Raw genomic sequence first — 71708 nt, 5'->3', positions numbered from 1 at the left:
CATGTGAAACTTTATCAATTCATTATGGTGATCAACATCCAGCTGTAGTGGATGCTCAAATTCTTTATGGTAAAGCTTTAGTTAAACATGCTATTAAACTCAATGCTTGTTTAGGCGGTGGTGGTGGTGAACCTAATAAAGATGAACCGGAACCTGAATCAAATCAAAAAGTTCAAGATTCGAATCGATCTGGTAAGCTTCATATTCAAAGACAATCTTTTAGAGAACGTGTTTAATTGTTTGTTTCTGACAAATTTATGATCTTCTCATTCAGGTCCTTCTGGGTCTTCTGACCTCAAATCAAAAAAAGCTTCAGGATCAAAACCAACCAATACCAATCCTCATATCCATTTCTCAGGTGATTCTTCAGATGAAGATGAAGATCAAGATCAAGAAGAAAAGGCAGGATCAGATGAAGATGATTTAGAACAATGTACGGTTGAAGAAGAACTTGAAGCTGCTTTTTATGTACTTGAATTGGCTAGAAGTTCGATTGAGATTCAATTATCAGATGAAAGTTTGAAAGCATCAAATCATGACGAATTTATTAAGTTGAAGAAGAAATTGATTCAAGTCTTTGAACTTTTAGCTGAAGTTCATCAAGAAGGAGGTCAGCTGTTTTTTCTTGACTCTTTCAAAATTTCCTATACAATTCACAGAGCAACTCATTATAATTTTTGACTTTTCTCAAAATAACGTGTTCCTTTTTGATCTAGACAAGTTCGATGAAGCACTCAATTCGTATTTAAGCTCACTAAAGGTTAAAGAATCTTTACCAACCGAAGTTTGTTCACGTAGATCAATGGCAGAAACTCATCTTTGGACAGCATTAGCATATGAACTTTTACCCGAAAGATCAGATTCGATTTCAAAATCAGTAGAACATGTTGAAAATGCGATTGAGTTAATGAAAACTTATATCGAAAGTTTGAAATCGAATCTTAATCTTACATCAACTGATTCTAAAGTCGATTCTTCAAAGAGTTCAAATCGACCTGTAGATGATTCAAATGAAATTCAAGAATGTCAATCGATTCTAGAAGATTTAGAAGCTAAACTTGAAGAATTAAAAACCGTACCACAAGCAGCACCATTAGATGCCAAAGAGATTGCTCTGCAAGCGTATTTGAAAGATGTAGTTTTACCACATAAGAATGAGAATGGAACATCGGTAGTGAACGATTTAAGTATGTTAGTTAAAAGGAAAAAGAATCCCGTGCAAGAAACTGAAGTGAAGAAAGATGAAACAGATGGTTTGGTTGGAAAAGAGATGGGGAAAAGGTCTTTAGAGGAAGATGTGGAAACTGGAATGAATAAAAAGTCGAAAGTTGATGAATCTTGAAAACCAAATTTGTGATCAGGGCGTGATACATCATCAAATTTATCTTGTGTTGAATTTCTTTCAAAACGGGGCGGAAAAACTTTTTAGGATCGTTAAAGTGGTTATTTTGGTCTGGTTTAGGGTTTTGAAAGATTTTTTTATGATTTGATTTGATTGTGTGTGTGTGTTTCCATTGTCTTTGTTTTTGTTTATCTTATGGTGGAAGGGAATTGTGGTTTTTCTTTTTGAAATTTGTAATGATGGAAAGTTTTCTCGTATGAAGGAAAAAATGAGATTTTCAACTTAAAGCTTTCAAGCAAGGGGTGTTCAAAGAGACCTTTCAAAAAGATAAGAATTTGATGTTCGATTTTTTCTCGAGTGTTTTCTAAAAAAACAAGTTGTACCATGTTGGGCTATATAGCTAGAAGTACTGGAATGATCAAAGTAGAAAAAAGCGATCATTTCATCTTTACACAAGGCCAAAGTCTACATAGAAAGATTTATCTGCTCAGCTTGCTGACAATATTGATTTAAAGAGGAAACATCAAGTTTGTATCATATCACCTATTTCTACATTTTGGTCTGGAGCCCAATTGAAGGATCCCTCAAAAGAAAATCAAGTAAAGTAACGAGGTGTTCAACTTCAGACCTTACATTAATGGTTACCGTTATGTATTGCATCTACTGATCAGAGCGTTATTAAGATCCAGTTGTTTCATATATTCAAAAGGAGACCAGCATGAAGTCTATTCAACATGATGGTTGGTCAAGAACGTAACTTTGGATTAAACATTTCCATTGATCCCTCAAGAGTTGGATTTAAAATCTCATCTTCAATGCTCTTTGAATTTTGTTTCATTGGTAGTCTGGGGTGCACATCTTTCATTTTGAAAAGCTCAAACTCTTGATAAATAATCAATTTCATCAAAGATTGCCCTTCAATATTATCAAGTCATAGTAGAAGGGGCAGCTCATCTACTATCATCTGAATTACTCACTGTAGCACATTGATGCTCCTGAGGCTGATCAATATTCGATCAAGTGCGGCTGATAATTGACCAGCTGGATAGTCTTATCTGAAGTGTTGAAGGCTGACAAGTCATTGACTTGCATTGAGCTAAACTGTTACTGACATGCATGGAAATATTCTATTTGAAAAAATGACCAAGCCCTGAGTGGAACCCATTTGCTAGCCTGACTTTGATCAACGCTCCAATTCACACTGAAGGTACCCCTAGTACAGACCTACATAGTTATCGAAAGTCACCATATACTTAGTATTGAAAAAACAAAGTCGTTGTGCTACGTAATCACTCCTATACCCATGGTAGAATGTAGTAATAGACTTTAATCTGATCCAATAAAAGTTGCGACAAAAGAAAATGTCTATTACTCGAAACCACCGACCAAATTTTTCTGAAAGGCACTAGCAATGATAAGAAAACTTGATTGGATATGAATATAACTTGTAAAACAATGGCAAAGACAAAGTGACTTTCGATAGAAACAGCCATTGAAGAAATCAAAATGACGAACTCAAAGAGACTTTTTCCCAAAGTGAAGGAATAGTCAGTTAGTTTGATGAAAGAAAACATAAGTTAAGTTATAAAGCCACTAACCTCCATCTGTTGTACAACCTCGTCGAGTTCCTTCTTCGAGGCAAGGTACTTCTCATGCGTCTGTTCCCACCTAATAAACAAGAATTAAATTAGATCTGGACAAAGGTCTCCGGAAGACAGTGTCAACGAACTTTGTCTCCCATGAATCTCTCTCCGCCTCGATACGCTGCACTTGACGTTCGAAGTGTTCGGCTTTAACATCGACCTGTCGAAGTCTACGGGAACAAAAGATATCAGTCCAAGAGCCTGGGAATGACAACAGTCGGATAGCTACAGTGAAGACAAGAGTAAGACGTTTTTGGTCAACCAGAAAGTTAGCTCACTTATCTGTCGTTTCTCTCAAGTTCTTCTCAGCGTTATCTAATTCACTTTCGAGAAGAGCAATCTTTCGGTTCAGATTCTCGTTAGTCGACCTATTTGTTTCTTCCTCCTCTCTTGCCGTCTTGGCATCTGTAATCTTTTGTTCCGCTGCTTCAAGGTCAGCTTCAAGGTTGCTGACCTTATGCTGTAAAGAAATCAATTCTTGATCTTTATTCATCGTTTCCAATTCCAGCTTTTTATTCTTGGCCTCGGCGGCCTCAGCTCGTTCGATAGCTATATAAAACGAGATGATCGGAATGCATAGAACATGAACACGATGAGTAAACAGAAAGATAGAGAACAGTAGTCAACGAAGAGAAAAGGTATGAGATGGGGTGGCTTACCTGCATCCGCTTCGGCACGGAGAGTGGCAAGTTTCTAATGAGGCGTTTAGTTGAGATACGGAGTTGGATCAGTTGATCATCTAGCCTTGATATCTTCCCAGAGCATGTCATACCTCTTTGATTTTGTCCTGTTGAATCAAAATCAATCAGTATTAAAGGATGAATTCCAGTGAATTTTCTTGAGAAAACTAGTTTGCCATGCGGATGAAAATGAATCAAAGGCCTGAAAGTCAACTGACCATGATAGTGTTTGATTTTATGAGTTACTTAGCTATAGTAAAGATGAAGGTTTGATGATGTTTTGAAAGTAAATTAGTATGAATCACTCTCAAGGGGAGATAAGAAGTAGAATGAGAAATATACCTGAACTGTTAAATGGATGATGATATGAATGTTCCGAAGTAACAATCTTTGAATTGTTAATCTGAGATGACCCGATCAAGGGCACGGTCATGTCATCATCATTCATCTCACTATAAGACTACAGACTTGAATGTCATGGAAATATACAGGCATGTCGCACACTACACACTTACTTTAAGCATATTGTCTCTTCCTCAACACTGCAAAGATTGGGATCCACTCCAATTTGTTTCACCAATGAGAAAAAGTGATACATATGATTTCAGAGGTTCTTCAAGGGTATGCTTGGCTCTGAGGATGGTCAATGGTCAAATTTTGAAATAAAGTTCAAAACCACAGACCTCCTCACCACATCTCAGGTCACGGTGCGTTAAAAGTTGTTTGTTTGTTTAGAGCTTTGTAACCTAAGGTGTTTCAGAACCTGGCAATGCCACCAGTGTACAAAAATTACTTGAGTGATACTGTGTTTTTCTGTTTCAAGTGTTTGTATGAGTTTCCAGGATATTGGGAAACCTCAAATGGTGAAGCTTTTTGCTAACTTTCTATGCAAATAACCACAGCAATGTTCAGGAGAACAGGCCAATCCAAAGGTCAGGCATTAAAGCAAGTTCTCATGTTTCATACAAGCTTTGTAAACTTGCTTTTCTTGAGCTAAGTATTGGGTTCAAATTTCAATCTGAAGGTTCTTTCAAGGGCAAACACTGCTTCTCTCCACATAATTTTACGTCCAGAAATAGCCTTAACCATTGTTGGTTCTTCAAGCACTTGAAATGCTTCATCTGTAACCAACAGTTTCTCATCATAAATTGATATCATATCTCTTTGGAGCTGGTATGCAGAGTTTATACAGGGAAAAAGTATCAGAGCAGTCTTACAGCACTGGAAGAGGTGTAAGTAACCTTTCAAAAAGATAAACCCATAAATGGTGTTTAAGTGGTCAGGATGAAAAATTTCAGGTAACCTCACACTTTTTGTAATCACTGTTTACTTTGATTTTTTCTTTTCTCCTCTTACCAAAATACCAATGTCTAGATTTGTTTTAACAAAGGATCACTTACTCCAATTGTTTCCTCGTCAAGTTACACATGATAGTTTGGTCAATTTGCATATGATCTTTTCCACTCCCAGTTCACTTGTTATTTTATGTCCCACCCAACACCCTTCAATGTGAGAAAAGACCAATAAGGCAGAGTTTTCCCTTTATCAGATGGTACATATGGGTTCACAGTCTTGTCAGTGAATAACTCATTGCCACCCACATTGTACTTTTCCATTCTTTGTTCTTGCAGCTTCTGTCCTCTGTTTTTGTCTTGCTACCATGGGAAAGACATCCAGGCCCCTGCCACATCACATAGCCAAATCCATGCTCTGTGTCAGTTTTAAGACAAAGCCTATGCCTATTGGTGGGACATGTTCCTTGAAACAAATAAACTTGTAATCCACACCAAGATCAGAGCAGCATGGTACCCTGATTGTTGGAGAAATGGTTTTGAAATAAATTCAATATCATGGCCTTTTATTATTAGACTGTTGCAATAAGTCACGAAGAACAAGCAAGCAGGATGTAAAACAAAACCATTACTCAATATGCAATGCATCTTATCAGAGATATTTGAAAAGTCTGGAAAGTGAGAGGATCTTCTTTTGGACAAAATCCATTGTTTGCATGGAATCAAAGGATTCAGGATAGCAGAAATGTTGAGGTGATTGAGTGTGATGGAGCAATTAGAAGGCAGAGGAGCAAGAACAAAGGTGTTTTGGTTATCTTGTGGCGGTCACACTGACAAGGTAAGGTGGGATTCTCATAACATAAAACCTGCTTGCCAGTTTGCTGCTATATTATGTCTCGCATGGCATTGTGTGAAGGACTATTGTGAAAAACAACTTTCTGACATCCAAGAATTTTATCTGTCAAGAGACTTCCTGTCATAGCCAGTTTGATGTATCACTGAACAAAAACCTTTGGACATCAACGCATAAAATTGCGCTGTTCTTTTGTTAAATATATAGAAGTTTGTATGGTTCTTGGAGCTTGATAGACCTTGTAAACCTACATGACACTCCGCAGATTTTGACAACAACAAAAAGTTGTTGCCATTGAGGCATGTGCCACGCAATTCAGAAGAGATTCTGAATCAAATGTGATATATTTGACTTGCTGAAAGGATGCTTGTTGGACGATGGCCGATGGTGCACATTCTTTCAGCTCGAGGAGAGGTGTTGAGAGTTGCTATGAATAGAAAGATATTTGAGAGTTGACGAGATGACGAGATGACCTGGCGACCAAAACTACCGTTTTCACTTTGATTTTTTGTTTCCTGGTCGCCTGTATGCCATTTGACACGCTAGTTTACCGTCACACCATCACTTTTGCTATATCAAACACCGTTCTTTGATGCCCAAGCTCGGCCTTTCTCAGCTTGGGACGTATGCAGGGGTCATCTGCTGGACGATTTTTCACGTCTCGACTCTCTCACCTCCCATTTCTGTCTCGATTCAAGCCACATGGCCCGAACCTCCCTTGCTGATCCAAATTATGTGAGTCGCCTACTTTTCACCTCATCGTTCTTAGTATCGTTGTTGGCCAAGTATGCTGATACGCTTCGCCATGTTCGACCTTGATCCACAGCGAATCAGCAGCGATCGAGCGATCGGACTCATTTTTCCCAATCCTCACCGCGGTTTCCAAGCATTGGAGGACGATAGATTCACTGTCACTGACACCTCAGCAAATATATAACCAAACTCTGAATCAAATTACACTCAATGGATTACTCAACGACCAGGGTGAAATCGAATCTCTAGAGACGAGCATTGCCTTGAAAGAGGCCTCTCCCAAAATCGAAGCTTTCCGCGCATGGTATCGGTCTCTCGATTTGAAACAGACGCATGCAGATCGAGTATCCAATGTTACACCTACAACTTCAGAGTGCACAAGCTGGGCAGACGTCCACGGTATCCGATTTTGCGATGCCTCTCTACTGGATCGATATTTGAACTCCGAAGAAGACGCAGAAACGGCACCGAAGGACCTCAGGTACGGGAACCAGCCTTTGAAATCCAATGTCGCTTCTCACATTGATCCTTACTTTTTCTTGCTCAATTTGAGGTAGAGATCGCCCTGCTCCACGTATCTTGTCATTTGATCATATCTGCCCACCTGGAAGCCACATCCCGCCACCATCTGTCCCAGTTGTCATTTTGTACGCTTCTAACGACCCGCGCTCTTTTGGCCCATTCCACGACGTATTACACCAAGCCTCGAGTAGTTCTCCAATCAGAGCCACCTATATTTTTCGATGGCAAGTTTCTTCAGACGACTCACAGAGTTCTTCGATCGGTCCTAGCCATCTCAGTGGTTGGGCTACCAGATTGGACATCAAGAAATCAGACTATCTTACAGTTGATGATCGACCTGTCGAGACCAACTCTCGTGAATCGCGCGATTCTGAGTCTGAATCAACAAAGGAGAACACCAAGGAAGATGCTCCTGAGACCTCAACTGTCATTATCCCCCTCCAGGCCGACGAATTCTCGACTATCGGGTTAAAAGCAACTCAACATATACTGACCTCGCCTAATCCGCTAAGTGCTCTGCGAGTTCTTTCTGAAGATTTTCCCAGGCATGCATATAATTTGGTGAAGAATTGGGTTCCGGGAGAAATAAATGCAGACTTGGACAGAGAACTCAAGGAGAATGCTGCTGAAGGGGTCGTTAAACCCGGACAATCAGCAATCTGGATCAACGGTTTGGATATATCATCAGTATTACCAGTGGCCAACATCAACTTCTTCAAGCTGATACAATTAATGCGCGATGAGCGCCGATGGATTAAATCTTTGACCAGTCTCGGGTTATCTGTATCTGAGATCCGAAAGCTGGTCACTGACGAGCAATTGAACTCAGCCTTGTCTGGTGAGGGCGGGGCGCGGTCAGATGACTTGGAGATTGATCCCAGTATTCTTGGCGAACGGTTCGATGCGAGTGATAGGTTGGAGCACGGAGAAATGATCCTTTGGTTGAACGATTTAGAGAAGGACACAAGATATGCTGCTTGGCCAAAGAGTCTACGCGATGTATACATCTTTAACTGCTTTTCTCCCTCTGGTTCATGCTGACACCCACTACGATTTCAGTTTCTTCGACCCACATATCCTGGTCAATTGCACGCGGTCGCTCGCAACACGATCACTGTGGTATTGGCCCTCAATGTGACGCATACGGCCAACCTTCGCATATTGACGGAATCAGTCGAGACATTTATCACACGAAGTGTACCAATCCGGTGGGGTTTAGTACCTCTCGACGATCCAAATGCCTCGGGATCTTCTGAAGCACTCAAAGGTATCTTTCCCATCTACTCGTCAGGAACGAGTACGGGGTTTGATCCACTCTGACTTCTGTCCTACGATATCAACAGATACCGTGATATACAATATATGGAATCTTTTCCATTCACGTGGCCCCATCGCGATGTTGCAATTTCTGAAACAGGTTCGCAAAAAAGAAGACAAGGGAGTCAACCTCATACTGATCAACAACCCATTCATCTTTCGGTTGATCACCTCAGTTCATTAGCTCTACATCATCCGATATGGTTGACGCGTTGGACTTCAAGCAACGCGCTGATGCTTATCGCGCAGCTCATCCTGAAAGCGACTCAGATGATCAAAAAGATACAGCTAGCTTTGGAGAAGGGGACTTCAATTCCTGGTCAGAAAAAACACAATCCTACATCCGACGGCTCGCGCTGTGCTCAGGATCTGGCGAAGTGCCTGGCTGTATGTTCGTCAATGGGAAATTCTTCGTACTCGATGATGTCAGTCATAGTTGCAGTCATACTCCGAGCCAGAATGCCCCGTGTTGATATCTCGTCATCAATCATGTCAGGACTTTCGCATGAACTTGCAACAAACAGCTATGCTTCATATCCAATTTCTACAACATCAAATCTATTACGGATTAATCCAAGGCAGTGTAGATGTCTCGCATTATCTGTATGATTTACCAGGCGTCTACCCTGCACGGAATGAATTTGTATTTCCATCGCCGGGTCGTCCCGTGCGGGTCGTCAACCTTGTTCAAGCTTTCGTGGCTGCCAAGCTTGGGAGCTGCGGTACTCTCTTCGCATCTGAAGGTGTGTTTTCAATCCAGAAACTAGTTGGATATAGTGCTGATTTAATTTACATACTCCCAATTCCTGTCTGCAACTCTTAGCAGTTGAGGCTGATCACGAAACCAACGAGCCCCCAATATCTGCGATCTGGGTTATTGGCAATTTGGACTCGAAGAGTGGTGCTGCCTCTGTGTTGGCGTTGTTAGAGCTGATGGTAAATACCGATATGTGTTTCCCATTATTGGAGCAGTGTGGGGATATGTTGCACCTGACGTTCACTTTGCAGGCATTTCCATCAGATCAAACCCGTGGTTCCGTATTTGTCGGTTTTGTGCATGCTTCTAGCCAGCAAACCGACGCGCATATAGATCCTCGCCTATCCGATTCTCTGGGACAACTCATCCATTCACCTGAGCATCCTGGAATCTTGATCAAGAATGTGACAGATCAGTTTGCCCACTTTGGCTTGCAACCGTCGAAACCATTTCCAGAATCCTTCTCATTAAGCAAGATGCCTTCGGAATGGAGACGGTCTACTGAAGATGGTGAGGATGTTTGGGCAGGCGCGCAGTCTTTGATCACTGAGCTTGATATCACTGAGGGACACGTTGCCGTGGTGATCAATGGTCGCGTGGGTAGTTCTCCTTGACTCATGTTAACGCTGCCTTACTGAGTAGTGTGATCACCTTCAGGTCCTTGATGTCCCTCATAGCCAAGTACTCCAAGCTAGTGATCTTCGCATGCTGATCGACTACGAAATCCAAAAACGTACAAATCCACTACAAGTCGCTTTGCGCTCAGTCTTGGGGTAGAGCACCTTTCTCTGCCCAAATAATACTTCCTTGCACGTCAATAACTTACTTTTTTCGACAAAGCGCAGACCCGAACGCTTCACAACCATCAAGTCCATGGTACCCTACATTGCCTCCGTGATAAGTTCTGTGTTGGTATCATCTGATGACGAGGCTGGTAGCAAGACACGCGGGCGAGCTGTTTCTAACGCCTTAACTGAACGTAAACACTCGTACGTATATTGTTGTTTAGATCACTATGAGTTCAAAAACCTCAAAGCTTTTTGTCACCTGTCATGTCAATAGATCAATATCGTACGGCGATCACGACGCTGCCGTTATTCAATTTCGAGTCATTTTGAACCCCGCGAGTGAGCTTGCACAGTCATGGTCGGCTTTATTAGAGGTATGCGTCCAATCCACACCACTCGTCCTGCCTTGTCTCTCATAGCTCCAATTTTTGCAGACCCTCTCCGGTCGCAAGGATGTCGCCATAAAAGTCTGGTTTAACCCTATGCAACACGTCGAGGAACTCCCGATTAAGCGCTTCCTTCGCACCTCATTTCACAGTCGGATACAATTTGATCAGGATGGGTAAGTCGAGTGCACTCGATCTGCCGATGTCTTCAGTCATACACAGGCTGACATCTCGCTTCCAAAGCTCTTCTGTCTCCCCGTCGGTGGTCTTTAAACACATGCCGACAGACGTGCTACTGACTTTATCGATAGAAGCGCCTCCTGCTTGGTTAGCACTTCCTTTAGAATCTGTTCATGATCTTGATAACATCATGTTATCCAAAATTGGCTCGACGGAGCGCGAACGAGGGGTCGAAGGCGTCTTTCAACTAGAACACATTATCATAGCAGGTCACGCCTCAGAGCTGCCAAGCGAAGTACCACCCAGAGGGCTCCAGGTAGTCCTGACGAACTTGCTGACCTCTGCAAGTGTGGATACGATTATCATGGCAAATGTTTGTTACGTCGCGTAGCTAAATACATGTTGACGCACGTATAATCTCTCGCAAGGCTAATTTTGATGTATCCTCTGAACAGCTCGGTTACTTTCAGTTCAAGGCTGAACCTGGCATGTTTGTCATGAAGATCCGACCTGGTCGAAGTTCTGAACTGTATACGCTCGAACGCGTGGACCTCAAAACAGGAAAAGATCGCTTATCTACTGATAAAAACAAGACAGATGAGGATCATCAGTTCTCCTTGACCACATTCGACGGATTACTTCTTTTCCCTCGCTTTCGCAAACGCCCTGGCAAGGAAAAAGAAAAATTGATTCAGCCTGTCGCTGCCATGTCAGAATCAGAAGACGCCCATACTAGTACGACCCAGAAACTCATTGGCCAGTTCAAGAACTTGTACGTTTCAAAGTATTTCAATGCGATATTTGGCTTGCGTTTAGTGGACTTGACGCTCCTATTTCGTTTTACAACAAACAGAGCCGCAGGAGTTCTCAAGAGCAAGCCGTCTGACGTGATCCCAGGGAAGAAACGAAATGTAATAAATGTCTTTACAGTCGCATCGGGACTACTTTATGAGGTAAAACCTGCTGGTACACGAGTTTCTACTTCATCAAACTGAAATTTGCTTTGATTCGATACGTAATTCAGAGAATGGCTTATCTGATGTGTGTCAGCGTGATGCGACACACAAAGAGTGATGTGAAATGTAAGTCTGATTACACAATCCTTCGAGATCTGTTTGTTGATTCCAACATGATTGCGCGGATCAGTTTGGTTTATCTCGAATTTCCTATCACCATCCTTCAAGAGATTCATTCCGCACCTGGCTCGAAAGTATGAATTCGAGTACGAATTGGTAACATACCGCTGGCCACCATGGTTGCGAGCTCAAAAAGAGAAACAGAGAGTCATCTGGGGGTAAGCTAATCGTGATCATCAGCAGGGGCGATCGTGGAAGTCTCACTTTTGCTTGTAGATATAAGATCCTTTTTCTAGATGTTTTATTTCCATTGGAATTGGACCGGGTAATATTCGTGGATTCGGATCAGGTTTGTCGGATGCCATGTAGTATTAAGTTATTACGTTATATTGATTGACCCCCTACAGATTGTTCGGACCGATCTACAAGAATTGGTTGATCTCGATCTTCGTGGTGCACCTTATGCATATACTCCTATGTGTAATGATCGAGAAGAAACAAAGGTAAATCTCCGGTCAATATATCAGTCAGTATTTTCTGACATATGTTGTGGGTGTAGGGATTTCGTTTTTGGGATACGGGATACTGGAAAGATAGCCTACGAGGGAGACCATACCACATTAGGTAAGTATAATATTCGGGAGCAATAAGGACTCTACTAATCATGAGTCTCTCAGTGCACTCTATGTTGTGGATTTGAGGGTTTTCAGGGCCGTTGCCGCTGGAGACCAACTCCGTCAACATTACCAAGCTCTTTCTGCCGATCCAAACAGTCTGGCTAACCTGGACCAAGATCTACCCAACAATATGCAAGAAGTCTTGCCAATTGTGAGTGAAGATACACGCTGGCTGGTTCATTGTTTTATACTGATCATCACGATCTCTCTCTCTCTCCCTTCAGTACTCCCTTGATCAAAAATGGCTTTGGTGTGAGACCTGGTGCTCAGACGATGGTTTGAAAACAGCCAAGACTATTGGTATGTTTATTTCGTGACATGAAGATATAAGTGCAATATTGATCACACCTAGATGCTGTTACAGATTTGTGCAACAATCCATTGACGCACGAGCCAAAGCTTACACGAGCTCGACGCCTAATACCCGAATGGGATGTCTACGATAAAGAAGTGGCTGAATTGGCGCGCCAAAAGAATCGACAAGATGACGTACTGGACGATGATTCTCTAGATCAAATTACCGCCAAGCCAACTGATTCACACATACATTCAAAAGACGAGTTGTAGATAACTTGAGCTTGAGAGTAATGCCAAATCAATGCATCACTTGATATGAAGTTCACTGATGCCCCCCATGAGATCCCTCCGTACCACATTTAAATTGTGGCTGTGCGCTATCCTACAATGCAGACCAACATAACTTCAGAAACTGAGGGGTGAGCTCTTTACTCAAAAGAGAAGCTGATGGCATTTCAAGCGGAGGTACTCAAGAAACCTGTTGGAAGGTATCAAGAGCTGAAATGCACATTGTCCTTGTCAGCGTAAACAAATTTATCGCAGTATGAGGGATCGGCGATCAAGGGTTTCTTAATGAAGAAAGGTAGATCTAGTGATAGTTTGTCTGGTATCTCCCAACATAGAATGCACACAGTTAGGTGACCTCTATGGGTGAGGATTTGAGAGTATACATATACCACTGGGGATCATTTGGTCTACTAGAATTCACATTTGAAATAATCAACAAATGGTGGTCATCTTGACCCAACACAGATATTCGATGGAGCACAATTAATTTCATATTCTGAAGCACTCTCTTCCATAAATCTACTTCACCTCATCTTTTGTAGAGCAAGAAGCCCATATACAAGACGAGTTTGGTATTTCCATTACTTGCAATTCACCAACCAGTTTTACTTTGATGATATACATACTGAGAGCATAATATTGATGAGTGGAGTGGATTGTTCATAATGACTTGTACAAAGATCCCAAAAGTGTGAATTATGGTCAAGGGAGTCTGTTTCCCTCTGGACATTCTGAGCTCAGGAAGGGAAGTGATTGACTTGGATTTTTGGTTTATCTGCAAACTCGATCAAAAGCATCAATCAATTCTTCCAGTAAACAGGAGTGGGCACGACTTTTGAGACTAAAAATAATTATTGGTTGCAAACGCCAGTGACATTCCCAAGTTTAATGTCAAGTTGGTCGGATTACTCATTCTAACGCCTAGGCCATGCTGGGCTCTTCCAGCTCTGCACTGGCCCTAGGCAATGTCCATACTAGAGCCAGGCTTGATATGACTGATGGGGCATCTGGTAGATTGCTAACTTAACTAAGTCCCTCCTCAAAGCGCGCGCGTCCTTCGGAGCTTGCGGAGGAGGGACTTAGAGCATCCACAACGGTCCACCTACTTTGCGGGCCCCCAGCGATGTAGGGGGTCAAAACGCAAAAAAACGCTCCAACGGAGCTCGCACAATCGGGGGTGAGACGTCGGGGGCCTCCAGATTTCCATCCGGACCCCCCACATCTGCGAGGTCTATAGGAGCTCCCAATATCACGTGCCACTGCTTCCACGTGACCGATATAGTCACGTCTCAAACCGCACTCGAAACAAGATGATATGGTACAAGCATACCATATCACTCAATCGAGTTCTGGCCCCTGACTTCAAGTGCACCGCTGTGGACACCTGTTTTTTTGACCCCCTACATCCACAAAATCAGGATCGGGGGTCTGTTCCAGGGCTCGCAAAGTAGGTGGACCGTTGTGGATGCTCTTACGACTTATCGGCAAATTTGGCCTGATACCAAATCCAAATTTGGGATTTTCAGCGATTTTTGGTCAAAATCAACACTATCCTTGCCGCGATTGTCGATATCAAAAGTTGGAACAGGGCAAGTTTTTCCTCTGCATCTTGTACACATACTCCCTCAAACTTGAAAGGACTTCAAAATGATGCCTTGTCTTCAAGTTTCTTTGAAAAAGTGTAATTTTGACGAGATCAATCATACCACTGCGGATGGTTTATCAAAGAGGTACACCACGGAGTGGTTTCTGAGCAGAAAAAGCGTCGGTGAGGTCTGCGGATCGTCGGGGTCGTGAAATGGCCGGAGAATCGCCTGAAAGTGGCCTGTAAAAGGCCTGAAACTGGCCTGCAAGAACCGGCTACATACTGGCTGCAGTCCGATTGAGTACCGCCAGGAGTCGGACTGCAGCTGGTGTGCGTTGTAGTTGAGTCGGCCGCATGTCACATGGCTGCCGCTCGACTTGATACCGCCGGCAGGCAAGCATCAGTCAAGCTAAGCTTGACTTGATCCCTGATCCGGAATTTCCCTAACATGGCTTTTAAGGGAACTCGGGACAGCTCGGAGCATTTGTACTTCGGGTCCATTCAAATTGTTTCAAGTCCACTTGTCATCCGGTCATCCTAAATAGTGGATTCATCAATCCCATCACCATCAACCACCATTTCATCATCGATCAACAGCAGGTTCATTTATATCAGAAACAGAACCAAATTCAATCAAATAAATTGATTAACTTCATTCAATTGCTAATCTGCATCAAGATATATTATCATTGCTTTCATTTAATCTAATCATCAAATCAACTTATCAAACTCTTCAGCTTTAGCATCACTCCCGTCGGCTCCCAGTTTTAAACTCATTCAGGATCAATCACTCTTGACAGAATTAGAAACCAGATTGTTATCTCATCATGATTAAGACTCACTACCTTCTTTACCTCCATCAGTCATCTTAGCCAAACTCGATTACTGGTATTTAATCTCTGTGCTCTCAATAAACTTCTCAAAAAACTGACATTGCACCAATCGGTCAGCTCCTGCACTCATCAAACTAAATTACTTTGTTTTTTTCATCAACGACACCGTCCATTCAACCTAAGCCCGATCGAATTAGACTACAGGTGATAAAGCTGATCGAGTAGTACTCTTTGAGAGTAATGAGGTAAGTGTGCTGATTAAATCAAAATTGTATCTGTCTCATTGACCTTCATGGGTAATAATAACCTCAAATTCAATCTTTTCAATCTGAAAATCATAACACTCTTGTTGAAATCTCATTCAATCGACGATAACAATGATGATACATCATAAATTAGTAATCGGCTCTTGGGTGCTTTTAAAAGGGATCGATTGATTCTCATTACATCTAGGAAGACTGGTTCCAATCACTGACTTTGTTCTTTCTTTGAATGATTATAACAAGAACTGGTGGAATTTGATCAGTAGCAGAAATTGATACCATTTCTATGATGTTAGATTCTTTTCTCCAATCTGTTGATATGAAATTGACTACAAATCAAACCCACGAAGAATCAATTGGAAAATTATATCTTAATTAAAAAATACGAAGAATCGATTAGAAAATTATATTTTAAAAACAACTTGTATCTTCTTATTATATACTCATTATTATCACATTTGTATATTCCTGAACAATCCTTTAAGCCATTGATGAATCAATTTTATTTTCATTCTTTGAATTAACTGTTGGCTAGCCGAATATTGAGGCTTGCAGCCGTCTCACTGGACTTTGTTGAGGACTGGTCTTTAATAGGTCCCAGACCGGTGCAGACCGGTGATCAATCCTCTGCATACCATCTTCAGTCGGCCTGCAGGCTGGCTACAGGCGATATTTGAAAGGCCGTCTGCATACGGTGGGACCAGCGCCTACCTGCAGACGGTCCGTGACTATATAAAAAAAGGCCCGTCTGCAGACGGCCTTCGTCCCAGTCTGCAGATGGGCCGGACCACTCCGTGGTGTATGTAAAGTACAGTCAAATGTGGGAATACACTTGAATACACCCGTGATCGCAGCAGAATCACATGTAAAATTTTAATAAAAAATAAATCTAGACATCAAATTTCCTAGGCAGTCATGAGGCTCAGAAAAGTAATTGTTTAATAAGATAGTTTCAGACGTACGAGTGCCATGAAAAATCTGAAGAGAGCAAAAGATGCAGAAAAATAAGGGCTACATCCTGCAATGAGCAAGCTTCTATGATTTGTTTGATGCAACATGGGCAAAATGCGAGCTGGAGATAGTCCCAGCCAAATCGAAATTGGTATCAGGCCAAATTTGCCGATAAGTCGCAAGCCCCCCCTCCGCAGGCTCCGGGGGACGTCTCTGCGGGGGTTAGGGGCTTGTGTTAAGCTAGGGTAGATTGTAGGTTGCTTCAGGGCAAAGGCCACGAACATGAGGATTTCTGGTGTGAAACTAGCTAAATAAATTGATATCGCCAAGATTGGGAGACGTACATCCATTGTTCTGCGGCAACAATTTTTTTGATTGCGACTGAAGAGATTGAACGAGTACTCTCAAGCTGAAAGGGAATGAGGTCTTCCACATGAATGCCGGGTGATATATGTTTTGGAGGCCTCGAGTCCTCAGACACAGTAGTATCGTACGCATTCAGGCTTTTCATTATAAGAAGGTTATACATCAGAGTTAAACAATGAAACTAATTAACAACATGAGTAGGGTCATGAAAAGAATTGTCCAGGCTGCCGGAGATATGATGTTTTTTTGTTAAGTTAATAGAGCCGATACCAAACAGATTGAGAAGCATTTGATTTATTTTTTCGTGAGCTTGGAGTGATGAGTGAAAATGAAGTATAAGGCGTTCAGAAGAGCTTTTTTTTGCTTGCGGGGTGCGTTTCTCATAGCTCAAAGTTGATATCGGCACCAGCGCAGAATAAGCTTGGTCCCTCGAAATCATCCGTGACATTGAATGTAAGATGGTCGAAGGGCTGTGGTTTCAGAAATTGTGGAGGGGTTGCTCTCACGTCAGTAATAGGAATCACAGGGGATCAGCGGAAAGGACGCACAGAAGCAAGCGTGTGGAACTGGTAGGTGTAAGTTGATGGCTCCTCCTCAATGATAGGACAGGGAGTGTACTGTGGCAGTGGCGGACAAGGGAAGAATTGATTAGTAGTCATGCACTAAGCCAAAGTGACGGAGCTTAGAACAAAGGAGCGTACGCGACATGCTGTGAAACTCTGGCCTGAATAGGCGTAGGAGTCGTTTCCGTCGCGCGCGACAACACTGCTGCGGGGATTTGACGAGTTGCGCTCCGACACAAAACCAAGCGACACCGTGTAGTTCCTAAATTCGCACAAAGAAAGTCAGACGCCAATGTGAGGGGCTTATGGAATGAAGGCAATCGGAAAGACGAACATGCCGTGGCGGAAAGTGCAAGGATCAGAAGGCGAGCTGCGTTCACACGGACTGATCTCCATGTAATTGACTTGCCCAAGCGTCTTCTCAGGGCAAGAGGTGAATGTGACGTTGGCAGCGGTTGATGAAGAGTTGTGCACGTATTCGGATTCATGACGAAGTCGAAGAGTAGTTGGAACTGGAACCGCGTGACGTAAACCAACGAGCAGGACGAGAGGACGCAGGCATCGTGAGGTGAGCTGTTGACCGAATCTGAGAGACATTGAATTGGATTGGTAGTTGATAGAGTACGAGACGAGTCGCAAAAAATGAAATCGACGATGGAAGCCCAAAAAGAAAAACTTCGAGATAAAGGTTATTAGAAAGGACTTCGAATTGACCACTGACTCCCACCTTCAAACCAACAGACACAGAAATAAAAATATTATTAGAGACTGAAAGATTAGAAGAACAAAACCAAAGGTAAAAAGAAATGAAGAAAGAGATCGATGAGATTCGTTGGGCTCGACCAAGGAGTAGGGTGTTTATATATGAGAATTAGTTTGAGATGAGCAATGTTTTGGGGGGAATTACGATGTGAGCTTGATGCACAAGGTGACCAGTGGGGGAACAGGTGAGGAGGTGAAACACAAGAGTTTAACAAGGCGATGGGGATTGACGGATTATTCGGTTAGATTTTAGCGGAACCACAAAGTATTAGTGTGTATGCTTGTAGATTGACGATAGGCTGATGGGCTAGTGAAGATATCTGATTAGGGTGTGAAAATGGACCTGAGAGTCGAATTCAAATGGTTTTTGGCAGTTTTTAGCGGTCAATGTACGAGTAGGCAGATTATCTAAATCTGACAGGTAGAGGTTATGTAGATAGCTTAAGACCCAAAAGTAAAAGGTTGAAGTAGATTTAAGGTGGTGGTGTATTGAGTCACGAGTGTAGTCAAGAGGGGCAGGGGAAGGTAAGGGAAGGGTGAGCAAAAAAAAAGACGAAATCTGGTGGCAAGCTGATGATTTAAATACATGGCCAAGCGCAACATACAACATCGATTGATCTTTTTTTCAAATCTCAAGGTTGGGATGGATGGAGAAAGATGGAGAGCTCGTGAGTCAGACCAAAGATAAACCACAGCCAAACCAGTGAGGAGAACGTTAGACTACATATCGATCCAGTTTAAATTAAAATCACTTATTGTTCGTGATTCGGGTGACTAGATCTCAAATATTGCTGTGAGTCCACCATCTGATCATCATCATCAGATTGCAAGTAAACTGAAGTCAAGTCTTTTGCACATCAATTGGATTTATGTAGTTGAGAGCTTGAGTGACTCGAGCTACGTGAAACAAACAACATCGTAGATCGTCAATCAAAAAGATGAAAAAGCGTTTTAGACTTTAGCCATCGATCGATCGAATTCATCAAACTTGGCGAGCACAACTTTCATTCAGAACAAGCAAGCAGTCAACAGCAGTCAGCTGATCATCATGAAGATCTTATGACCCACTTCTCATGTACCTCTCTCTGGCTAACTGATCTTGCACTCAGACCCTCATGATCTATTTGGTACACTGATCAATCAATCTAACCGAGTTAAGGCTTTCATCTATCTTCTTTCGAGCTTGCTCAGCATTTTGGCTTTCATACTCAGATGATACCTTTCCACTATTTTGCATTGCACAACCACATCCAACTTCAACCATACAGATTCTTAGCAAGCCAAACACGACTTTCGACCACGCCCACTCGGGATCCATAAGCAGAAGGCTGTCAACGCCAATCACATATGGACCCAACCAATCAAATTCAACAACCGCAATGCTACTGCTCAACTTAACCATGCCGATTCGTGCCTCCTGCTGGATCAGCTGGATCAGCTGGATCATAGCAAAGCCTGTCTTGCCTCCCCTCTTCCCTTTGGTTCACATTAGCAAGACGGTACATAGTAACCATGGTCTAGCTGACTATTCTTCATGTCTAAGCGGCACTTTGTTTGACCTCCGGGTCCCTGTGCTCCATGATTGGTGAAGATTTTTGTAGGCTGTGTTTTTCTTGGCGTTTTTTCTTATCACGGACGGCGCGGAGTAATTTATGAAGTTTGAAAATTGGTAAGTGAATATACTCACCGTATCCTCATCTTACGCTCGCTTTGTGGAAGTTTCTTTCAGGATCAATTTACCTCATTATAGCGAGAGTCGGTGCCCCTCCGCTGATTGGTGCAGCCTGTTGCAGCGCCCGATCAAGGGACGAGAATCTGGCTCCAGGATTCGTCTCTGTACATACTCGAACTTCAATCAGTCCAGCTCACTTTGATCCACATCAAAAGCTCAAGCAAAACGCTTTCCCAGCAACTATGCGTACTACATTCCATATTTTATCACTCTGCTTGACCTAAAAAATCTACGGGGCATGTGACGGCATCTCCTGTCCATTACGACTTGTATGCCTTGGTCAGTGAGACGCGCGGGTTCGTACAACTTCCAGAGGCGGCTGCGTCGCTTTGATTCCTCGCTTGGACTCGTGACTGAAACAACTTGAGATCCAACTTCACTTGCTCGCTGGGACCCTTCGTTCAAAAGCCAATAGGCTCAGGATATTACAGAACATGAATTATGATCTGCAACGATATAGGCAAGATCAATGACCCCATATCCGTCGCAGACGCTCGGATACAAAGCGTTTTAACGATTTCTTTTGTCGTCCATCTTTCAAGGTTTAGTAAGCGTGGAAGATTATCCGTGAGCCCGAGGCAGCTTCCTTTATGCTTTATGCCACTGCCGATCCAGTTATGAACGCCGATCAGAAATTGAACCGCCCAGCATCTCTTTATATATTTACGGAGCTATTGAGCATTACATTTTCTATCCCATCATCTCGTTTCCATATTCTGCGTTTACAATCCTTCTTCTCACGCGTACCCACAGCATGCCACACGCACAAGTCTCACCTGGAACGACTCTGTACTACGAAATTAAGCCTTGTACCCAAAACCCCACTTTACCTGAGACACCTTGGCTACTGATTGTTCATCCGTTATATCAGGATATCTCCTGCATCACTCATTTGTCTGAAGACCCGGTCTTGCGGGCAAACTTCAATGTGATTCTTTTTGATGATCGATATCATGGTCGATCTGAATCATCCCCTTCGGCTTGTTTCGATTGTTATACGCAAGCAGCAGACTTAGCTATGGGTATGGAGCTCCTGAAAATTCCAAATGCTCATTGCATGAGTACTCACCCATGGGCAACAGAAGTATTACTAAGAATGGGATTCGTATTCAAGGAGAAAGTTACTAGTTTATGTCTTTGTAGTTTACCATCAGACCAAGAGTAAGTCATCTGTCTATTCTATTCTTCAAGTTGAACTTTGCACTTTGTTCCAAGAAGAGGCTGCGAGGCTGATGACTAATGATTCTCATGCATCTCGTTTGGTTAGGGACGACTTTAACAAAAAAGCGTTCGCTGAATGCTTTAACCATTGGACTGATCCCGAAACTCCAGATGACTGGCACGAAGGTGAGAAACATTAGCTGTACTCAGCCTTTAACGGGGTTGATTAACTCGTGCTACTGTCTACATTTCTTCTCCTGATTTTGTCAGCCGTAGCATCGACAGTATGGTACCACTTTGGATCTGAGTTGGAATACGACGTTGATATACTTGACGAATATGCTGGCATCTTTTTGCGAAGATATCCACCTTCCAATTCCGTGGGTCAATTGATGGGAACAATGCCATACAGCATGGTACGTGGTGATCTTTTGCCTCCATTTGGGAGCCTCATATCTTCATCATTTTTTGAATGCTAACTTTGTTTATATAGCGTGATGTGATTCCTGCCAAAGCCCAAACTTCAGTCACGCAGCCTATCCTGATACTACAAGTTCGTAATTCCTTGCATCATGATCCTCACTTGGGCTTTGACTAACGTGGTTGAACTTGAAGGGAGGTGCTGATAAGGTTTATACAAGAAGCACACTTGGAGTCTCGTCTCGTCTCGACGGAATTCTACAAGTTTCTTCCAAAAATGAGCTGAGAACCATCCCTAGTTAGTATTAAACTCCCAAATGTCATCGGACTTTGATATAATTCTAACAAAGCTTGTTTTGAACTGATGATTTGCTATACCATTTCATCTTTTAGATGCGCCATTAATGCTATGCCGCACCCATAGCGTCGAAGTACGAAACCAGTTTATGCAATGGATTCAGCCGATCTTGTCAGAACAAGGTCGACATTCATCTACACGGCTTGACTTGGAGGTTTGTCTACAGAGATTAGCCAGCTTATCCGATGATATTTCTATCACAAAACGCGATCCACATGTCAGTGATAGTTATCATCTCGCTGGTTCCGAAAAAATCAAGGATGTCTCTGCTTTACTTCAAAAGTTTGAACACCTTCAAAAAACGAAATTTTCTTTCATAGGAGGAGGTGAGCGATCAATTCCTGTGACAAGCAAAAACATTGCTTCTATTGTTTGCAAATTTCAATCTAATAGGTCATTTTCACTGGATGCAGGTGCTCCTGAGACTTGGTCAGACGCAAGTTTCGAAGATATACACCCTTGGAGGTATGTCTAACAATCCATGCCATTCACAGTCTTAATCTCAGGAGGTGAGTGTAGATGTCTTCAATCAAAGTTGACTTGACATGTTCTCTTTGAACTCTGCATAACATAGGTTTTCATCAAGATATGATTATGCTAGGATGTTCGGGTCATCTGAGGGTGTGAGATCAAGAACTAACTCAGCTGTGACACTTGAGGAGAGTATAGAGGTCGTGGTCATGGACTCCGCAAGCGAAGAAAACTTTACTGAATCACTCAAAACTTGAAGGTTATGTGGAAATGGTTTGATCTCATCCAAGTTTGTAACCATATGTATTGTATTATTTTGTGTTGTATGTGTGGTTGGAATACATGATTCTCAGATTTGTTTAGTTGTACTACTTGACCTTATAGACACAAATAAATGAGAATCAGATAAATATTGGTTAGCTGTTTGCAGAATGATCTCGGGACTGACAGAAGTTCAGCATACTTATGGAAGGGAAGATGTCCAAGGTGAGAATCAAGCCAAATTCACTTTTATTTATCTATCATGCTCATTCAAATATTCATCACTTTCCTTTCCTTTTGATTGAATTCGATTCAATTTTATTTTCTCTTCTTTCATTCTTTCATTCTTTTCCTTATTTGTTATTAAGGATTTTTAAAATGTATTCCCTTGTGTCAAAATTCACATATCTTTATTTATCTTGCACACTCATTCATTTGTGACTTTACTTTCATTTCATTTCATTTCTCTCTTCTTTTATCTTTCCATCCTTTTTTATTCATAACTTATGACTTTTGAACTGTTTTTTGTTGTGTCGAAGGCTCACACACTTACCAGAGCAAACCTCATGGATGCATTATTTGCTTTGTGGTTGGCCAAGAACTCTCCATGTTGAGCATCAATGCAAATGAACTTTGAGAACTTATCACAATGGTGAACCCAAACACTCTGTCCCTCCCTCCTAAGCAAACTTGCATGTCCAACGGTGTCTTGGCCAAATTTCATGCGGCTCAAGATTCTATCACCCAGTGCATCACTGAGGTAAGTCACATCAGTATCAATGGGGATAGATGGACATCACCCAGCAACATAGCCATGTTGGGTGTTACTGCACATTGGATCTTGACCAATTTCAAGATGCACGGCGTCACCCTGGCTTTGAAGACCATTGACGGCCCTCACCCTGGTGCAAACCTGACTATCATCCTCAAAAAAGTTCTTGAAACCTTTCACATTTCCAACCACCTCTACTGCATCACTGCCAATAAAACATAACAACACAACTGTGGGACATGCCCTTCAGACAATGCTTCCTCACGTCAACACATCCAAGAATCTTCATAGATGTGTTGCAAATGTTATCAACCTGGCCACTAAGAATGGGATGGCAGTCTTTGATCAGAAGACCACTCCTGCCCCTGTCAATGCACTGGTCCCTCAACACTCTGTTCCCTTGTTCATTAAACCAACTCCCCATTCCAAATTATCCAGCATACTCACTCAAATCGGTGCCTTCCATAAAAGAGTGAAGCACAGCAGCCAGCTTGATTATGCCCTCAACAACAACATTGACAGCTGCAACACTCTAACTCAAAAGGTTAGTTTGGACCATGAAGTAGCAATTTACTGATATTTGACACACACCTGTCTCAACTGTTTGTAGCCTTCAAAAGCTCATATGCTATAGTGGGTTGTGCCTAAACGTGTGAAATCAGGTATTTTGAGAAAAAGCTTATAAAACCCACAAAGTTGATCCAATTTTGATGCCAAGGGCAGACTTGAAATCCTCACATCAATAGCAATCCAAAGTTGTATTAAACATATCGTTTTAAAAAAATCTACAGCAGAGAAAGTTCTTTTCATACAATGGAGTTTTTGACAAATTAGCTTTTTGGCCGGCCCAACATTGCATGCTTTTAGATACTACCCTGAAGGTCATCCAGCACTCAAAGCTTATCTCCTTACCAATGAAGAATGGGAGCTAGTTGGAACAATTGTCACACTTTTAGCCCCACTTTCCACAGTCAACAAATCAATTCATGGTCACAAGTACCCCACTTTCCGATTTTCTTTTTCAAAGGCTTCTCTGATACAATATTCAATGTAGGATTGGCAGGACTCTCAATGCACAAAGTTGAAAGTGGCCATCATGTCTGTGGTGGATAAGATTGTCCATTATCAAGAGTTGTCCCAGAAGATGGCTGTTTATGTCTGTTCAGCAATCCTCAATCCTGGACCCAGACTCAATGCAATCAAAGGCTTGGATTCATAATCCCTGGGTTGGGGACCTGAGGATTTGACCAACACTGAGACAGCAGCGCAACCCGTAGCGTCAGCGTAGAGATAACGTAACTATAAGCGTTACTCTATCTGATAGCTTAGCGGGCCTCCAATGAGTTACGCTCTCGGGTTGCCGTAACGAATATTTTTGAAACCAGTTACGTTAGCATCCTGGGATAACGGGTATATTGTTTTACAGTTACGCATCAGGCACGCAGCCCGTTACGGTAGCTATGTTGCGCACAAACAAACAAAGGGGCTCAACTTCAATTTCAATCAGCCAGGCGATAGGGAGAATTTTGAATTTCAGAACTTGATTTACAATCATCCGAACGACTCAACAAGACTCAACGAGTCGTACAATACTACTGATCATCAATCAACAGCACCTTCATTATTATGATCAACTCCTGAAAATCAAAATCGAAAATCACCATATCTCATCAAATCAAATTGTTGTCATCAATAACAATCTTCACTTTCACTTAGACCGATTCAACACTAGCTTGACAAAATAACTCATCATGTTGTCAAGTCAAAACCGAAGACGAAAACGTTTATGGTCCTTCTTCTCCTCAGTTAGTATTTTCAAATCTCAAAACTCTTTCAAATGAACAATTATAATCACAAACTTTTCTTTACTTAGTCAACATTTCCATGTGACCCAAGGATAGATTTCCATCGAACATTCAAACCCGCATCAACTTCAATCAATTCATCAAGATGACCATCTGTATCTCCATCGATTCCTCACCACCAAATTTAAACCAAGCGAGCTCAAGTTCAACCCCCAATGAACTTTTTCTTTCAAAAAAATCATCCACTGATTCACTCTAAGCTTTATACACTTTTAACAAAAGATTACCATCACCAATAGGTATGGGTAAAGGTCAATTGATGATTAATTAAAATTCAATCACAATCTATGTTTTATTTGAAATCGAGTTTTGGAATTCTTAAGTAAAGCATATCCAGATTTAATTGAAACATTGTTCCATCTAGTAGATTCATCATCTTTATTAAATTTAGACCAGTTTTACACACTTCTACTTTATCTCTACCTGATTCAATGGAAGAATCTTTACAAACTCATGATGGTCAAAATGCGATTTTTAATTCTTCTTGTTCAAATGATGGTGTAGTTCATGGATCATGCTTGATTTTAGGTTGATGAGTTCAGAAAAAATAAAGAAATAGTCTGGTTTTTGGAGATGGTTATAAGGTAATGGTCAATTACAACAAGATGCATTTGATGCTACCAAGTGTTTGAGATCTTTGGATCATTTTCTTCTTTTCTTTCCGACCTTTTTCCAAATTGACAGTTATGTTTCCTTTTTAATCTTTCCCAATGATCATTCTTCATTTTATACCTTGGGTAAATAGCTTTCTTGCAGTAATGACCTTTGTTTGGTGTGAGGCGATTTTTTTAGCCCGTAGTGAGCTACAGTAACGATAACGTAACTGTTTCAGTCACGCTATCGGGTTCAGATAACGGGGAGAGTCTATATGAGTTACGCTATCCGCGATAACGTAGCTCTTCCAGGTACGTTACTTCCTGGTAAAATTTTGCGTTAGCGCATAAAGTTACTCTACGCGTAACATGTCATTTAGCGTAGAGTTGCGCTGCTGTCTCAGCGTTGCTTTTACCTTGACTTTATAATTAGGATGTGTAGGTCCTTTGATATTCTATGTAGGCTCTTAAAGATATATTCACTTATGATTGAACTTGTATAGCTCCCTTATAGCCCCTTTTTGGTGTTCTAAGTTGGCTCTGATTTCTTTCTTTATGAAATGCAATTCCCAAACCTACAATGACCAGTATACGAGAGCATCCACTATTGTCTCTGTAAACAGCTTTGGTACGGTAAATTTTACTGAAATTTACAGTACCAAGCCTCAAAATCCCCAATTGTGTACAAAGTACACATTGGTACCGACAGAATTGGTCAAAAATCTGTAGAGCTCCCGTAAATCTACTGGACCTCTGCAGAATCTCTACCGAATTGGTATCCACCAAATCTACAGAATCTACTGGGCAAATCCATCACCACCTTGCTCAAAACCACCATCTCTGTCACATACTTGTCAACTTTGAGCACCCTCTTGACAATCAACTTTTCTGTGCAAGGGTAAAACATCTGTTTTACCCTCTCATTGATCAAGCAAATCCATCAAGATCCATCACTACCTTAAATCACCCTCTGCTATCACATGTTCTTTGATTTCAATCACCAATCAACTTTTTCAAGCTCTCATCAAACAACTTTTTTATCCTCTCATTGATCAACATGTTTATTTTCTTATCAATCAACTCTTTCACCTGCTCATCAATCAAATTTCATAAATCGGAATGAAAACATCAAATGAAAACATTGTGTGATTTTGCAATGTCATCATACAATGTTTTTGCAAATCAATCACTCAAGATATATTTCTCTTATCAGATACATTTGTTATCATTTCATTGCTTGTTATTTATTTTTTCTTCCTAGTAGTTTGTAAAGAAAAGTGGAATTGAAAGCATCAAGTCAATGAAATGGAGTAAACAGTGTCCAAATATTGTCCCCTTGTGCCACCCAGTTGTGAATCTTGAGATCATTCATCAGATAACAATGGAACTCATCATCTTGTAAATCTAGATAATTGGACAATGCTTTGGGTGTTTGAGCCAAGGTCTGAACAGACTTGCAGATTTTTACTGGAGGCACAATTGTGGGATAAAGCCTTTTCTGTACAGTATCTACTGTACAGAATGGTGCAGAATGATGTTTACAGAAACAATAGTGGAATCATGTGTTTCTGTATGTACGGATGCTGTACTTTACAGACACAACCAGTAAATTTACTGAAAATTTACTGTAACAATAGTGGATGCTCTGAAAATACTCAAAGCACAAAGTTATGAGGAAGTCCGTAGGTTAGAACAGCCCAGGGTTATATAATTGCTTTGAAAGACAAAACACCCTACTGAGTGGCTAGAAGACATAACAAATATATACCCCGAGAGAAGCCACTAATTTTAATAATGTAAAAAATGAAACCCTACAGTGAAGACCAGATAAAAACAAGAAATTTGAACAACTTGAACAATAAAAAAGTAAAAAAAATATTAATGGGCCAAAAAAACAAAAGTTGAACAATAAAATATAAGGTAAAAAAAGGAAACCTTAACAACAAAGAAGTATAAAAACAAACAATAGTGAAAAGCTTGTCACAAAACTACCATAAAAGGTAACCAGACATGAAGCAAAATAAAATAATATTTTATAAACCGGGAATAAGGGTGGGAGGGTGCAACAAAAATAAACTGATAAGAGTCAATCAAAAGAAGATAATAATGAAAATGGAAAATTGTAGATACAATGGGAAGACAATTTGAAAATGCGGTAAACATCCTATGAAATCATAGCGGTGAATGAAAGAAGTACAAAGAAATGGCCAATGATTCACATTCCCATTGATTAATAAGAAGGTAACAACTCCTGAAAATGTAATTATCAAACTTACAATAACTAGTATATAAAAATGCTCAAAGCACAAATTTATGGGTGAATCCCTAGGCCAGAACAGCCCAGGGTTATACAATTGCTTTGAAAGGCAGAACACTCTCTGCGACCCGCCTACAGACATATCTATAGAGTCGTTAAGTAGGAGAAGGGAGTCATTTTGTCAGTTTCTGAATTAGATAACTCACAACCACAAAAAATAGGCATAAAGAAGCCAACAAAATCATCATAAAGGTGTGAAAGCCATAGAACAATGATAAGAGAGAGAGGCATGAAAGGCAATGATCAATGTTAAACAAATCAAACCCAAAGACTCACTTTCTAAGAAAAATAAACCTTGGATCCAATGTGAGACACATCACCAATTGTGTGATTTTGATTCTCTGGAAATCCTAAAACAATGGGACCTTGAATGTAAATCAAAAAAGCATTGGAAGACCAGCTCCCAGCACCCTTGATGTAATCCATGGTGTGCCCCAACTGAGCTAAGCCTGTAGCACCACCAGACCATAGAGAGTCTCCAGAAAAGTATCTAAAGTATAAAAATGTACAAGCCACCCGCATGAAGGACCACTCAGTACCATTTGATCCTCTTGGCTCCGGCTGCTTTTTCTTGCCATTTTGCTGCTTTTCTAATGTCAATTGTATTTCTTTTGCTCTAGCAACCTGCAATCCCTTTTTTCTTGCAACCTGCAATCCCTTTGTTTGCGTCAAACTGCAATTGTGAAATTAACACCTTTTCAAATCCTGAGCTTTTCCATTGCTTACTCCCAATCTTGTGTTTCCTGTTTTCAACCTATGTTCATTTCAACCATATAAATAGACCTGTTGTATCTGATTTTTGAACCATCCAAACCAATCTACCCCTTCCAAACTGAGTTTCTCTTAACTAATCAACTCATTATAAAACTACCTTTGTTATCATCTATCATCTTTTACTATTCCAATTGCTTGAAGTCCTTGTTTTGCCTTTAACTCAGATTGCTTTGTTCATACCAACATCTTTCCTTTGAGACCTCAACATTTCTCCATCTCCCTCTTGTATAACCAAATTTATAGAAAGTTAGTATATATATATTTGTCATTGTACATAGTTACCATAAGGGCGCGTTCACTTAAGGAAATTCTGACCAGAAATCACATTCTATAAATTTTTTAATGCAAAAATGAAACATACACCACCAAATAGACACTTTAAATTTTGCAAAATGTGATTTCTCCCCAGAAATTGCTTAAGTGAACGCGCCCTAAGACTAACTAATCTGTTTCAGAACCCCATGGCAATGTTCAATCAAGATATCAAAATTGTACTGTTGCACTCCAGAAAATTGAAGCAAACTGCAGGTTTTACAGTAAAATCACATCCTTTCAAGGTATCAAACTCATAACTGCGCTCACCTAACTCAATTTTGAACTTTTTTACTTATGGAAAAGTTGGATTTGAGGTCTACAGACACCTCACTTATCCATGAGCTAGGAGGTGAACTATAAGTATCTTGTGATAATCATATTGGTTAAAAATATTTTATAAGTTCATTGATACCATATACAAATTGTGTGCATCAACATGACTTGTTGATCTGCTTGTGAGAATGGTGAGATATTTACCTTTTACATTCAAGTTACAACATCGGAACAAATTTCTATTTGGGTATGTAAATTCCTGAAATGCCACAGCTGAACAAATAAGGTCCTTTTAATCAACCAATTGACTCCATGTTGTATGTTATTTAGAATATAGGTCACTTTGTGAAAGATGTGGTGGAGGTTTTAAGTAACATCACAATTGAACTGGTGTGGGCATGCCCACATAGTCTCTAGTTTCTCAAATGAGCAAAAGATTGTGTCATAAACCAGGATCAAGACAGAAAAGAGCTGTTTGATGTGAGGAAAAGCTCAGGAGAAGAAATAAAACTGTTGGCCCAGACTCTTAGGGTGCATTCAATTGTGCAACTTCTGGTGAGAAATCAAATTCTGCAAAATTCAAAGTGTCTATTTGGTGATGCATGTTTCATTTTTGCATTAAAAAAATTACCAAATGTGATTTTTGATCAGAAATTCCTGTGAACACATCCTTAGGTAAAATTTGATAAGACAAATTGGGCATATGGAGGTATTAGCAAAAGGTTGAATGATAACTGGAGCAGTAATGTGATTGATATTGCCTTTTGAATAGGGTAAATTGTATTGAATATTTTTTTTGCAGGTGGAGAAACAAAGAGTTGAACATAGGATTATAAGGGCCCGTTCGGCTGGAAACCAAATATGGTTTTTGGCCAAATACTCCACCAAAGCCAAAAACCGTATTTGGCCAAATACGGTTTTTGGTTTTTGATAAAAAGACCATCGTTCGGCAACGGTCTTTGATCAAAACCAAAAACGGTTTTTGGTCAAAAAATCTTCAATTTTGAAAAACAGCCCTGAGGCTGTTTTTCAGACCAAAAAGAGTTTTTGGGCTCATTTGCCCCTCCATTTCGATTTTTCGTTGACCGATTTGGTCGACTGTTTGGTAAACGAAAAAGCCGAATTTTGAGTTTTTCAATCTGCCCCTTGAAAAAGGGGCAGATCGAAAAATTGTTTTTGTGTAACGATTTTTTCAAAATCCAGCCGAACGGGCCCTAATCTTTCTTGATTCAAAAAAGTTAGTCAAATCAGGAACTGTTAATTCACCCAAACAATGCAAGCCTCCAAACCCTATTCCTAACATAGCCTAAAATACATTATCATTGTAAGAAGAAGAAGCAACAACTGATTCAATTTGCTCTACTGTAAAAGCCATCTTCCTGACAACCGGTTTTGATAGACTTTTGATACAGGATTCCATGGTATCTTTGATGTCTTGATGATTTGTTTCACAGATTACAGACAGAAACTCCAACTTAAAAATATACCAAATGTTGACCAAATGAGCACAAACTGATCTTGGCAAACTGACCTGGCACATGTAAGATACATAATCACATGAGTTGTGCTTATCTCAGAATGAAAAGTTGTTTGAAGAGAACACAAAATTTGACAAAACCTTGAAAAGCAATTTATATTTCTGTAAAGAAATAGGACAAATAGTAGAGCATTGATCCGGATTCCATAACTTTTAAATCAAATAACAAGATGTAGAACACAGGATTCTTTACAACTGAGTTTCACAATAAACTGGATTAAGGCATTTTGTTATTCAGAATCAGAAGAAACTAAATTTGCTACTTGGCCACCAGAAGAAAGGGAGGGATTAATGTTTTAATAAGAGATCTGAGCAGCGTCAATAGCATGACTCATGAAGTTTTTTCAGGAGTCAACATTATTCTTTGCATTGACAAGATGTCATCAACCAAATTAAATTCAGTTGAAACACGTAAAGCCTTTACAACAGCCTTTACTTCCACTCTATACATGACACAATGTCTAAACAATGGGCTTACAATTGTATTCAGTGCATGAGAGCTGAAAAGGCTGACCAAATTCTGATTATTGGAATGAACAGATAATCTTTTTGACCCATTCTGAATTCCTGTCAATTGCTAATATCCCCCCTAGTAGCTTCGTCCCAAAAATCTGTTGCCACACATGCAAGTTCCTGTAAAAAATTCACCACCCACTACTTCTCAACCCCAGCTTGAAGATTTCAAAACCATAATACCATCACTTTCTTTCAAAAAATTTATCAACCAACATAAGTCATTTTGGTTTTCTTTGTTTAAGAGAATCTGAGGAAAGCAATGTGACTTATTTCCAGACGGTTCATACAAACTTTGTAGAGAAAATCTTCCCCAGGGCATAGAAGTACAATCCCACAAAGCACAACCTAAAACCTTTTGCAAGTCATTCAAAGAGTGCCAAGGGCTTGAAACAAATTTTTGAAGTTTCAATAATATGGAACTTCTTGTCAGGATGTAACTGAATAATAATACTCTTTTCTGAGTCAAATATATGGCTAATGATTTCCGAAACTGGCCTGTGAAGTTTCTTTTTCCATACCCATGAAAACCTGATAATTTCAAAGAGATTTAGAAGTTTGGCTTCAGGAAGAGGAATAAAGTGATCTTTAAACTTGAACAAATGTTTTCCATCATGTTGTTCATGAACTTGATGTTTAAAACAACCTCTGCAATGCAGAGAAATAAGGAAAACACACCACACCAGATATAGGGACAGGAAGAAGAACCAAAATTTAGATTATGATCAAATCTTTTCTTGTTATTTCAGATTTGAGAGACTTGTCTCATTTGATACTGAAGATGTGAAGGAACTTTCCTGAATGCTCCTTCAATGTTGGATTTGAATAGCACTACATCACCTTCTTCTTTCTTCATCTCTATTAAATAAGGGATGAATGTCTTGTGTGGATTGTAAGACACCTGAATACTCTTCTTATTGCTGAGATTGTTAGGCGAAGGATGCCCAGCGCTCATGTTTGAGCATACTCTCATCTTGGCGGAATACTTCTTTGTTACCCTAAACAGCGGGATAACTTTCACTCCTAAGGGAAGAGTAGTGAATTCCTCCAAATATCTTCCTTTATCAATTTCCTCTTGGCCTTGTTCTTCCAAAAGAATTTGATTTGAAGAACACAACACATGATTAGGCCAAGCAATAATGTCAGAAGATGGAAGGGAATAATTTGGCCAAAATCCTTCCGGTAACCCTTTCAACACTGAAATGACAAAGAGGCAATTAGGATGATCTACTAGCAAAGACTCCATTTTGTCAGAATTAATTGGTGTAATAATTTTGAACATACATGGGTATTGTCAAGGCTGTTGCTATACTATACTATACTTCACTATACTTGGTATAGTATAGAGTCCAACTATACTGACTTGAACTATACTTAGTATAGTATAGATGAACTATATACTCAGATATACTATACTATACTGTGCAGTATAATTGGACAAGTTGCTTAAAAAATGTATAATCCTTCTTCAGGTATAGTAGATAAAATTATACTATACTGAGTATAGTTGGGTACAGTATAGTTGCAACTATACTATCCAAAGCTCAGTATAGTTCAGCTTAAACTATACTTTACCCAACTATACCTAAACCATTATAAGTGGCACCCTTAGTATTGTTCCAAAGCAAAAGCTGTGTTGACGTCCTCTGAAAAAGGCGGCACTTCCTTGATCAATGGCTCTGCGTAAAGACTTGAATCAATAGCATGAGACCACCCAGGAGCGCTTTACCCAATCCCAAACATATCCTCGAAGGAATTTTTGCATGGGGACCCCAACAGAACTTTTTGTATTAGCTGAAGCAAGAGTAAAATTCATGTGTAACATCTTCATTGAAACTGGCTGTATCCTCTGATTCCTTTCCTGTAATTTCTGACATTCCATACATAGTCCCAATACAACAAAATTCTTGAAGACTGTCTCCATCAGACATGGTCACATCCCTTATGGTATCTCTTGCAACCTTTGACGTTACAGTGGTGAATGCCAAGACAAGCTGGCTTCCCAATATTGTGGTGCCCCAAGGTGTGTGCAAAACAGAACTGTTGGTGTTCTGGAGTAAGCTCCACATCCTCAACTTCATAAAGACATCTGTGTTTATAATTTGATTGGTAATAATTTGGAGAATGCTGATTTTTTGATGTGGAAGGCCAAGGTAGAGAATTGTGTTTAGGATGATGGAACAGAGGAGGATTTCAATGGCCTCTTTAGAAGGACGGACACTGGAGACCTGTATTCAAAAGCTTTCTGCATATCTCTTGTCTTCATCATGCCAAGACTTTGATGGACCCAATAAGCAAACAAAATATCCCTTTGAATTGCAAATTGGCCTTGGAGAGCCGTGTCAAAGTTTGCAACACAAGTCCATTCAGCTTTTTGACTATTCAACATAAGTTCTTGTTTGATCCAATTTGAATACTGAAGAAAATATTCAAATCCTTTTGGAAAAGCCTCTTGATAAGATTGTTGGAGGATATCAAAATTGTAGTACCAGTCTTGGATAATGTCAAGTTTTTCAGAAATTTTCTTATTTTGCAGCTCAATCTCTGTATCCTCACTGGCCACCCACCACAAGACTAGTGGCCATACCTCTTTTCTCACCCATCTATTCACCTTTAATACTTTGGAGATCAATATAACTGCCTTGAAGTAATTCTTTGGAAAGGTTTGAAGGAAAACCTTCTTCTTTGACTCTGTCATTCAAACCTTTGACCGCCTTTGTGAGATTAGGCACATATCCTCTGACAGCCTTAGCAAACACAATCCCACTTTCCAAAAGGTTTTCTGATGCAGAAGGGCTTGCATCACATCATTGATCCATTCCCAAGATTTCTGCATCTTCCATTTCTTTCCTTCTACCTTGTCATCATCATAATTGTCATTGCTTTTACAGCTTATATTTGATTTTTCATCACAACGTTCCTGGCCACAAACAGCAAATGAGCTCTGGAGTGTCTGATAATGTTTCAAGAATCTGGGATGTCCCTGGCTTTTTGAGCATTATAAAAATCTTCTTGAGTGAGGATTTGAATAGCTTCACATGAATGATTAATTTTTACCGGCAAAAGATGTTGACTTCTTTCACAACTTGGACTGTTGGTGGGAAAAGTTGGATTGGAATGAAGGTCAAAAACATAGAATGGATTGTTGTTGGATGAGACCGGTCTAGTGAGAACAGGAGGTGTGTTTTGGAAGATGGGCCTGTTGGCCTCTCTATGCGAGTGGATAAGGTCTGATACAACCTTGAACCACTGTTTGTACCATTTATTGGACAAATAAGGAACAATTGTTGAAAATATGAATTGGACCTGGCACATGGTTTTACCAACTGAACCACTCTCCAAATTCTCTACATCCGTTTGTTGTTTCTTGCCCTCAATAAACATGTCTTGAGACAAAGGAAAAAGAAAACAGCAAGAGGCCATTACATACGTAGCAATTGCAAGCTACTTTCTATCTTGCTGGGAAGTTATATTTTTGAGTAGTAGAAAATCAATCATTTTCACTGCTTTCTGAGAAATACAGGCTTTGAGCAGGCTTGCCCCTCAGGAAAATTGCAAAAAGAACCATCATTGATCCCCCAGTAGCCCAAGTTCCAGACAACAATTGGGGCAGCTTGCAATTGGGTCATATGTAATGACCATTTGCAGTCTTCCTTTTGTTTACCTCTGAGCCCTGTTTATTTAGAGACAAACCAAAGAACTAGAAGTAGTGTTTTTTGAGCCAATACAGGCTACTTCTCACGCCAGGATTCCCTTTTTATGCGGTAAGTCCCTTGCTGGGGCTCGGCCCTTTTTTTTCAAAGTACATTAGGCTTAATTGCATATGACACTATCTGAACAAGTTGTATATAAAAAGTAACCAGTACAACTTGGGGAAGTTGGCATCTGGTCAGAGCAAAGAATTTTGTTGTCTTTTGATGTCAAAATGATTCAATCATTTTATCTTTATCTTTATTTTTATTTTCAATGAGCATTTGTTCATCTAAGCTTATAAGCTTGTAAAACTGCCTGATCTCGGTGGGTATTATCCCCCCATGTCGTAACGAGATTTGACAGTACACTGTTTCTGGTATTTTTCAACCAATCCCAGTTGCGCAACAAATTATTGGTGGTTTTGGATCATATTGGGTAGATGAAGAAAGAAAACTGCCGCGGCAGGTATTGCCTGCCAAATTCCATAACAAGATTGGACAGTACACTGTTTCTGATATTTTTCAACCGATCCCAGTTACGTGAGAACTTATCAGCAATTTTTTTGATAGCCTGATTGAATCTCTTTTATCTATTGACTGTTTGTTCTTTGCTCCGCGGCCGTTCCCCTTGGTCCTGGTCCTGTAGATAAGAATGGTAATGCACAAATCTTTTGGTTTTTAAAATGAAGTCTGCAAGATATGGAAAAACTTTTGGTTAGTCAAGAAGTTTATTGGTGTTGTTCCAATTTACCCAAATACCTTCTTTCTTTAGTGTTGATCTGAACTGTTTTCTAGATCTGGAGAATCTTCTGCAATAGAGGAGTAAATGATTAGTGTTTTCACGTATTTTACATCTCTCGCAGAATGGAGAGTCAGTAAGAGTTCTTTTGAAGAGGTGACCATTTAGCGGGCCAAATCCCGCCCTTAGTTGAAAAATGGCTGCTGTGCCTGCTTTCTCAAGTGTCTATAATCCTTCTGTGATGTATTTAGGTTTTTTAGTGAATTGATTCTTGCCTGGAATAAATGTAAATTGGTTGATGCTGAAGTTTTCACGTATTCTTCTCTTTAAGCTACCTAGGCTGGCTGGAAGCTGCATTGTTGCAATTTGGTTTTTGGCTGTAGTACCTGCTAATTTGTCGGCTACAGCGCTTCAAGAATCCTTTGGTTTTTTTTAATGCAAGAAAACAAAATAAATGTCCAAAACCCTTGCTAAAACCCTTGCTGAAACCAATTTTGTACTAGAATCTGTCAAATTTGAGCTGTCCAAATGAGTTTTTTCCAAGTTTTGGCCAAAACCTTTAAAAAAAGACCACCAAATGAACCAAAGGATTCTTGAACTGCTGTAATTCATTCAATTCAATTCCCTTATGGCCTGGGCTCGGGGGAGTGTAGCTGTATCAGTCCCCGGGTGAGACGAGAGACAACGGTGAGACTACGGTGAGACGACAAGACCAAAAACCAAGTTACATGTGCGTTTACGTATGACCAGACAATGGCCAATGATTAACGAGAGCGCGAAGTGTTCATCAATACACCCATGATCATCAAAATGCCAAAGAAATCAAGAGATTTGCAACTTCAAGTCCCACAAAAAGAACTAAAGCACGTCTAGGACATTCAATCGATCTAACGACAAAGCAAACCTCAACCAAATAAATTATCCCTACTCATTCAATTTGAAAGGTCATTGTTGTCAGTTATAGTCAAATTAGTTCATTTCATCATGGTCGTTATTTAGCTAGTGCAGGTGACAATCATCATGGTAAAAAACTTTTAGCGTAAGTTTGTATGATCAATCCAAATAGAGTCCTCTTTCTTATGTTTTCTTGTTTTGAAGAATTCATACTGATTTGATCTCTTGTTTTCTTTGAGTAGGACTGGTTTAGATTCAAGAGTATATATTTATGATTTAGAAAAACCTACATCTCCTCCAATCCTTCATAAAAATACAAGTAAAGATTATTAAAATATTAGTGATGAACCTACTCAAGTGATCTATAATTATTACATTCAGTATTTAGTTCATCATCATTCTAAATCAAACAATTGAATTTCAGAACCAATCAATGTGTTTGGTTTTACATTTAGGCTTCTTGTAGAAGAGTTACTTGTCATCCAGAACAGCCTGGATGTTTTTATCTGCTAGTGAAAATGGTACAGTGATTGGATATGATTTAAGATTAAAGATGTCTACTCAAGGTGCAGTTTCACTTCAAGCTGAACTCGAGTATAGTGATGCCCTTTGCAATCTAGTAAATTTAACATCCTTTGACTTTGAACCTCTACGCAAGGAATCCATGTAGACTAATTTTGTTGATTGAATGATTTTTTCCCTTAGATTTCTCCTCATGTTTTTGCTACTAGTGCAGATTTTGAATCAAAATTGAGGGATCATAGAGTTTTAGGATCAGATCCAACCCAGAACCTTTCAGCATCAATTTTAACAGTAAAGTTTTTGTGATTTTATTTCAATACATTCAAACATCTCATTTATCAAATCACTGATTGAGATCCTTGGTTTATAAAAACAAATCCTTTGTAGTATTTATTGCCACTCTTGCTGCTCTGCCGCAGTCGTCAACTCCAATCAACTTTACTTGACCCCAAACAGAAGCATAGAGTGGGACTGTTACCGTGTGGCCTGAGTTAAAAAAATATGACAAAAGGCCCCTTTGACAGTGTCTATGCTTTGATTTGTGATTGGGAAATGATTTGATGTTGTGATGATGATCTTCTTTTGGCTTTGAATGTATTACTTGCTACACAATTAATCCAAATTTGACATAAATCAGCTTGATCAGGTTCAATAAAAACATCAGCTAAACATCTTTGAATAATCAAAAACGAGCTAAATGTATGTATATATTCTTGTCTTAATTGTGACCAAGTAGAAAGGGGGCTGTAAATATTGGTTTCCTAATTATGAACCGCAAACATATCAACATGATCAGGATATATCTTTATCTCTTCTTGAGAGGAAAAGAGCACCAAACTGTAACTCATATCCAACAACATGCTTGATATGAAATAATTCTTGCTAATATAAAGTCATTGAATGTGTTTCAGCAAAACTTAACAAAGTCTTTGGAGTCCGGGTTATCCCAAATTTCAGGGATCAACTTCTGGCGATGTTTTTAGAAAGCATCATCACGATGTTTTGATAATAAATGCAAAGAAACAACCAAATGGTCCATATAATATCGACTACGTAGGGCACATGCAATCGGTCCGGTCTACAGGACTGTATGTCTCCTCAAGTACTGTAGTCTCACGTCGTCTCACGTCGTCTCAGGTCGTCTCACGGGAAGACTGATACGGCTTTGTACTTACCCTGGCTCGGGCCTTTGGCACAGAGCCAGCGAGGGACTTTTGAGTAAGGCCTGCACCCGGCCCGGCCCGGCCAGGCTTTTCCCGGCCCGTACGTTGCCCGCGGGAAGAGCGGGCGGGCCTTGGGCGGCCCGGTATTTTTGTTGAAATCTTTTTTTCTTGAAAAAAAAAGGAATAATAATACATTTTTCCTTTTTTCAGGGCGAGGGAGAGTATCACCGCTCTATTATCTCAATTGTATTACACACTTTATCGGGATATCATATCATTTATAGTTAAAATGACATCAAAAAAGAAGAAAAACACCAGCCCTCTACCCCGCTCGAAAACCAAGCAAGCTTGTCTCTCCTCACCAAAAGAAACTACTTCAGGATCGCAAGCGATCCATGTCTCATCATCTCTAACCTTGAGATGGACGGAAAAGCTAAGCTTTCCTAACTTGGGGAATGGGTTCAATACGCTAGGTATTGATGCTGGGCGCAAGACTTGCTCCTGAAGTACAGGAGTGAGGCTTGCTCAGCTGTGGGTGTAAAAACGCCTAGCGTTAGATGCATCTTTATCAGGCGCCCGTGAAGGGAACCTTACGAGAAGATGCTATGATCTCAGTAGATTGGGGAAAGGAGATCCTTAGAGCCGAAGGGTGGGAGGGTTCTAAAAGAATGTGGGCTCAAAAAAGGAGATTCGATGACTGACAAGCTATCTTCGAGATGATCGTAGGATTTCGATGTGGAAGGAGAAGTTAGCGGGAGAGGAAAAAGATACGAGAGTGAGGGACAACTCTCTAGAGTGGAATGAGGAGGAGCGTAAACGAGTCCTAGAACTTGTGAGCTCATTCAGGGCACAACGGCCTGTCTTACCACTCACGTCATCTCCTGCTCACGGGACATCTCGAAGAGAACTCGTGACATGGACGGGGGACATTCCTCGTGCCAACGTCACATCCCTTCAATCCATGTCTCATCATCTCTAACCTTGAGATGGACGGAAAAGCTAAGCTTTCCTAACTTGGGGAATGGGTTCAATACGCTAGGTATTGATGCTGGGCGCAAGACTTGCTCCTGAAGTACAGGAGTGAGGCTTGCTCAGCTGTGGGTGTAAAAACGCCTAGCGTTAGATGCATCTTTATCAGGCGCCCGTGAAGGGAACCTTACGAGAAGATGCTATGATCTCAGTAGATTGGGGAAAGGAGATCCTTAGAGCCCAAATCAGGGATCGAGGTTCGGAGAGCGAGACCCTGCTGAAGGGTCTCCAACCCCAATCTCGAAGTACTGAGATTCCGACAAGCAACAAACACCCACACAACATTTTATTCCTAGATACAAAAGCTAGCGATACAAACAATAGGACCAGCCCCGTGGAGCACAAAAGGCCGCCGTTCACAATCTTAGAGGAGATTCTCGACGCAATCTTCGCGCAAGACTAGAAGTCTGCTGCGCTGTCTTCACATTATAGCGACGCACATAAAGCAGGTAACACGACGATTTCCATCTTCCCGACCTTTTCAACGCGCGCAAAGACATACCCATGTGAGATTTGAGGGAGGCTCCCCCTATTCGCAAGCTATGACCAGACCAAGTCACCCCGTTTTCCGGCTTGTAACTATTCATGAAATTAATCACATTTTCCCTTCTCAATGGACTAACGTAATCGGCGCGTGGGAACAGCGGTGCGTTTGAGTCACCTGGAATCTCTCTCAAGATATCTTCAATCACACGTAATGGGTCCAGGCGGTTCGGCTGACGCGACAAACGTAAAAACTGTGATTCCCCAGGGGCGGCAGTTTTAGCGAGGCGAATGAGTATCGTAGCATGAGAAAAATCGACATTGAAAACAACGTCTTTCCGCCGAATGAACACCAGGGGGTGATCCAGGTTAAAGGTTAGCTCGCCCAGCCTAGCCAAGCCCCAAAATCCAACCAACAAGAGTCCTTTCATAACCAAACCGGAAGACGTGTCGCTACTGAGTTTGGATACCAACATTTCTACGTCCATCAAAGACAGTCCTGCCCTGCGTTTCTGGTGTTTAATTTCAGTTTTGGTAGTGGCTTTTAATAACAATCGTATTCTATCTTCGTCCATGGCGGGAAAGTCCATGTTGTGTAAAGTATGCCACATCCGTAAACCCGTCAAATACCGCTTGATGGTATTACTTAAAACCGTGTCGTTGTTTTCATTACACCTGCACCACGAAATGAAGTGGTGCACCGACGACCTCGTCGCTGGGAAAGTCTGACCATCGAAATCCGTCATCGCTTTGAAGTAACGGTTGACGGCAGCTGCGTAGTGACGTTTGGTTGAAGGAGCCCAACCATGGTTCAAGATGAATATACTTGCGCTGTCCAGATGGGGAAAAACATCCGGACTTGACTGACAGAGAACTTGCTCTGCGTGCATGAAGAAAGAGGTGAAATAAACTTCGGAAGCAGAAGGTTTCGATTTGAAGAAAGAGGTGAATTAAACTTCGGAAGTAGAAGGTTTCAATTTTGGGGAAACTTGCTGAATGAGAGGTACGAGATCAGCCGGCATGTCGATTTTAATCATTCGGTTCGCCGGTTTTGTAGTGTCCAAGCCACGCGAAAGTTTATCTGCGTCGTTATCGTTTGATACCACCCTGACCAGCTGTAAGTCGCAGTCGTTACCTATCAGCAGTTCCTGAACGTGTTTCCATTCATCATTTACCCAAAAATCCTTCGACTTGCGGTTACGCGCCGCGCCCTCCGTGGTGGTGTTGTCAGTGAGACAAGAGAAACAGTTGCCGGCCACGTCCGACGTGGCAATTAACATCAATAATCCTAGACGCACAGCCACAGTTTCCGCCCAGGCTATTGTACGCCTTGGCGAGTCATGTGGCTCTGCCCAACCAGGGATCCACTCGAATTGAGCCCAATTTCGTCCGATGATGATGCCGATTCCGAAACTAGATGACGCATCTCCTACCCAACCAACGTTCTTTACCTTGTGATCCGGTACCAGTCTGGTTGGTTGCAGATTGTCTAGACAGGTTTTCCAAAAGAGCATATCTTCTCTCACCGTAGGCGGCATTTTTCGAAAACCTGGGGTCCTCCATGTCGCAACCCATTTGAAGTTTTCGGCGAGGTAAGCTTTCAATTGCGGTAGAATTAACGTCAAGTGTGCTAATTTCCCGTTGAACTGCTCAACATCCCGTCTTCTAAACAAAGTTTTAGACAAGAAATTCACTAGATCCACCTTCCGCTTTTGCAATTTTTTCTCTGGTAATGTTACTGTCTTCAACCTAGCGTTCCACAAAAACCCAATAAATTTTTGTTCGTCGCTAAACTCGGAATACTTTGTTGCGTTCGTTTTTACCCCTAACTCCTCACTTGATTTCACAATTTCCAACATTGAAAGGGGGTCGGATTCGTCTTTAATCATAAGATTATCATCGACCCATCGAAACGCCTCCACCAAATTGAACTTTGCTTTCATTAAATTTTTCCATCCGTCCGCTGGACCACCAAATGAGCCGCATCCAGCTACGCCACCGAAGGCAATCCGTAAGTCGATATAAATTAAGCCCTTGAAGTCTCTGATAGCTAAATAGGGCCACTGTGAAGGATGAGTAGGTATTTGGCGGTATGCGCCTTCCCAGTCAAACAGACCGATTTGAACATTCTTGTTGAGAGTCTTGAAAAATTTAGCTACAACCTTGAAATCATCCCAAGTTGTGGCGAAATCTAACTTATCCACGAATGAATTAACGGATGGGATATTGTCGTCGAATTTAGGGAAAGACATGTCGTTTATGGGGCGGAACGTACCATCGCCATTTTCTACGGCTCCTAAAGGACTAGTACGAAAAAATCCTAACCTATCATACACTTCCTGTTCAGTAAATGGACCATACATCCTATTAGCTTTCACCTCTTTTTCAATACTTTTTTCAATTTTTTCTCTCGCATCCAAGGCTGATTTATGATTTGGTGGTGAAAACCATTTACATCCTTCTATTGTATGTTTTGGGATTCCTTGGTGGAAACCATCTATGAAGCCGTCTAATAAGTATAGATAATCAGTTAATAACCCATATCTTTCCAATTCTCTCTCCCACACTTTCACATTCATTTCGCACCTCACTCTAGAAGGCCAAATGTTTGATTTATTGTAAATTGGTGGAAGATTTATAATTTCACTCTCTAATTGACGCTTCATAGGTACACTAAGACAAACAATAATAGTACAAATCATTCAGAATAACATCTATAACGGTCATCAACCAAGTATGACAAAAATTCGACTCATGGTCTCTTTACAAGCTGCTCACATCTTGTCTTTTGAAGACGACTGTTTCCCATCTGCCTTATCCGCCTTCCCTTTTTCATAGTTCTCATCGTAATTATTTCCTTTATAATTCGGATTGGGATTCGCCTTCCCCTTTCCTTTCTCAGATTTTGAATAAGGCGATGGCGATCGTCTATTATTCTTTACGTAGTCAGACCTGAAGTTATTCTTGAAATTATTCTTGTTATTGTTTCTCTGGTAGTTTGGTACTTTTAAGTAACTGTTATCTTCTTCGATCTCTATATCGAAGTCAGTCGAATTGTGGTTCTTCCCTACCGGGTATCGATTACCTGTAATCGGGCTAAACTTTTCTCTCTCATGACCTTTTGCGTAAGCTATAAACAAACATTCAATTATTCAGCATAAACTTTTTTTTTCTTTCTGACGATTACTTTCGTTGGTCTTAATCGCTTACGGTTATCGTACTTCATTATTCTACCATCATGTAAAAGGTTGGTCCTTGCTAAAGCATCTTCAAGGAATTCAACCCTCTTTACTGAAGGATCGCCAGGAGCGCCATTAACGTGATTACAAGTTACATCCGTTCTTACCTTACGGCGATATCATATCTAAAAGCCGTAACCCAACCATGGCGTACGCTTAACTGTTGTACGTAATCGAAGTGCTCCTCTAAACTACTCGTTCAAAGGTAAAGTGAAACATATTAGTTTCAACTTATAATTCCATAAGAAAAATTTCGTACTCTTTTGCAAACAATTTATGTTTGTAGTGGTCTCGTACATATTTGACCATCAATTGTCTCGCCCTAGTCCATTCGGCGAATGACAAATACCATTCATTTCTAGGAATCTGGCCAGGGATCTTATCCTTCTTCTTCGACGTGTTATTGCTAGCCACCAACTTGTCCAACTCGATCCATTCTTCGTTGAAGATGGTCAAAGGTAAGTGGTAGTCCATTTTCTTTAGATGTCCGTCCCAAAAATCGTTAAAAGCTCTTAAGCCAGATCTAGAAGTTTCTCCCTTCTTGTAATTCTTAAGCGGGTTTTCTTCAATTTCTTTCTTGGTTTTTTGATTTTTGTCTGGTTCCATCGCATTCAGAATTCTATTCAACAGCAAGTCATCTCCATTCGCTAATGCTGCTTTCGCTTGTTCTATCAAAAAACCTAGCAATTCAATGGTACAACATCAGTCAAACTCTTTAGCCAACATTTGCTATTCACTAGAATCGATGTTTGATTACACTCAATTGTTGTATTTACTCATTCATTAGTTTTACAATTGATGATGAAACGACTTGTCGTGGATAAAGCCACTTGACGACAGAGCAATTGAACCATCGTGGATAAGACCACTTGACGGATAGGATTTAAGAACCACCGTGGATAACCCCACTTGATGGGATACTGAAAAACCATCGTGGATAATCCACTTGATGGGATAGTCGTGAATACACACTTGACTATTAGATAACTGATTGCAATATACACTTGACTCAAGTTGAGTCGTGCACCATACGCTTGATTCAAGCTCAAGTAGGATTACAGTTATAGAAAAAAGATGTTGATCGATGATAACTGACTTGATTTATCGGTACCTTTTGACGCTTCCCCTCTCTTAATCTCTATTAAAGCTTCTTCATCACCATCTGATTTGTCTGAAGATAAAACGACGTCTGTATTCATTTTAGTCGATATGATTACATCATCTTCTTCTATCTCAAGTATTGATTCTTTCGTCTTCTTTGATCTTCTTTCTTCCTCTTCATCTTCTCTAGCGATTCGTTGTTCTTCCTCTAATGTTGTTTCTATTTCGAAATCTTGTAAATAATCATCTGAATTTGGAGGAGTAGGCTCGGGAGAAAATTCTGGGCCTAGTCCTAGGTTCCTTCTGCTCGACCTCATGCTCAAAAAAGGAGATTCGATGACTGACAAGCTATCTTCGAGATGATCGTAGGATTTCGATGTGGAAGGAGAAGTTAGCGGGAGAGGAAAAAGATACGAGAGTGAGGGACAACTCTCTAGAGTGGAATGAGGAGGAGCGTAAACGAGTCCTAGAACTTGTGAGCTCATTCAGGGCACAACGGCCTGTCTTACCACTCACGTCATCTCCTGCTCACGGGACATCTCGAAGAGAACTCGTGACATGGACGGGGGACATTCCTCGTGCCAACGTCACATCCCTTCAACAATTGCACTGTCTGACGTAGATTCCAATACCTCACATCCGCGTATCAGTGTCAACGTACAATCAACCAGCCCCACTCGCAGCAACCTAACTAATCGAATCAACTCTGGATCCGGCAGCAAAACATCGTGGGTGTGGAGATATTTTAAGACTCAAACCGTTGTCGATCCAATCACCAACAAAGACGAGAAGAGGACCATTTGCACCTACCAACTCGAGCCTGAAAAGGAGTGTGGCAAGAGTTATAAAGTTGATTCGTCTCAAAGTACAAAATCAATGAGTCGACACCTGCTCAAGCACGGCCTGGATGAAGAATCGCACGTTGAAAAAGGAGCAGTTGACATGAACAAGTTCCTCACAACTGGTCGGATTGCGCCAGTAAGTACCTCAAACCTTAGTAGATACTTTTAATTCTTGTCTCATTCCCTGCTTCTTCCTTTCTACTTCAAAAGAGTGAGAAGCTCTCAAATTCATTCTTCTGGTCCGCTATCTTACGCCTCATTGTCAATAAAGAGCTTCCTTTCTTGTTAGTCGAATCTGAGGATCTACGTAATGCGTTTATGCTAGTCAATCCAAACATCAAGCCTTACTTCTTTGGTCATACTACCTTTACCAATACCCTCAAGGCTCAGTTTATCAAAGGTCGACGCTTGCTTACTCATCACCTCAAGGACGTTACTCACGTCAATTTCACTTGTGATGGATGGAGTCAACATAACAAATCGATTCTTGGAGTCACAGCTCATTGGATATCAAAAGACTTCAAGTTGTGCGAGGCTATCATCGGAATGAAGTCAATCGACGGTCCTCATACTGGGGAAAATCTTGGTAAACACTTACTTGAAACGTTGAAGACTTACGATTTAATCAATAAACTCTTTTGCATCACTGCTGATAACACGTCTAACAACTCTGTCATGGGAAGAAAAGTGGAAGAAGTAGTCCCACAATTCCACGCTGACAAACACCTCCTTGGATGTATCGCGCATGTCATTAACCTCGTCGCTAAAGCAGGACTTCATGTGTTCTCCGAGAAACTAGGCGACAAAAACCCTTCATTACCTCCTGCGCTCGCTGCTTGGCTACATCAAGACACCGAACGAATCTCCAGCGCTCTAACTCGCCTGATTGGCTTTACCAACTATGTCAAGGCTTCTCCACAACATGTGGAGTCTTTTATGCTCCTTGTTAAGGGTATGCTCCCAGAAAAGGATCACGTTCGACTTATCAGACGGGTCGACACACGCTGGAACTCTGATTGTGAAGCTCATGAGAGATCTTATCGACTCAAGGCTGCAATCGATTATTGCACCAAAAATGATCGAGAATATGCAAAGTTTTCACTTACCAAAATTGAATGGGATTTGGTCGCCCATCTTTTAGAATTTCTCACACCGCTTAACACCGCTACAAAGATACTACAGTCTAACCCGCGCTAATGCATAATTTGGGGAGACTCACTTTCCTATGCAATTAGACGGGTTATGCTTTTTGACCTACACCCCCAAAATGCATAAAAATATGCATTTAGATTTTGGGGTGTATTGCATAGAATTATGCATTAGTACGGTTATTGTATTGCCCCACCCATATGGGACAAGAGAGGGTGAAGGTGGGAAAACTTCAGTAAGAAAGTTTTCAATTTTGAGGACATTTGTTGTCTATTTAGTACGATATGTACAGAAAGAAACAAAAACAATTGTTTTCAAGAACATGGTTTATCGAATACAATGTGTTACAAAAAGCAGTCAACAAACAATAACTTTTGAGGACTTGTGCTTATTTGGTACGACATGTAGAAAAAGAAAGAAATTGAAGTATTTTTGAAGGTAATTTCTAGGTGGAGATCGATCAATAATCAAGTGTTAGATATAGTCACACATTGGAAGAAATCAGTTATTGCCACTTGTTTTTTGTTACCAAAAAAACTCGGACTCAAGCATCTCGGCATACTTCTGCAAAGAGTTGTCCAATTTGAGACCAGAAGCTGTACCAGTGCCCTCTATGTGTGCTAATTCCTTGTTTCCAGTAGCAGACATGATGAAGAAAGATGCAAAGTGATCTAAGGGAGCTGAAGATTGTGTGAGGTGGGTGATATCACTTCACTGATCATTCCAAAGCACAACTGCTGTTGCTTTTTGTCAGTATCACCACCACATCACTGGGTTTGACCTATGCAATACCGCTTCCAAGATATGATTTTTTTTGCTTTGACCCTATGCATTATGCAATATGCAATTAAAATCTTGTTTTGGCCCGCACCAGCGTGGTGGAGACCAAAATCTATGCATTTTGGCTGGATATGCATATGCGCGGGTATACAACAGCGCGGGTTAGACTGTATCAGGTTCCCAAAACCCAACAACTGCCGATGCCGCCCAGTCTATCAATGGATTTTAGAAAAGTTGGACAAGGTATGTTTCCAAACAATTTCCATAAGTATTGAAAATCACTTACACATCTTCTTAACAATTTCTCGTGCTCCACAGGCCTGGCAAGGCAATGCAAACAAACCACTTCGAGCAGCCATAGGACCGATGAGAATCAAGCTCCAACAATACCATCAATCTGCGCTCCAAAAACCCATTTATCTATTTGCGAACGTCCTTGATCCCCGAAGTAAACTCCTTGAACTGTCAACATTAACGATTGAGATGGCTGGCCTGTATGACCGAGAGGAACTGCGAACCAAATTTACCAGGGAGGTTGCAACTTTTCATCAAGGACAACCAGAAAATGTTGATAATGCTGAATCAGAACCCGAAGAAGATGGGCCACGTCGTTTCATCACTCGTAAAAAAAATCTTACTGTTGAAGAAGAAGTTGATATGTACTTATCCAGTGGACGCACCAACAAAAGTGTTGATCCTTTAGAATATTGGGGTCTTCACGCCGGTGAATTTCCTACTCTTGCTCAAATGGCTTTGGCATACTTGTCTATTCCTGCTACCTCTACACCCCCTGAACGATCATGCTCTGCTGGTGGGAGAGTCTGGACAGATGAACGGGCTACTATGGATCCATTGAATTTTGAGGCATCGATTTGCCTCAAAAGCTGGGACAACTTGTCTTTATTTCACTCTTACAAAAAAAACGCTTCATTTTTTTCTTCTATCTTTCAACTCCATCAAAACATCAAAAACTACTTAATTTTTTTTACCTTTGTTTTCTTGTGTTTTCGTCTCTCTCAGGCTGAAATATACATGAATTGTGCTGAAAAAAAAAGATTCAGGGCTCCTTTGACTCATTTCTCATTTGTTTTCTTGTCTTTTCTTCTCTCGCAGCCTGAAATATACAAGAATTGTGCTGAAAAAAACAAAAAAAAGGCTCCTTTGACTCATTTCAGGCCCGGGCTGGTGCGCAAAGCGCTCTTGGGCTAAACACCTTTTTGAGGCTTTTCAGGCTTGCCCGGCCCGGCCCGCCTGGCGGGCGGCCCGGTAAAGAGCGGGCCGGGTGCAGGCCTTCCTTTTGAGCTCAGGCCTTGGTCGAGATCGGAGAAACCCTTGGCATCGGGGTAGCCCGAGGCGAGATCCGGTGGCCAAGCGGATTTGGTGAAGCGATCCAGATACCCCGGACCAGAGTCGGGTCAGATGTGGCATCTCATATTGACTTCATGAGGAGAATGCAAGACCATTCACTATTCACCAACTATCAAACCATCAACAAACTGGACAACACTCATCATTAGCTGTATAAAACTCGCTACCTCATTATGGATATCGAGCACACGATCGATCCATTCAGAGACGAAGGCACCACTAATGCTGCGCTTACCTCCGCTTTACCTCCATCTCCGCCTCCATCTCTGCCTCACGCATCCCCACCTACCAATTATAACCTAAGTTTGGCTACCTCTAATATTTCACCGCCAAACCACACATCTAGCACCTACTCTTCCAACTTGGTCTCGTCAGCCCATTCATCAGAAGCTCCCAAACCGATCTCTATCTCACCAATCACCACCCCTGGGCGTGGCGGAAGACCAACCCTGAGGGATTTGAAAGATGTTGAAGAGATTCAAGTAATCAAACGTCACTTTTCACTGGGGAGACCGTCATCAAGGTACTAATTGATTGAATTTTTCGATGGCATCAAATTTTATTTTTTTCTCTGGAAATGTTTAGATTGTGGACGCCGTAAAGACCAGTGAGGGAAGCTCTTCTACGTATATAGCTTACGTCATTCAAAGTAGTGTTAGTAGTCTTGCCTGCGCATCTATTCATAAAATTAGCTTTGACTTCAAGCAAACTGATCTACTGAGCCATGCTTAGCGTGGTACGGCGCGACATCGGTATTCCGAATTCGAATCCCTTCGGTCTGCTTTAGTTTCTCTTTATCCAGTTCTGATTGTCCCACCCATTCCCGACAAGCAAGTTGAGTCGTATTCCAGAATTTATGTATGAGCTTATCCCCTTGATCTGATACATCTTTGTTACAGTCTTTAGGTGACTACGCTTCACATCCCTCTTCAATGACCAAAACAAAAGAAGACCCCGTAACGGTTGCTCGGCGCCGGCGCATGCTCGGAGTCTTTCTCAACCGGCTGGTTCGTCATCCAGTGCTTGGTCGTGAGCGAGTCCTGTGGCGATTCCTTGCGGAGGACCTATCGTGGTCTGAAGTACTCCATCAACCCCCGCTAACGACGTTGCCGAAGAATGCGCTGCGCGCACCTGCGCATGATCCCTCTAATCCTGATCTCCAAGCCCTCTTTTCTCACTTACCTGTACCTTCATCGTCGGCGGCGCCCCTCCAGGACCCAGACCAGCGTTTCCTCGATTCGGAGGTCTTCACTCAAAAATTCTCCGCTCATCTTAGTGGAAGCTTAGAGAAAATCAATCGTCGGCTCATGAAGCGATGGTCTGATCACGCTGTGGATCAAGCTGAAATGGGCGGCGTGCTTAACGGATTCGCACTGGTGGAAGGTAGCGTGGTGAATGATGGGCAGCTCATAAACCAAGAAGCAGCCGAAGCCACCAGCACGGCTATCGAGCGCACAGGGCAGGCCGTAGATGCTACCTATGTCGCCACCAACATCATGGTGCGCTAGTGACCTCTCGCCTTATATCACGTTCTTACCAAACCAGACCTAATCACGTTCACACTTCTGAAACAGCTGCAAGACTGGGAAAGTCAATTCACCGAACCCTTACACGAATATGCTCAATTCTCGAATGTGATTAAGCATCTTCTTCGGTTCCGACATCTCAAGCAAGCTCAATTCGAGATGGCTCGTGATACACTCGATACCAAACGTCTTGTTTTAGAAGACCTAGAACGAAGTGAGGGTGAGGCTCAGCGTTTAGAGAGTGCGCTCAGTCGCGTACGTCAACTAGACCAGAGACGGGACGACGATGATGGTTCTTCCACTGTGGCTCCCACAAATCACGTCATTGGGTCATCTGGTCCAGCTCTAATCACGCCACTCAGAAAACCGGCCTCCACAGGTTTCTTGGGTGCCTTGAGACATTCTCTCAATGGGTTGGCCGACGTTGATCCCGAAAGCTCCAGGCGAAATAGCATAGGTAAGCATAAAGACTATATCACCAATGTCAGTAGCCCACTTCTCTCATCCATCTTATGTCGTCATACGTTATCTTGGCTCACAACACATTTACACTTTTGCTCAGCTCGAAGACGGTCTGCGTGCGGCGTCTGCTGACTTGCGATATTGTTCTCAGACGATCCAGGCTGACCTTGATCGATTTCAACGTCAGAAAGTTGCCGACTTGAAAGACATGTGTCTGGCTTTTGCGCGATTTCACATACAGCTTTCAAAAAAGGTAGGATCTCATCTTAATCTCTGCTGTCGCGCACGTTTCTGACATGCAGCTTTGCCTCTTGATATGTCACAAGAATCTCGAACAATGGGAAGCAGCGAAAGAAGATATCAGCAAAGTCTTGACTGACTCATGACAATTATAATCACAGTTTAATTTGTACACTTATTCACTTCATCTCTTATGCGTTCTGAGTTTAGGCTTTTCTCGTATGCTAAACCGGCTTGAGACTTTCATAAGATGCATGTTCATAATTTATTTGTTAGTTTAACTAAATGGACCTTTTTGGCCATTGTAACTTTCATCTAGGGCCCCTCTATTGACCCTTGAGTTTGTGAGACCTCACAAGCATTTGAATCAGCTCATTGGGCGGAATTCATACTGATCCTACCCCTAGATAGTAGTCTGAAGTAGTGAGTGGGGTTGAATGCATTAACCAACAGATCAAGTGAATATGACAAAACAATCAGGCCCATTTCTTGCCTGTGAGCTCCTGATGTCTTTTAGACTAGTAACTCACTATAGAAAAAGGTTTGGATAATGAACTATGTTGATTATGTGCCTAGAAAACTTGTTTAAAGTTCTAAACAAGGTTGGAAATGAAGTAGTGTGATCAAATTAGCACTGACTTTGGTTAGGTGACCTTGAATTGATGCAAGATAAGAAGTCTTCCCGCAGGATGAAGAGTAGAAACTACAGTCTAGTTCCATGCCCAAGCTAACAACACTCTACTCTAGAGTTTGTTGATCAAGGCACATATCACCTGGCAACACACAAACCGGACCACAGATAACTACGGCTGTTGATGTGGTGTGGTATGGTCTAGAACATGCAGGCTGCGGTCCAACAGGATATGGTCTGACTGCACTGTAGTGTGGTAAACCTGTAGGAATTTTATTTCTTTTCTATCATTCCCACATTCCTAATTCAGCACTTTTTTTGACCATTTCTTTGTTCTGCCTTTTCTGACTCTTCAAATCCTAATCAAGATTTCCCAGTTGGCTCTGTGACAGGTACCAACTAGCAAGGGATTGGTAAATACATCCTCCCATCCCTTTCTTCCCACTCATTCCTTCTATCATGTCTTGGATGTTATCTATTTGATACCTCCACTTCCTCATATTCCTTCAATACTTCCTATTCCTTTGATTCATTTGATACTTCTCTTTGTCATATTACTCTTGTTTATCTTTTCTGTTTTTGATACCTCAAGCTCCCTTATATTTATTCCTTTCATACTTCCATTTTTTCATTTGTTTTGCATATGCACTGAAAACACACAACATCACAAAAGTCTCAATCAACGGCCTCATTCCCAGATCCTAATTCTCAGGCTTGTGTGCCCTCTACTAAATCTCATGGATCCCACCCATATAGCCCTGACCCATCTTGACACTCTACTTGTTGAATCCCTGCTTGTCCAAATTCTGATTCTTCTTTGTCTTGAGTTCTTTGCACATCTTTTTCATGGGTTCTCTTCTCATCAAGGTTTACTTCTTACAATCAAGGATTGTTTTTCTTCACAATCAGATATCTTTGATTGTGGATTACTTCAATTCGAATATGTACTTTTGCATCAGGAACCCTGCCAGCTGCCAAGCCTTTGGCCAGCATGTTGTCTGTCACACCACAGCCAGGCAGTGTTGGGATAGTTCTACGGTCATCCAGTCCTGTGTGACTAACTTGTGCGTGTCATTGTCCTGTGTGACTAACTCGTGTGTGTCATTGTCCTGTGTGACTAACTCGTGTGTGTCATTGTCCTGTGTGACATATCAAATATGATTATATCCAATCTGTCCATTTCAGTCCTGCAAGACTTACTCATTTGTCATTTGCTGTGCTTTAAAACATGTCAGTTGTGTGAAAGTTCCAATTTCAGTTTCACTATATAATCCTACTGGAGCAGCGGAAGGAGAGGTGCTCTTTCTTCACCTCTCCTCTGTCTCATCTTGTGATGCTCCAGGTAGGCTTTTCTGTCTTTTTCTCTCTTTGTGATTTTCTCTTGGTTCTCATATGAAATCATACTCATGCCTTTCCTCTGTCTCATCTCGTGCTGCTCCAGAACTCAAAAGGTTATGAGCCCAGCTACCGCCTAAATTCAATCTCGTGTCTGTACAGACTCTAAATCATCTCATTCATAGTCTTTTCAATACAAACACTACACCAAAGTCATCTTTTCCTAGGGGTATAGAAAAATACTTTGCACATAGAAAAGTGTTTTCTATACTCATATAAAATACTTTTCTATGCTCACCTGTAAAATTACTTAGTATAGAATAGTACATACATCCTTCTTTTCCTATTGTAGAGAGAACTTATTATGGGTAAACACATTAGTACTACAGGTACACATTTGAGCTACATAGTCCGTTGGCCCTGATGACCCCAACCTGATCAAAAGGTTGAGTCTTTTCACCCGGCCACTCTTATCTACACTTGAACTAAAAGTCTTTGTCTGTCTCATCAGAACAGACAGCATACACATCAAGCCTCAACACTCCTGTTCTGAGCCAGGACCAGCATCTGGACCAACCTTCTCCAACACTAGTCCTTTCCGGACTCGCGACTCAAAGTAAACTGCGTCTCTCATCACCCCCTCTAGAATTATCAGGCAGCAAGCAAGCAAGTTTTTCACAAAAAAAATCAATCAGTTGGACACGTGGAACTATCCAGTTGTAAGTCAAAGCATCAGAACACTTCAAAGCCTGAGGCAATTGCTTTGATGTGGTTTCATTGCCCAGAAACCAAAAGTCTTTACGCATGAAACTGATTGATGCTTCTTGCCAATCAACTCCTGCATATAACCTCTAATATAGAGCAACACCAAGCTGAACAGCAAGATATTTATGGTGGAAGGCATTTGTTGCAAGGCTGAAACGGTACCAATTGATCATCAATGCTTCATATTAGGTCATACTCCATCTATTTTAGATCTCTATGGTGTAACTAGATGATTCATTCCTAATTGTAACTCTTATATTTTCTCAATAGGCCTTTCCTTCCCTTGCTTAGTTTTTTTATACTAAGTGAGGGGAGGAATAGATGTTGGCAGTAGGTTTCAGGGAGGGCTACTACTTCCCTGAAACCTGGAAAAGTCTAGCTACATGTAGGTAAATTTGTTGTGGAGAGTTCTTCTTGGAGAGAAGTTTTGAACTCTCTACTGAATGTACCTTTCACCTCGAGGAGAGTTCGTTGTTGAACTGTCTACTAAAGGGAGATTGCTTCTAGCTGAATTATCACTTCAAGGGGAAGAGGGGGAGTCTATCTTTCCCCATTCTTGGGTGACAGGCCTGAGCCAAAAGTAGGCTTTCCCCTGCCCTGTTGCTTGCACATTGTGTTGGTTCTTTTTAAGAAGAGTGTTAATCATTGAAGAGGATCACATCACAGGAAACATATGTAATAATAAAGAGGTTGTGGCAATAATTTACAGCTCAAATGAAAGAGAAATAGGGGGGTGAATACAAATAAAAAAGGAGGGATATGGTGCATTGGGTGGTGTGGACAGTACCCCAGGTGAATGGAGCTTTAATCATAGATAGGGATTATGTCTTTAGTAATCTGCAAAATGTGTTTCACAGTCATCCATTCCTGTTCACTCCATTCACACTGGTACAGCGTGTGGCAAGCGGACTTCCAACGTCCAAGGTCTTTTATAGCGTTGAGGCTGACTCCTGCCTTAGTGAGGAGCGTTGCACCACCAATCCGGAATGAGTGTCCGGATAAATTAGAAGTCTTCCCCCAAAGATCTCTCCATTACTTTTGTCATGAGTTGCCTCGTTATTGCGGTCGTCCCTCTCTCTCCCCACGTCATGAATAATCTAGGGTCCTTGACTCTCTCCAGGCAGGTGATTAGTCTTCTCAAGGCCTCTAATGGGCAAAGTACTCCACCTGTAGCACACATCACTACCACCTGTGTCTCTCCTGGTAAGGCTGTTTTTGATTTCTGTAAATTGATCTCAGCAAATTTATTGTTGGCCTTGGTGTAAAAGCATACGTCTGACCGGAGTATAGCTCTGTGATCGTGTCTGTTGTAATCTAACAATTTGTAGACCAGCTTGAACAGTCTACCTAATACCCAGTAGGATACGAGGACTAAGGCTGTTAGGCCTTTTGAGTCAACTTTGAATTTGGCGATGTTGGAAACAAGAGATAGAAGTGCCTTTGGAGTCACAGTGAAATTCTACTACTCACTGGCAGGCCAGTGAGTTCCATTCACCTCAATTCAATCTCAATTCAATCTCAATTTCATATCAATACAATGTCTGTCCAATATCACTTTGACCTCCAATTCAGGTCAAGTGGGGGATATGCATGGGCTGCATATACTGGTAGATCCACATGGAGCTTGTTCAGTAGTACGGCTGAAAATGAAAATTGATCCCCCAGAATCTTCCTGCCCCTTCTTTTTAACTTCTCAGTAAGGTCTATCACATTCTGAAAAGTTCCTATGCATAAAAAATCAGACTCATGTGGAATTTTTCAATGGTCTCCATCCTCAAATCATGCACTTCTATTTCCCACTTCATCAAACACCATGTAACAGCGGTGTGGATTGAGAGAGTCAAGGATGTGTGAACCCTATGAATGCTGGTGAACATAGTTTTAGAAACCAAAGCTCAAGACTAAAAGTAGTTCATGTAGTTCATTTTCTCTCATGATAGAATCTCAACATTATTTCTTTTGAGGTGATCCATAGAGGTATCAGACTCTTACAGTTTTTTGCAGTACTAAAATGATGGAATTGTCTTAAGACAATACCAATTTTAAAAGGAGAACTTCTCAACAGAGAGCAAATTATAAGATCTCCCTTGACATCATTCCAGTAGATTGACCAATCCAGTTTTACAACTCCATCTCACTTGTTCTTCCACCTGTCACTTCTGGGTCTGTTCCCAAATGTTGATATACCATGGTAACTAGACCATAGGCAGGCATTCCCATCCTTACACTTCCTGAATGATGGTGTAGACTTTACAATTCAATCAAGTTGAGGCTCAATTCAGAGTCAAGCAAAGAGCAAGAAATTGTTTATCATGTCATTGAATTGACAGCAACACCTTCAATCAGACAGGAATTGTGTAGCAGTCAGATGATCATCTGTCACCATTGACTATATGCGTACCCTATCCAGGATCATACCTATCTTCAAGCCTGGCTCGCTGCGCAGAAAGTAGCGGGGAGCGCGGCGGGGCGTAGCGCTGGGCGTGGCCACTGCACCACCCGGGACTCAAAAATCCCGGCCCTTACACTTTTCGCTAGCTTTTCGGGGCCGGGATTTTTACCGGTACACTTTCCCCTACTGTACAGCCCTACTATAGACGCCACCACCAGATCATGTCCATTACCTTGGATATGGGTCAGCCCACACAATATCCAGCCTTCCACAGTTTCTCTCAACCCACAACCCCATTCACTCACCCTTTTTGATTCTGGTGAACGGGTGCAAACGGGTCTGCTGCCAGCTCTCAAAGCCTCTTGATCATGGCTTTGATTTATCAAGTGTGGACACTCGATATTGACTTTCACTTGGAGACGTGGTATTGTCAACCTATTAGAAAGGCTTGTATCCCTCCTTTCTTTCCTCCTTGTATCATGTATCATCATTAGAGTAGTAGACTGAGCCTGATTCCATTTCCATCAAACTTTCCATCAAATCCCTTACTTAGAACAATCTCAATAGTTCCTTCAAATCTTTACTCGATTTCTTTTGAAAACATAAAATCATGTCAATCAACAACCAACCAACCATAGATTCCTTTTTGGCTTCTGGATATGAGACTGACAATGGTTTTCCGGCACCTAGGTGCTCTTCTCGCATCATTACACCAGCTAGACGAGTACCTGGGATGATCACCCCATCATCTGACTCTCGCCGTGGTGTGTTCAATGGGGTCCACGATGTGAGGGACACCCATGTTCACCGCCGACGTGAACAACCAGCCTTGCTACCTGGAGATCAACCACCTCTCAAACCAGGCCGTGTCCAATCAACTACGGTTTTGTGCCCTTCATCTACGTTAACTCAATCCTACTACCTTACCTCTCTTTGTGTAATGAGTCATGTACTAATGCACTGATTCTTTCATCCACCCTTTATTTTTCTTTCAGGCCCGTGGTATTTTTGATGGGGTCCGCAATTCGAGGGATGCCCATGTTCACCGCCGACGTGAACAATCAGCCTCTCTACCTGGCAATCAACCACCTCTCAAACCAGGCCGTGTCCGACCAACTGCGGTTTCACACCGTTCATCTAGAGTAAGTTTATTATCTTTCTTTCATTTGATCTTTTGTTTGGTCTCTCTTCAATTTTGTGATTGTCTCTTCTTTTATCTGCATCTTAGGCGACAAGTGCCAATTGAGGCCGATCCCGCTCCGTATCAGATGCTGATCCAACTGAACACAGGATCATAAGTGAAATTCTTGCTTATATCATTCTATTTCTACGGGTGTGTGTTTCCTTGCTATCACTAATTGATAGTAGTGCATATGCTCTCACTTGGTACTTAGATACCACCGGACAACTAAAAAGTCTGCGGCTCGTAAGATCTGTTCTACCACAGTAGGCACATACAATTGTGATAACTGTTTGTGTTTAGTGTGGTGTGGGGTGGGCCCCAGACAGGTGTAGAGGTATTGAAAGATCCTCAGATCCTACCTCTAACCCCGCTGAGGCAAGAACGGGGCTCTCAGAGAACGCGGGCTTCTCAGCCCCTAACTCACGTACGCTTTGAGCCGTGAGCCATGAGAAGCCCCGTAACTCCAGTGTACGTGAGTTCTGTCCTCCTAAACCACTATCCCAGTTTTTCCTGGAACATTCCACCCCCTGTATGAACTCTCTGTCTGCAAACTTTAAGTTTAGCCTAGAAGAACTGTAATTGGCTGTATTCCACAAACAAAACAATCTGTGTCAATTCACCCAAGCCGACAGCAAAACATAGGATTTTCTTCCTCAATGGCTCTCTGCTCTACAAACTCTCTTCGCGCAACCTTCTTAGCAACTCTTTCGTTTCCTCTAATTCCTTTGCTGAGTATTTCCGCAAGTAAATCTTATAAGCATCCGAGGTCCCCTGACCATGTTTCTTCAACTCTTCCCTTGATGCCCCAAGGTTCCAGCGCAAGGATGCCCCGCCTATTCTGAATGAACGGCCAAAAAGTAGTCGTTTCTTCTCCGGGCGATGTGAGTTCCATATCTCCCTCAAGTAAATGACCGTTTCATTTTTCTTCAGCGTTGACTGCCGATCCCCTGAACCGAAAGAGAAGATCTTATCTGTAGGACTTCTCGGGCGAAAATCGAATAACGAGCGCAGCGCTTTCACTGGATTCAAGCAAGACTTCTGCTCTTGGGCGTGTATGTATTGAAGCTCTCCAGGCTTTGCCGTTTTGGCGTTGCATATGGTTATTCTAACGTTTAACCCGTTCTTTCCCCAAGCTACGTCTCCCCACCTCGGGTTTGAGTCGGAGTCTTCGTTTGAAATCAATTCACCCAACCTGGCCGTCCGCCAGAAGGCAAGTAGAGCCAATGCCAACATGGCTAGACCCTTTTCTCCGTCGTTCCGGAGGGTTTCATGCAGGACTACTAAATCCGATATCATTACTGGAGGGCGTTTCTTTTCTTGGTAGGCAAATCCAGATTCGATGACCCTCGACGCTTTCAGAAGGCCCGCTATGGCAGTGTCTAGTTTTGCTGGGTATTCTTCGTTGTGGAATAGATGCCACGCCTTGATCCCGGCGATGTAGGCTTTAAGGGTCTTTGAGCTCACGGATTTGTCGTCCTGGGCTCTTGTTTCTACTTTCCTGGACGCCCAAACCACGAATCGCATCATGAAGCTTGGGCTAATCGGTAAGAGGAGCTTTGGATTCAACTTGTTCACCACCACAAATCTATGAAGTTTGACAATAGCTGAGTTGTAGTGCTTTAATGTTCCGTCTGCCCAGGTGTTGCGCAAGTAATGCGTCTGTACTTCGCTTTCCTTTGATCCATCAATCACCAGAGCGTTTCGCTTGAAAGTCCCATAAGCTTTCGTAAGCCGGTTCATGTCTTTGTCGGAACTACTTGATGTCGGAACACACTTAGAATGTAGGTTCTTCATCGCTGACCAGAGTGACTTGTGATAAGATAAAGCGTAAATCAGTTGGAACGGTTATCAACACCTCATTACTCCAATGTAACTTTCCGAGAATTCCCCTTGATAACCCGTCGGCCTTATTTTCTCCCGACTTTACCCGACGCTGTTTGATGTTACAGCCCAAAAAGGTAAGCAAATGTTGTATGCGTTTCAGTTTGCCATTCACTAAGTCGTCTTTTGACTTCCTTTTCCTTAAGCCTGCCTGCGTCGTAGTGTTGTCGGTGTCGACCCAAAAGGTCTTCCCTTTTATCAACATCAACTTCTGCAGGACTAGGAGGCCTAGTCTCACCGCTACGGTCTCCGCCCAAGCGATGGTCCTCTTACCGCTTGTCAGCTCTAAAGACTGCCACCCCTTCACGAATTTGAAGCTCGCCCAACTAGTGCCCACCAGTACTCCTATTCTGGAAAGTGGATCGGTGTTAGTCAACTGGATTGTCTCACTGCTCCACGAGCACGAAGCACACCTCTCCTGACTCACCCAAAAGAAGATGAGGCATCGTTTACCCAGCCGATCTCCACAAGTTTCGCGCATGTCACCAAAGGTCTTGCGTTGAAGTTTGACAAGCACAATCTCCATTTGATTAAGTCTTCTGTGACGTCCAAAGGAACTCCTCGCTCGGCATTTTTATTTACCCAGCTCTTCAACCAACGGTAAAAAGATTGTAAGTATGCCACCATATGTGGCACAATATTAACCGTGTGGCTTAATTTCCCCAAGATACTCTCAATGCGAGAAAATTTCCATGTGGAATCCGGTCTTAGTAAGTCCAAGATCAGTTGGAACCTTTCCTTTAGCTGTTCCTCCGGTAACCTAACAGTATGATCCTTCCCGTTCCAGATGAAACCCAGGTAGCGCTGTTCATCTGCAAAGTCGTGGTTCTTCTCGCGGTTTGATTTCACGCCCATCAAAGCACTCAAGTTTGAAATGTTGTCTAGCGTCACCGTGTCACCTGGTCTCCAAAAGATAAGATTATCATCTACCCATCGGAAAATGACCGCCAGCTTCAAGAGAGTCTGAATTACTATCTTCCATACATCTGCAGGAGCACCGAAGACTCCACAGCTCGCAACTCCCCCGAACCCTACTGCCAAATCGATCCACACTCTATTATAAAAGTCCAGGATGCACAGAAATCTACGCTGACATGGGTGGATGGGGAGTTGCCTGTAAGCTTTTGCCCAGTCGAAGATGGCCAGCTCCCAACTGCCCGGGTTTTCTTGTAGGAATAAAGCCACTTGATTGAACTCGTCCCACTGCGTTCCATAGTTGTGTTTGTCAACAAACGAGTTCACTGACGGTATTCGAGGATCTCCTTTAGGAAATGAAAGATTGTTTATCATTTGAATTGACCCGTCGCCGTTCACTGCACCCCCAATAGGATTTGTTCTAAAGAAACCCCATTTCTCCCTCACTTGTTCTCTAGAGAACGGACCTATCAGACGTTGGGCCTGCGCGTCTTTCCAAATTGTTGCCTCAATTTCTCTTCTAACGTCGATGGCCGACTCGTGATTGGGCGGGGTGAACCAAGGTAAGTCATCTAGTTCATGTTGCGGGATGCCAAGGCAAAAGCCCTCCGTAAACCCATTTACGATGTAGGGAATGTCCTCATTGAGGCCTACTTTCCTCATCAGGATTGCCCATTGGGGGATTACCATGTCACACTTCACCTTTGATGGCCAATTGTTTGCCACCGGCACCGTGTACAACTTTCTTTGGTTCAAAGGTAAGATCTTCTTACGGGGGACTTCTGAGACCGACTTGACATTGGAGTGTTCACTTGAGTCTGAGGACTCAATGTCTTGCCCCGGCTCTCCGGCCGCAGCCCTTACGGTTAGTGCGCTCTGTAGCTCACTAAATACGACTGCGCGGAACAACACAAACCAAAAACAACCAATGTTATATTTATTTCAGACACCCATTTTCTAAAAACTCAGTTCACTTCCTAAACACGTACCATTTATACAACAAGGTTCGAAAACGTGTCAAGTACCAGTCATTTATACAACAAGGTTCGAAAACGTGTCAAGTACCAGTCCGCGTCAACGAGATGTCAAATACGGACATGGTCAGGGCCCAATCAGAGGATGTAGGTCGCTCACGTCAGTCATGTTTCTCTTGTCTATGCTCTACAAAGATGAAAGAAAAGAAACCGCTCCATCACCGGAACGATACTGACTTGGGTTGGATTTGCGACCCCTTGTTCAGAACATAGGTGTTCTTTGGATCCGGCACTGCCGCTACACTTTGCGACACCGCTGTCTGTACCGCTGGAGGGTTATCTATTGGCCCGAATTTGCCGTAGCGTAAGTGAAAAAGAAGGATATTCCTGCTTTAGACACCTGTCCTACACCTCTAATGTACAGATAGAAGGTACTAGCACTCACAGAACTTTTGTGGTCCAGCTATTTGGTTCCCTTCAGTCGAGAAATTGACCTTCTGGCCCCTCCCTCGATTCCTGCTCCTGGATTTCCAGTGTTTGGAGTTCCCGCTCTTGTGGTTAGAAGACGAACCAGAAGCCTTCTGATTGGCTGATGCTTGAGCTGGCCGAGGCTTCCCAGTTCCAAAGTTGTATCCGAACTTTGGACCACCAAAGGCGTAAGGGTTTCCTGCCGTGTAAATGGTGTCTCCTGCCCTGTCGCTATGCCATTTCACAATGTATTGGATGTCTGGCTGAAGACCGTCCGGCAAGCATACGTAGGTGTACGTCTTGCCCTTCTTGCGTTTATGACCAGGCTCTGGGTCCTCCGACTCGTGCTTCCTGAAGATCGAAGAACGTATATGTAGAGGTTGTATCTCAAAGCCACCATCCAGCAACCGTAACGTTCGCTCAGCTTTGTGACGATCTTCACGTGTTTCAGAATCCACTTGGCGTAATCGTTGTGCCCATAGAGGTCAGCTGCGTAGCGACTCTCTAGATTACAAGCCTCTACGAATTCACCAAAGTCCATCAAGCGGTCACGTTCGATCTCCTGATTCTGGAGTGCTCGTTCACTCGTTTGACTTTGAGCTACTGGTACCGCCGTTCCGAAGTTGTCAACACTTTCTCTTAGAAAAATCGACAATGGTACGTAATCATTCATCTTTTTGAAGTGCTTTGCCCATCTTCTTGGAAGGTTTGGTAAGTCGTAGGCTTTGACTTTCATCTCACGAAAGTTAACTTTCTTTGACTTGGACTTGACTTTGCCAGAGCTGGAATCCGAAGACAAGCTTGACGAGTCTGAGTCTGAAGAGTCTGAAGACTGGGTCCGTCAAGGAGCGGGCGAGTCAGAGTCATCTGAAGCAGGGGTCAAGTCTGAACTCGAGGAAGATGAATCTGAGGTGCGCTTCTTCTTTCCCTTGCCCTTCTTGAGCTTCTTCTCTCTCCTCTTGGGTTTTGAGGGCTTTGGTCTAGATTTTTCAATCTTCACCTTCTTTGGTTTCTTCCCTTTTGGGGATGGAGCTGGGTCCTCGTCGCCATACTTGTCGTAGAAACGCTTTTGAAGACGCTTCACCCGATTCAAGTGACCTGACTTCACCTCTCTCACTATCTCCTCTAGCCAGGCTACTCGCTCCAAGGATTTACCCTTGTCTTTCCGTTCCTTCTTCTTCTCGCCACTAAATTTCTTTTCTAGGCGTATCTTAGACGCTGTGGGATTTACACCAAAGGAGATCGAAGGGAACCATCAGCTACTTGACATGATGGGCGTACAGAAAGCGGGGGGTTTGGCACCCCATCTCTGGGATAACCAATAAGATCTACGAGTTCAACACTCAGATCTGAGCCTCAACTGGGCCTCCTGAACACCCAAAGGCGGAGTGCTAAGCACATCTAATGTAGGGACATCTCTCAACCATCAAGGGAGACTTGTCTCAACCTTTCCCAAGGAGTACAGAGGGAGAATCGACATAAAGGAAAAAAATTTTGCTTACGGCCACAAACGTCTACGGTATCCTCCGAGTCTCCTTCTGAAGAATCCCCTTCAGAGTCGACTTGCGGTGGGTTCAGATTAACAAATCTTCCATTTTTCAAGACCAACTGTATTGGCTCTTTTGCCTTGGCTTGCTCGTTCCTGGCTGACGCAGATTTGGCCCCTTCTTCGTTCTCCTCAGTCATATGGCCATCTCCAAATCCAACTCCATTCTCTTCTTCTTCACCACCATTCCCGCTCCCATTCGAATCCTCATGGAAGGAAGTGTCTTCGTCAACAAGCACTGCATCTTGCTCTACCGTGTTGGATTCATGATGAGATTCGTCTGCCGCTCTTGATGACATCCTGGTCGTTCTTTGCGTAGGGGCGGAAACCTTCTGCTTTGTCATTTCTCTATCCTTAGATTGTTTGGCTGCCAAAGATTTGTGGTGGGGTTTGTATAACGAAAAGAATTTTTGTTCTGATTTTTCCACTCTGGACATAGACTCCTGACTGGAGGATCTTGAAGCTATAATTGAACTCTTTATCTAAATTATGGATCTAAACTGCCCTGATCTATGAAAAAAACTCTGTAGACTTTTGAAGAAAAAGGAGAGGGGTTGAGAACTGTGCAGAGCTGAAAAATGGCTTCCTAGAGAAGAGTAAAGTTGGAAGCGTGGGAGATAAAATTTTTTCCTTCCCACTCTTCCAAGTTTGGTAACTTGTTACACCTCTCTCTAGATACATGTGCGCGCCCTCGTGCGGGCCCGCGGCTCTGCTCCTCACCCCCTTCCCTATAAATAGACTCCAGTGTACCGTCTCAGGTTTTGGGAACACTGGCTATATCACTTTCATTTTTGTACTGATGGCCAATATGAAATCACACCAATCTGTAGGCACCTTCAGGTCCTCCTGTGGTGGACTTGGCCCAGGACTCAGATGAAGAAAAATTACGGATCAGAAAAAGGAAACAAAATCAACCTGAAAACAAAGACTTTGATCATCCCTTTGATTATTATGAGCCCCCCACCCATGCAAATAACGATGTAAGTTCTTTTAATCAACTTTATCATTCCATTAATGAACTTCACCAAGTATACCAACTGCCAGCTTATATTAAAAAATTGGTAGCCACTTGACCAACCCGGCCTGTCCTACAAGTGCCGCAAGTGCTTCAAGGTTGTTCAAGTGAGTGCAAGCTCACGTCGATCCAACCTCAAGGGCCATCGGGATGGTTCCAACCAGGCTGGCTACACCACGGGGCAGCTGGCATGTGAGATTCACGTGAAATGGTTCTCTGCCAATAAATCAGGCGCTGTCCACAGTGTGATACCTGTTGTGAGCTACACATGACAGCCAGGGTGAGCAGCTAAATTGTGGTGGCTCACCTGTCCATTGGGTGAGTCATCTCACATCATAACAGTGTGAAATGACTAATCCAATGAGCGGGTAAGCCATCACCTTGTTAAAGTGTGAGCCTTGTTGCAGTCCTCTTCCAGTCTTATCATGGCTTGGTAGCCAGCCCAATCAAATCACGCTGGGATGATTTTGTCTTCGCTCATGGAATGGAGGGTACAATGAAATAATAACAACAGATCTATTCTTTGCATTGACAGAAACATAGCATTGTGTTTACAGAAACAAAAGAAATGAAACCAAAAATAAAACACAAGAACATGATAGAAATGATTTGTTGGCAGCGACTTTGGAGGATTCAACTGCATGAGCGAAAGAAATTAGAAGATATGATCAGTATCAGAAATTTGATAAATTAACAGCCTTGATACACACAAACGATTTGATCTTTGTTTCATCAGGAATAAACAAACTCACATAACCAAACACACCTTTACCACCAAAGCAACAGTTTCATTGATTATCATCATCAATCTACTCAATTGTTGAATTGTATTTGTGTACCCATTTTTAGAAACTTTGGATGAAGTACGAGGATCTAAATCAGAACAGTTGGCCTGATCATTTGAAGAATCAATCAATGAGAGTCAGAAGAAAAGGTTGGGTTGATGAAAAACTTACAACTTAGGAGAATGAACCAGGCATACAGGGCTAACAGAACAATGAGAACAAAAACCAAAGAGACCAATGATGTTTAGTTTGTGATGATAGACAAATGAGAAAATGAAATGAAACTTACCAGAGCTTTAATCTTTGACTCTATTGACATCCAGCAGAAAAATGATTGGACAGGAGGAGACAATACAAAATGATTGATTGAGTGACTTTGATATCAACAATGCAAATGGAATCATTGATCATGATGGCATCAATCTTTAGAATGATGTCAATGAGATAGGAAATAAAGAAGAAAGAAAGAAAGACCAAAAAGAAGGGCTTACCAATGTGTCAATTGATCAGAGGACTTCATAAGCAATCATTGGAATGACATCAAACTTTAGGCTGATTTAAATGAGATCATGAAGAAATGATCACATCAAGAGCAATGATAATGGATGATCGGCTCTGGAAGTGATCAATGGGATGGTGGAGCCTGAGGATGGTGATGAGCACTAGAGTGTGGAATGGGAGTCAAAGTTTGAGTCGGATGATGAAAGACAATGAACAAAGAGGACTGTGATCGACTGTGGTTCTTTGACTGTGGTTCCTGTGACATGTACCGTACCTGTGATGTCAGACTTGACAGTGATCATCATACCTTTACCCGAATCTTGGTTTTGAGAATGACACCAAGATGTGGTACAGCCTGATTTTCAAAAGGGCGGGCTTCAAAGTAAATTTATTTGTGGACAAGTCCTTTTGATTTTGTCAAGAGGTGGATGCTTCTCAAAGGAGAATAGCCACATGATCAGCACTCGATGTGAGCTTGGATGAGCTCATTCGCATGCTGAGCACCTGGCTGGCAGATTGCGCTCGTACAACCCAGCTCACCCACTCATTGGCTGGTAAGTCACGCCACGCCAACGTGGTCTTTCTCTCCACGTGTAAGATACGTGACAGGCCATGGGTGAGGGCCACGTAGCCGCACTCACACTGCTACCACCTGTTCTACACAACCACTCAGTGTGGTCATACCCAACTTACATTTCACGTGGTCCCAGTTCAAAGTCGCCCCGTGGTGTAGTCTGGTGCTGGTTGCCCTCGACGCAATCAGGCAATCACAGCTGGCGCCAAACTCCCACCCACCGTATCCGAGCTGTGTTCTCAACAACTTCAGCAGGATCATCAAAACTCCCTTGCAGCTTTTCTAGTATCGGCACCCAAGTTTTCAAATAAAACCTTGAACCAAGCCCTGGCTGTGTGGCAAGTAGCCCAGGCGTTGCCCTTCAAGCGAATCGATGATCCATTACTTAGATCAATTTTCTATTGGCTGTGTCCGGACGCCCGGGTCTTTGGTCGCAAGTGGGTGGCTGAGGAAGCCAAAAAACTACATCTTTCCCTCCAGGATATAGTAATTGATAAAGAGCTCCAGGTAAGTGACCATTACTTTCTATCATTCAAATTTGCTAAGTACCTGAAGATTGACACAGATCTTTTGTCTGTTTTTTTCATAGGAGTTGGACAGCAAGTTCTGCCTGATTCAGGACGTTTGGACGGTGAAGGGTAATTTTCATGCATTTATCGGTGCTTCTGTATCCTTTATCAAGAAGGACTGGACTTATGTAGTTAGACATCTGAGTTTGAAGCTTGTTGCGTGGCATCACAAGGGACACTTGTTAGCTGAACCAATGGTTACTATCTTGAAGAAGAACAAACTTTATAAAAAGATAAGTTTTTCATTTCCCATTTGCTTTATCATTTTTCATTGTCATCCTTATCTTCATTTATTTGATGTACTAATATCATGTTTAATATTACATGCTCGCTGGTGTTTCTGTTTCAGGAAGCAACAATATTACATTGGGCCGGGAAATGCAACACCAGCTCCGAGAGGAGGGATTCAAAACCGGTTTCAACTCCCCTTGGAAGCCCAAATCTATGTTGGTTTGATGTTTTTGTCACAAAATGGGTTGTATTGTCAAAGTGGGCCTCGATGCACTCAGAATGAAACCCAGGTGCATCCAACATAGCACCTTAGGTCAATTTCCTCCGGTTGAAGTTCTGGCTGTTATTGATGAGGATGAAGAGTCGGGAGCTGACCTTACCATCAGCTCTGGAGCTGAAGACCCATCTTCTGATGAAGATGATTTTGATTGTCACTCTGATGACAGTCATAGCAGCAGTGACTCGGACTCTGATTTGAATTCCGACTCTGATGGGGAGGAGGATGATGCAGAGCAGGAAGACAAACCGGAAAACTATCAAAACCACAAGACTGCCTATTTGTTTGGGGACACATTCATGACACAGTTAAGTAAAGATGTAAGTCATTTCATTGTTTCATTTACTTTCATCATTCCTCCTTTACTCAATTGCTTCCCTTGTTTCATTGACCTACATAGATGGACACGGTTAACAAGAAGCTAACTCGATCCAGTGGCCACCGGGCTGATTTCAATTGACACCGTGAAAGAGAAAATGTCCAACAAAAACTAGATGGCTTACCTGCCCTCAAAGCGCTTTTATCTGGCCATGGAATCCGATGGGGTATGTGGGAAGCACGTCATGTATGTCATTCACTTTCACTCTTTTGAAACCTCGTGCTATGCTAATAACAGTCTTCCTTTTCAGTTGATTGATAGGGTAATGAAAGAGGACTTAGCGGAGGTGCACTCAAAGAAGCGCCATTCTTGAAAGGACGGCAAGAAATACAGCTACTTTGAAGAAGTTGTATTTTCGGTGGCTGATTGGCAAGCCTTGAGGGATATGCTGGATATCCTTACTGTAAGTCTTTCAATCTTGAATAATCTTAATATGTTCAATGATACTGATTCCATAACACATACTTTGTAGCCATACAAGTTTTTGACTCGGGAGATGGAAGGTGAGAGCATCCACAGTGGTGGGCTCCAAATCGGGGCTATTGCCAAATTTGGTGACTGAGCCCCGATTTTTTGGTGCAATGGCAGTCCCCATTGCCAAATTTTTTTGTAGCCGGCTTCAAATTTTGAGCTTTGGGCTACAAATTTGGCAACAAAAAGCCGGGCTCCAAATTCCCGCACTTGCTCAATCCCATACCTCACACATGTAAGCCCACGCGCACCAATCTCAAAGTGTGTGTAAACACAGAATCTACACTTTTGAAGTCCGAACGACTGCATCCGGATTGATTTGGGGCCCCACCAAATTTGAATTCGCTCGATTTGGAGCCCCGATTTGGAGCCCACCACTGTGGATGCTCTAATATCCCTACTGGCTGCATGGTACTCGTCAAATATGTTCAGCTCAAGGCAAATATGGAAGCTCAATTGAAAGTTATGCACTTGAATGATCCTCTTTACCCAATGGTGGACATCATGCTAGGGAAGATCAAACTCTATCTAGAAGAAGCACTTGCTTGTGATACATTAGTACTTGCCGCGGTATTTCACCCTGGTTTACGTCTTTGTTTTTTCTCTCATGCATTTGGCAAAGGGTCCCCTGAGCAAGACCAAGCCAAGGCGTTATTAGAAGTTGAATTTAAAAATGAGCATCAGAATCAAGAAGCAAATTCTCAAACTCAAGAACAAGAAGAGCCTGTCACCACAGCTCAAACTTCAGTTGAATTGCCTCCCAGTATATTTTTGCCCAGATTCCTTGATTTTTACAATGAGGTATCAACTGAAAGCAATATTAACAAACTCGACTGATACATTCAAGGCATCGATCCGATGAAAACTTCTGATGTCAATAATCCACAGCATGTGTTGGATTGGTGGAGGGTATGTCATGATTCAATATTATCTTTCACTCCAATTTTCCCTTACTGATCTTCATATATTTATTTATAGGCTCATGAAGGTAAATACACTGTCTTAGCTTGCACCTACCTTGCAACTCCGGCGGCATCAAGTGCTCCCAAGCGCTCTTTCTCTATTGCTGGTCGAATTTGTACCGACGAGCGAGGAGGTTTAAAGCCAAGAATGACTGAGATGTTAGTGAGTAGTACTTTATGGATGGGGGAAGGGATCCCTCTAACTGGGATTTTTGCTGAGGTGGGCAAGGTCATAGAGTTAGCCATCTCAAAGAAAAGCTGCCAAACTCGTGCTTGAGTTTTTTTTTGATCAAATCATCTTTTTTTCTATTGTTTTACATTCTTTACACTTGTTTACAAAGTTTGTTGACCTGCTTGTGTTTGAGTTTTTTCATCAAGTCATCTTTTTTTCTATTATCTTACTTCATTTACACTCGTTTACAATGTTTCTTGATCTTTTCTCTACGCTCGTTTACACCATTTTTCCTAATTCCTTTCTTTGTTTATCACCTTCAAGAATAAATAAAAAAAGTCTTTTTTTGGCTTGTAACGCTAAGTAGCGCGGCGGAAATGAGCCATGCTTTTTGCTATGATTTTGGTTGGATTTTTTTTTCCGCCACCACTAACCCTACCAAGGTTTGGGGCTTTGCTCCATAACTACCTTAACGCTTTCCTGGCTAGTAGCGCTACGTAGCGCTGTGAGCCAGACTTGCTATCTTACACACAAAGGTCAAAAGTACCCAAGATGCATTTGTTGTTACTTGAAGAAGTGTCCAATAAAGCTGGTCACAGGCCAAAGGTTCAATCTTTACCTCAGTAAATTTGGGATCCTGGCACAAATATGTGCTCTAAAATGCACGTCTTACAAAAAAGGTTTCACTGCAAACAACTTGAAATGAAGGCAAAAGCATCCCTTATGATACTCAAGTACTATTGAACATTTTAACTCATAAGAAGTCAGTATCTTGAGGGAAAAGCTGATATAGTTTGATATAACCCTGCCTTCGATCATGATCAACCCCCCCCACTTTGATTGGTAAGCCAAAGTCTAACTACCAAAAAACAAAGAGCTTGAAATTTAATAGAAAATCCAAAGGCTCATAATTCAAGTACCCTACTCCACACAAATTCATAAAAATCAATCACTTTGTATTTTGTATCACATCAGATGTACTTTAGTATAATTAGAATTCTTTTTTAATTCTTGATTTTTTACATGGTCTTTTCTCTAAGTATTAGCAACAATCACATGAAATACTAAAGCAGCATCAGCAAAGACCCGAGAAAACCAAAGACATCAATTAGGTAATTGATTTATGAACAAGGTCAATTGATATATAAAATGGGACTAACTTTAACACTCTTCAAATACATTTTAATCTTTCTCCAATCAATTGCTTTATTGGGTGTAGCACCAGAATTATATCCATCACATTTTTGACCAGTGTTGATACACATAGCATATTCTTCTCTGTTCCTTTCCCATCCTCAAAAGGAAAATAATGATAAAACAACATGAATTAAAGGACAGGCCAAAAATCCAGAGAAGGTCAAACTCACTTACATAGAACATTTCATTAGCAAGTTTATGTTTACAAACATCACCACCAAGGATGATCCTACCAGCGTTTTTAGCTGTTCTACCAAATTCATTTATCAATCTGTCATCTGATAATCTTCACTGACGCTAGAAGGAATATTGAATCAAAGGTTAGTTAGGTATCAAACCTTTTTTTGGATCTTTTTGATTTTGAGCTCAATGCTCTTTCACCAATTACCATTTTCTTCATGGTCTTGATTGATCAATATCGATTTGTAGCTTGAAATCTAATTTTATGATAAGATTCCAATGATTGATCTATGTAAATCTAATCAATTAAAATCCGGACCGTTGATTTGAATAGTTTTTGCTGGGACAGGTATTGATGGAGCCAAGAGATTTGCTTGAGCTTTATTGAATCCGTCCTGATTATCTTTGTTTTGATTTGAATTGATGATTATGTATTCAACTGATGATCTTAGCTTGAGTCGTTGAAAGTGATTATGTAGGTATACAGTGACATGAGCATTGATAGATTCAGTTTCCAGGTCAGGTTGCAGAGATCTGGATGTCTGAATAGTTTGATGAAGGTTGTTTGGTTTCAGAGTCCTGATTGTTTCTATTGCTTCAAGAGGTTTTTGAGTGTTGGGAACATTGATTGATTCAACTGGGTTGCCAAGTCGCGACCTGGCGGCCCTGTCCAATGATGGAGTTGGGGTTTTGACTGAATCATTGGATCAGATCCGGGACTTTATAGAGAGCTCCTTAAGCGCACAATCCAGTCTTCTCAGCTCACATGTATGTTGAAACTTTGGGATTTCAGACATAAGCTAATCTCACGACAGTACTTTCATGACTTCTTTCACAGTTGAAAAAAACATGTCTTCCCCCAAAAAAGAATAAAAGACACACGCTAGCACCGCCAACATAGATGCCTTGGATTTTTCAATCCAAGGCATCATTGGATATAAACCCTTGGACAGATCTTGTCCGAGGTGTTGATCCGAGGTATCTTTTGGCGCAAACAGATACCTTGGATCAAAACCTTGGAAAGATTCTGTCTGAGATTTTGAGGTTTTCAATCCGAGGCATCTATGTTGGCTGTGAAGTATATAAAAATCATATCTAAATAATACAAACAAACCAATATAGTAAAGAATAAAGCGACTGAAATATTAAAAATCCAAATGAAAAATAGTGGGAAAGTTGTAGGTGTAGAAGGCGTGCCTGGTTTGCATTGCAGTAATGTATTTGGCAATAGTTGTGACTTTAACCAGTTTTTTGGTTGCACAAGGGTTAACATTGTGTCCTGGCCATACAAGGAATTGTTCTACTGTATTGCAAGACACTGGGAATGCAACTCGTTTCTTCAAGGTAGCGAAAAGTTTGAATTTCTTCACGCCTGATGCATAAGATTCAATGGTAGAGCGGCGCCACCCCGCTCTGATCATATGCCATTGAGCTCTTGTGAGGGGGCGTTTTACATTGTATTGAATGCATAGGAATGACTTGATGCACTTCATAACTTGTTATTGTGTGGTTGAGGAATCGACTTGCTGTAGTGTTACGA

General features: G+C 41.7%; 8 protein-coding genes across 8 annotated transcripts in view; 4 read left to right on the top strand and 4 right to left on the bottom strand.

Annotated features, from left to right (window-relative positions):
- The window catches only part of MELLADRAFT_116051 (uncharacterized protein), a gene marked incomplete at both ends in the record, with an annotated part of 1925 nt that extends 297 nt beyond the window's left edge, over nucleotides 1-1628 (top strand). Inside the window, 4 exons of the mRNA XM_007408485.1 lie at nucleotides 1-192; nucleotides 275-610; nucleotides 717-926; nucleotides 1065-1628. The exon at nucleotides 1-192 is cut by the window's left edge and continues 164 nt beyond it. Coding sequence (XP_007408547.1) covers nucleotides 1-192; nucleotides 275-610; nucleotides 717-926; nucleotides 1065-1342 — 1016 coding nt within the window. The remainder of the gene's footprint in view (nucleotides 193-274; nucleotides 611-716; nucleotides 927-1064) is intronic.
- Nucleotides 1629-2857: 1229 nt separating this feature from the next.
- MELLADRAFT_84960 (uncharacterized protein) lies at nucleotides 2858-3886 on the bottom strand (the record flags this gene model as incomplete). Its single annotated transcript, XM_007408318.1, has 7 exons — nucleotides 2858-2866; nucleotides 2941-3010; nucleotides 3072-3155; nucleotides 3264-3534; nucleotides 3645-3678; nucleotides 3758-3772; nucleotides 3884-3886. The coding sequence occupies 7 exons, from the start codon at nucleotides 3884-3886 to the stop codon at nucleotides 2858-2860; spliced, it is 486 nt and encodes a 161-aa protein (XP_007408380.1).
- Nucleotides 3887-6480: 2594 nt separating this feature from the next.
- On the top strand, nucleotides 6481-12722 carry MELLADRAFT_22334 (family 24 glycosyltransferase; the record flags this gene model as incomplete). Its single annotated transcript, XM_007408486.1, has 22 exons — nucleotides 6481-6545; nucleotides 6637-6873; nucleotides 7121-8084; nucleotides 8145-8389; nucleotides 8587-8827; nucleotides 8899-9124; nucleotides 9226-9755; nucleotides 9817-9932; nucleotides 10005-10148; nucleotides 10222-10321; nucleotides 10382-10509; nucleotides 10577-10886; nucleotides 10969-11273; nucleotides 11388-11466; nucleotides 11538-11595; nucleotides 11660-11807; nucleotides 11866-11938; nucleotides 11997-12092; nucleotides 12149-12213; nucleotides 12267-12417; nucleotides 12491-12566; nucleotides 12631-12722. Coding segments are annotated over 22 exons (4449 nt in total), but the record flags the coding sequence as incomplete, so codon positions are not given.
- Nucleotides 12723-16966: 4244 nt separating this feature from the next.
- MELLADRAFT_74551 (uncharacterized protein) lies at nucleotides 16967-18834 on the bottom strand (the record flags this gene model as incomplete). The annotated part of the gene is made up of 4 exons (XM_007408317.1): nucleotides 16967-17319; nucleotides 17398-17466; nucleotides 17551-17674; nucleotides 17747-18834. The coding sequence occupies 4 exons, from the start codon at nucleotides 18007-18009 to the stop codon at nucleotides 17230-17232; spliced, it is 546 nt and encodes a 181-aa protein (XP_007408379.1).
- A 1739-nt stretch (nucleotides 18835-20573) lies between these two features.
- On the top strand, nucleotides 20574-22746 carry MELLADRAFT_71486 (uncharacterized protein; the record flags this gene model as incomplete). Its single annotated transcript, XM_007408487.1, has 8 exons — nucleotides 20574-21067; nucleotides 21174-21253; nucleotides 21338-21483; nucleotides 21561-21620; nucleotides 21683-21785; nucleotides 21881-22171; nucleotides 22259-22310; nucleotides 22420-22746. The coding sequence occupies 8 exons, from the start codon at nucleotides 20661-20663 to the stop codon at nucleotides 22571-22573; spliced, it is 1293 nt and encodes a 430-aa protein (XP_007408549.1).
- A 25905-nt stretch (nucleotides 22747-48651) lies between these two features.
- On the top strand, nucleotides 48652-51093 carry MELLADRAFT_42909 (uncharacterized protein; the record flags this gene model as incomplete). The annotated part of the gene is made up of 8 exons (XM_007408488.1): nucleotides 48652-49019; nucleotides 49123-49191; nucleotides 49270-49371; nucleotides 49437-49920; nucleotides 49963-50036; nucleotides 50112-50546; nucleotides 50626-50778; nucleotides 50852-51093. The coding sequence occupies 8 exons, from the start codon at nucleotides 48711-48713 to the stop codon at nucleotides 50909-50911; spliced, it is 1686 nt and encodes a 561-aa protein (XP_007408550.1).
- Nucleotides 51094-62150: 11057 nt separating this feature from the next.
- On the bottom strand, nucleotides 62151-63292 carry MELLADRAFT_61977 (uncharacterized protein; the record flags this gene model as incomplete). The annotated part of the gene is made up of 2 exons (XM_007408316.1): nucleotides 62151-62527; nucleotides 62812-63292. The coding sequence occupies 2 exons, from the start codon at nucleotides 63290-63292 to the stop codon at nucleotides 62151-62153; spliced, it is 858 nt and encodes a 285-aa protein (XP_007408378.1).
- A 6632-nt stretch (nucleotides 63293-69924) lies between these two features.
- On the bottom strand, nucleotides 69925-70273 carry MELLADRAFT_35036 (uncharacterized protein; the record flags this gene model as incomplete). The annotated part of the gene is made up of 2 exons (XM_007408315.1): nucleotides 69925-70069; nucleotides 70155-70273. Coding segments are annotated over 2 exons (264 nt in total), but the record flags the coding sequence as incomplete, so codon positions are not given.
- Between the last annotated feature and the right edge of the window lie 1435 nt (nucleotides 70274-71708).

The sequence above is a fragment of the Melampsora larici-populina genome (genome assembly GCF_000204055.1).
Source record: "Melampsora larici-populina 98AG31 unplaced genomic scaffold MELLAscaffold_12, whole genome shotgun sequence".
In the NCBI taxonomy this organism is placed as follows: domain Eukaryota; kingdom Fungi; phylum Basidiomycota; class Pucciniomycetes; order Pucciniales; family Melampsoraceae; genus Melampsora; species Melampsora laricis-populina.
This window is presented reverse-complemented; position numbering and strand designations above follow the sequence as displayed.